Source organism: Sorex araneus, chromosome 10, assembly GCF_027595985.1.
Source record: "Sorex araneus isolate mSorAra2 chromosome 10, mSorAra2.pri, whole genome shotgun sequence".
NCBI classification, from domain to species: Eukaryota; Metazoa; Chordata; class Mammalia; order Eulipotyphla; family Soricidae; genus Sorex; species Sorex araneus.
The window spans coordinates 37,762,611-37,834,265 of record NC_073311.1 but is presented as its reverse complement, the minus strand read 5'-3'; the positions used below and the strand labels follow the sequence as shown (position 1 = coordinate 37,834,265).

At 43.1% G+C, this 71,655-nt stretch overlaps 1 protein-coding gene and 2 non-coding genes across 4 annotated transcripts; 1 reads left to right on the top strand and 2 right to left on the bottom strand.

Annotated features, from left to right (window-relative positions):
- Positions 1-25,724: 25,724 nt before the first annotated feature.
- TRNAD-GUC (transfer RNA aspartic acid (anticodon GUC)) lies at positions 25,725-25,796 on the bottom strand. Its single transcript has one exon. It is a non-coding gene; the product is annotated as a tRNA-Asp (tRNA).
- Positions 25,797-26,239: 443 nt separating this feature from the next.
- On the top strand, positions 26,240-67,609 carry LTA4H (leukotriene A4 hydrolase). 2 transcript variants are annotated; one of them, XM_004602754.2, is made up of 19 exons: positions 26,241-26,482; positions 30,295-30,425; positions 32,247-32,367; positions 36,515-36,583; positions 38,201-38,305; positions 40,439-40,491; positions 44,688-44,760; positions 45,013-45,153; positions 47,169-47,192; positions 48,026-48,096; positions 48,552-48,663; positions 49,230-49,374; positions 51,227-51,330; positions 56,904-56,974; positions 60,284-60,338; positions 61,859-61,954; positions 64,747-64,829; positions 65,485-65,589; positions 67,333-67,609. In XM_004602754.2, exons 1-19 carry the CDS (start codon positions 26,324-26,326, stop codon positions 67,448-67,450), a joined length of 1,836 nt encoding a protein of 611 aa, XP_004602811.1. In that variant the 5' UTR covers positions 26,241-26,323; the 3' UTR covers positions 67,451-67,609. The 2 variants fall into 2 exon arrangements, with proteins under 2 accessions (XP_054974521.1, XP_004602811.1); XM_055118546.1 differs by lacking the exon at positions 64,747-64,829 and having other exon boundaries at positions 26,240-26,482; positions 67,333-67,469.
- Positions 49,824-49,905, bottom strand: TRNAL-UAA (transfer RNA leucine (anticodon UAA)). The gene has a single exon. It is a non-coding gene; the product is annotated as a tRNA-Leu (tRNA).
- Positions 67,610-71,655: the final 4,046 nt, after the last annotated feature.

Below are 71,655 nucleotides of genomic sequence, written 5' to 3'. Positions count from 1 at the left end.
GAGATGTACATGTCTTCTTTTTTGTTTGTTTTGAGCCACACCTGGCAATGCTCAGGGGTTACTCCTGCCTCTGCACCCAGGAATCACTCCTGGTGATGTGATGTTCAGGGAATCAGTTGGGATGCCAGAGATTGAACCCGGGTAGACCATCTACAAGGCAAGAGCTCTACTTGCTATATTATCTCTCCAACTCAGACAACGAACACACCCTAAGGTATCATTATAAGCCCCCAATTGCATGGAATACGCCTACCCTAGAAACTTATGTGTTTATCAGCTAAGATGAAGTTCAATATGTTCTCAGACCACTCTAACCCAGGACCAACATGCCTCCAGAAACTTCTGGTGCGGGGAAGTGAAAGGAAACCCTTTCTGTGAATGCTGACTTCTTTTTTTGTTTGTTTTTGGTGTGGTTTTGGTTTTTGAACCAGACCAGGTGGTCAGGGGTTACTCCGGCTGTGCACACTGTGCACTCAGGAATCACTCCTGGAAAATTTGGGGGAGCATATGGGATGCTGGGTTGGCTGTACTATTGCTCTGGCCTCAAAGGCTGCCGTCTTTATTTGAGAAGAAGCCCTGAAGCTTTTCTGGAGGCTGACGATCAGACTCCAGTCATGTTTGCTTAGGGGATAAACGGTAGGGAACCTGAATGGCCAGTTCTCACCAACCCCTTCACCTTCTTTACTAAGGTGGCAAGCTGATGCCCGGGAACAAAACACGAGCCCCCACCTTCCCACCCCAACAGAAGACCTGGGGAATAGCTATGCCCAGTGTTGACAGAAAGGGGTGCAGGCTAGCACAGGGCTTAGCTGGGTGAAACTGCAGGTACATCCAGGTCGTGAAACACTGGGGAAGGGATTCCCAGGGCGTGCCCAGTGTAAGCTTGTGCACAGATCATGTTCTCGGGGAGGCGGGTGAGAGAAGGGAGACCCAACGTTGCCCTTCCGGGTTCAGGGGGAGCTTAAACTTCTGGGCTCAGGAGGAGCAAGTTTGGGGGAGCTGGACTTCCCAGGGCCCGATAAGTGCTGTGGGGGGTTCCTGAGTTTGTTCCCTCTTAAGAGAAATTTTGCCTCTCCCCTCTGGAGGGTTGACCCTCCTTATTCTATATGAGATCTGGTGGAACTACATTTTTGGTGACAACTGCTCCTTCCTGCAGCGACTTGCTGATGGCAGTTTTACTATCCGACTGGTTCCAGCTTCCTTGAATCCAGGCTGCCAGCCTGGGTCCCCTGCCGAGGTCCCCAGATCTTCAAAAACCCAAGAGTTTCCGTGATTTGAACAAAATTGCAAAGACTGCCCCCTCGATGCTAGATTTGAGGATCAGGTGTTGCGTTCACATGTCCCTCCCCACCCTCTACCCCGTTTGTAGAGGTAGAGTGAACCCACAGGAGTCGCTCCCTGAGCCAGTTTGAGCTGTCGGGGTGACAGGGAGTTGGACTGTCATGAGGCTTACCAAGCCTGTACGCAGCGCATGTCTGGACAAGCCACAGCCCGAAGAAAGTGAGTGGTAAGAGCTGCCCCTGAGCGGTTGTGTTCTATGAACCACGTACCCTGTAAAGCATCATCCTTCAATGGGTTCATTGAATGCTGAGTCCTGGGCCTGTGCAAGTGAAAATGAGTTTGCCCCACACAGGGTGGAGGGGGAGGGTTGCTTACAGAGTGCTGAGTCCGGCAACCAGGCTTTATCCACCACCTCAAGGATGAAAGGATTCCCACTCCCCATCAGCAGGAATCCCAGGGACCGGAGAAGTGACAGTTACAATAGCAGAGACACAGGGAAGAGCATAAAAATCTGTACCCCTTTGTGAACAGTGTCACTGTCACTGTCATCCCGTTGCTCATTGATTTATTCGAGCGGGCACCAGTAACGTCTCTCATTGAGAGACTTATTGTTACTGTTTTTGGCATATCCAGTATGCACGGGTAGCTTGCCAGGCTCTGCCCTGTGGGCTCCATACTCTCGGTAGCTTGCCGGGCTCTCCGAGAGGGGCGGAGTAATCGAACACGGGTTGACCACGTGAAAGGTGAATGCCCAACCGCTGTGCTATAGCTCCAGCCCATGAACAGTGTCACCCTAGGAATATTCTTACCCTCTGTGCACCATCCCCCCTCACTCCTGTGGTTCATGACATTGGGGCGGTTGTCTGCTCTGTCAGTGTGGGCACCTTGCTCACGTATTAAGTGGACACAGGATTCTGGTGATGTCCCAAACCAGCACGTTTGCTTTGGGCATCAGGCAGAAATGTTCACAGGTGAAAAACCCCAAGTCCGAGTTATACGATGGATGTTTCCAGAGATGGACTCGAGAGAATCTCCCTGGCCCCGTCTGGAAAACATTCTGGTTTTCAGGGACACAGTAAAGACTTATCCCTGGTTTAAAGATCTGTTGGAAAAGTTGATAAAGGAATACAGTTAAATCACAGTAAGAGACATTTAGCAAAGTGTCTTTATTAGAAAAGAGATGAATCCCTCTGGGAGGATCTTTCAGCCCTTAAAACCAGGGTGGTTTCTAGACTGGGCCGGGGAGATTCTCTCAAGTCCATCTCTGGAAACATCAACCCTGGCAGTGCTTGAGGGACAAGATGAGGTGCTGGGGATTGAATCTGAGTCAGCCACGTGCAAGGCAAACTCCTTACCTATTGTCCTGTAGCTTTGGCCCCTGTAATTGTTAGCTCTCAAAACAACATTCCATCTGAGATTATGTTTCACTTTTTTTTTTTTTTTTGCTTTTTTGGGTCACACCCAGTGATGCTCAGGGGTTACTCCTGGCTCTGTACTCAGGAATCACTCCTGGCAGTGCTGGGGGACCATATGGGATGCTGGGAATTGAACTCGAGTTGGCCGTGTGCAAGGCAAATGCCCTACCTGCTGTGCTATCGCTCCAGCCCCTATGTTTCACTTTAAATCTATTCTTGAATGTGGTGTTCTCTCCTTTCCTTTTTTATTATCTGGGATCCAGGTTGTAAGAGGAGGGGGGGAGAGAGAGAGCGCATGCACGCATGTGTGTGCATATGTGTGCAAGCATGTGTGTGTGTGTGTGTGTGTGTGTGTGTGTGTGTATTTAATTGAACAATTTCAAGGAAGGGTTAAAGAGTCATGTGCAAATTAGCCTCTCTCCCTTGGTTGCATGTAAACCACAATGCTGAGGACAAGTGGGGTAATGAGGGGGTGACTGGTTGCAATATCTCTTCCCTGGGACACTTCAGGAAGGGTGAGGAGACTAATTGGCTGGTCTGGCAAACAGTTCTAGATGAGTACAAAAGGAGGAGCCAGCTGCTGGCAGGAAGTAAATGGAAATTCACCTTCATGCTGGCCCAGCAGCAGCGGATGCACAGATGGTGCAGCGCAGAATCCTTGGGGAGAGAGCAAAGGCCCTTCTCTAAATCATCTGCCAAGAGGGAAGCAAAGAGGATTTTGCCGTTTGCCTCTGGGGATCTGCCTTTGCTCTCATTTTAAGATCATCGAAGGAGTTGGCCCACGTGACAAACTTGTTAGTCTGAGCTTAGCAGCGGCGAGGAGTTCCAGACAGCAGAAATGGGGGTGAGCGAGGACAGGGTGGAAGCCAAGCAGGTAGGAATCATTACTTTAAGGTACTCGGTGGAATTAAACAGGTCAAGTACTATCAACATGTCGGGGGCACCTTTGATAGGCCACAGACCTCACCCCACTCCCTCAGGATGGCAGTCCCCACATTCCCAGGGGCAGCCCTGCTCATGATCCCCGGAGAACCGAGCCTCCCTTGTTACCTTCGCTCCACCCGCCCCAGGCCTCTCTTCTATCGAAGCAGGAAGCATTCCAGGGCCAGAAATTGCTGCCTGGCACCCTCATTTCTGCAAGGAGTTAGCAGGGTATATTTTCCTAAGCTCAGGTAGAGCAATTCTTAAACACATCAGCACCAAGAGAGAAAAACCTCCTGCATTCAGGTGAACTTGATAGGGTAGGAAGTAGAGAGGAAGGCAGTATAGATTAGTAAAATGAAATGAGGGATTCTTATAGTGACACATAATATCTATGCTTGCATACAGAGAGGAACGCAGGGTAGGATTACAAACGGAGATAAGTCCTCTAAATGACTTTTGAAATATGGAAAATTTGGCCTTTGAAAATAGCTCAAAGGGTTGGAGTACATACTTTGCACGCTGTATTATCCCCAGAGCAATGCCAGGGAGTTAGCCCTGAGCAACAAGCCTAGAGCAGACTTCAGTATTTCTGGACGTAGCCCCCAAACCGTATACACACATATATGGAAAATTAATTTTCTTGCAAAGTAAGAAGTCCTAAGGTAGGATAGGAGCGAAATTAGTTAAGTCAATGTGTTAACCAAGTTAAGAAAGATTTGGGATTTTATTGCTTCTTTTGTTTTATTGTTGTCTTGTTTTGTGTTGGGACCACACCCAGTGGTATTCAGGATTTACTCTTGGCTTTGCACTCAGGGATCACTACTGGCAGGCTTGGGAAACCATATGGGGTGCCAGGAATCAAACCCAGATTGGTCACATGGAAGGCAAGCGCCCTACCTGCTGTATTATCTCTCTGGCCCCAAGATTTAGGATTTTGACAGTGTCACTGCCGCTCAGTTAGCTCTGACCTTCTGGTCACCTCATCTCATGGCTCTAACCTTTGCCATCATGGCTATCAATCCACACAAACCCACAACATCCTCGAGAAACACACAGCCCTTTCCTTCATGTGCATGCATTTTATCAGAGACCAAAACTTTAGCCAGATGCACTCCCACTTACGGTACACATTAAGCCTCACAAGACAAAAGAATATGATGGTTCTGTAAGAAAGAACTCTTCAGTCCCAAGGCCTGTGTTTCATCTCGTTCTCTTGCTCTAATTGACTCATCCATCTCACCTCTCTGTCTGCAGAAAGGGGGAAAGAGAACAATATCTTTTTTTAAAAAATTTGATTGAATCACTGTGAGATAGTTACAAGCTTTCATGTTTGGGTTACAATCTCACAATGATCAAACACCCATCCCTCCACCAGTGCACATTCCCCACCACCAATATCCCAGGTATACCCCCCCTTTCCCACCCTCCCCTGCCTCCATGGCAGGCAATAGTCCCCATACTCTCTCTCTACTTTTGGGCATTATGGCTTGCAACACAGACACTGAGAGGTTATCATGTTTGGTCCATTATCTACTTTTGGCACGCATCTCCCATCCCAACTGGTTCCTCTAGCCATCATTTTCTTAGTGATCCCTTCTCTATTCCATCTGCCTTGTCCCCTTGAGAACAATATTCTTTCTTAAAAACATGGCCTGCAAATAGACTCATCGACTTATTTCCTCCCATCTCATTGGCCAAAATTTATTCACACAATCATACTTGGTCGGAAGAAAGGTTGTCAAATAGGGTCTGTAGTTGGGTCTAGCTGACACTGAAGAACAGCACTACTGAAAGAAAAGACAAATGAATGTGGGGAGGTAATTAACATCCTCTGCCACACTTGACCAACTATTCATATCATAATGTCTAGAAATATTTCACGTGATCAGGCTAAAATAACATACTACATGAAAAAGGGGACTACTGTAACTGACTTAGACCAGGGATTTTAAACTCACACTATTGACATTTTGGAGAGGATAATTTTTTTATCTAATTATGTAAAATAACATACTACAAGAAAAATGGAACCACCATAACTGGCTTAGAGCAGAGATTTTTAACCTCACATCATTGACATTTTGGAGAGGATAATTCTTTGTTGGAGGGTAGGCCGCCCTGGGCTCTCTGTTTTCTATGTCAGCAGACAATTCCTCCTTCTGTTGTGATATGCAAAAGCATCTGCAAGACACTTTCAGCCAAGAATCACCGGCCCAGATCAATCATGATCTTATGCTAGAGCCACAATAGACTGTCTCCTTTCTGCAAGGAGTTAGCAGGGTACATTTTCCTAACATCAGGTATAGCAGTTCTAAAACACATCCCCAAGAGAGTAAAGCATCACACACTCAGATATGATAGGAAGTAGACAGGAAGAGAGTATATATAAGTAAAATGAAATGAGGTATACTGGTTTTTTACGTCATAGTTGGGGAAGACAGATGTGAGATCCAAGGTCTTTTAACAAAAGTGATGAAGGAAATAGCAACCAACAACCAACCAAATAACACCCAATGGTGCCTACTATAGATAATCATATAACACATGTTAAGTAACATATTACTGAATGGAATTCCTGCTAGATTATATGCAAAGAAATACTCTGCTTAATTACTAAACATGTATCTTAAGAGCATACCTGGTGTCAAAGGTTGCAGGTAGTTTAGGCTCTGGAGAGAGTACTAAGGATGAAAGGGACAGAATCCTTGCCTTTATGAACCAGGCATTTGAGCACATGGCTACCTAGTAGATAGGATTTAACTCTGAAGACAAAAGAGTTAATAATGAAGCACAGGCACTGAAGTGAAACACAGGACAGCCACTTAGACACATGGCCCTGGGCAAATTACTTAAAACCCCCTAACTTTCATTTTTCTTATCGATTGAATAAAAATAATAATGCTCTCTCTTCCTCTTTGAGGGGTATTCTGAGAGTGGAATAAAATATGCTTCTTAACCCAGCTCCAAATACATGATTGTCTCTAAATAAGCATTAACTGTGTTACAGCAGAAGAACACTGGGCTGTGAGTCATACTTTCGTTAACAAAATTATGTGGACACGTTAATCCCAGTTTGAGATATATGTTGGGTATTCCGGAGATGCAAAAACTATAATTTAGCACTCTATTCATTTTTTTTATGGGGAGGGCCACACCCAGCAGTGATCAGGGCTTGTTCCTGGGTCTGTATTCAGAGATCACTCCTGGCAGACTATCTGGTGTACCAGCAACGAAGCCTGGTTGGCTGTGTGCAAGGCAAGCTCCACACCCACTGTCTTCTCTCTCTGGCTCCAATACTATTCTTTTTCTCTTTTTTAAAAAAATTTATTCTTTTATTGATTCGCCATATGGAAAGTTACAAAGCTTTCAGGTTTAAGTCTCAATACAATGCTCAAGCAACCATCCCTTCACCAGTGCACACATTCTACCACCAAGAATCACAGTATACCTCCCCCCACCCCCCCACCTCCTCAGCCCCCCACCCCGCCTGTGTAACTGATAAATTTCACTTTACTTTCACTTTACTTTGATTACATTCAATATTTCAACAAAACACTCACTACTATTGTTTGTAGTTTCTCCCCCCTAAAGTCAAACCTGCTGAAAAGGAAGCATTTGGTAATTTGTTTTCCATTGCTGAGAATGAAGAGATATGAGGTCGAGCGGCCGCATTAGTGCCCGCACGGTTTTGGATTTCTGTATTTTAGTAGTTTAGTAACTAAGTCAAGAGAAATTTCTGCCAGAAATTGCATCATTGCAAGCTTGTACCTCTCAGCTACTTTATATTCCACATATGAGTGCAATCTTTCTATGTCTGTCTCTTTCTTTCTGACTCATTTCACTCAGCATGATACTTTCCATGCTGATCCACTTATATGCAAATTTCATGACTTCATGTTTTCTGACAGCTACATCGTATTCCATTGTGTAGATGTACCAGAGTTTCTTTAACCAGTCATCTGTTTTGGGGCACTCTGTTTTTTCCAGATTGTGGCTATTGTAAACAGTGCTGCAATGAACATAGAAATGCAGATGTCATTTCTACTGTACCTTTTTGCCTCTCTGGGATATATTCCCAGGAGTGGTATTGCTGGGTCAAATGGAAGCTCAATTTCTAATTTTTTGAGAATCGTCCATATTGTTTTCCAAAAGGGCATTCCCACCAGAAGTGAAGGAGAGTCCCTTTCTCCCCACATCCACTCCAACATCGGTTGCTTTTGTGTTTTGGGATGTGGGCCAGTCTCTGTGGACCAACACTATTCTTAAGTTGTCTTCCAGGTTTAATATCTTGTGGGGTTGTACTGGGGAGGGTTAGGAGTCTGTGAGAAGATTAATATATCCTGTGTGTTGGTCCTAGGTCGTCTACTTTGTTTTTTTCTGACACATGGATTATTAAATAGGACATATTAGATGTTCAACAATCTATTGAATGATGGAATGAATATTAAGTTAGAATAAAAAAAGTAATTTATAAAAATATTTCATAGAATATAAAGTACTAAATAAATGCCAGTAAAGTCAGGCATATTGAGAATCTCTTGACATTAAACTAGGTTAAAATATTGTTTACATTATTTTTCCATAAAACCTATTCCCCAATGATGAAAAAGTAAACTTCAGACCAACTTGTATCCATAACGATCTTGCAGTGAGTGAGAATTAAATGAATGGAATGTCACCACATACTCATCTATGTTTTTAATTTATTGAGAGTTATCTTGCTAAGTTCATTGACTTCAGCTATAAAAAAAGGTCCAAATTTGCTTAGAAGTTGTTTTGACTTAAGAAGAGGAAATAGAGTAGTTGAGAATGATAGTCCAACACATTCTAAAAATTAATTTGCTACAAAACTAAATCCGTTCTTCTCATTTGCATGCAATTGTTTTAGTCTGACTTTTTTGCTTTAAATGAAATCAATATTTTTTTCATTTCCTTGGCTTTGAGATCTTCCAATGTAGCTTTATTTCATGTCAATTAGGGGCAAATGAAATACTTGAGAGGAAACAAAAAACCCAAATGAATGTCCTGTTGGGGGAAAGGGCTGCGAGAGGCCTTCAACCACATGCTTCACTACTCTCAATGATTTTATTTAAATTTGAAAATATTAAAAGAAAAGAAGAAGAGGAAATGGAAACATATCCCCTGCTCATGGATAGGGAGAATCAACATTGTCAAAATGGCAATACTCCCCAAAGCATTATACAGATTCAATGCGATCCTTATAAAGATACCCATGAAATTCTTCAAAGAAATGTATCAAGCTATCCTGAAATTCATATGGAACAACAAACATCCACGGATAGCTAAAACAATTCTCGGGAAAAAGATGATGGGAGGAATCAACTTCCCCAACTTCCAACTCTACTACAAAGTGGTAACAATTAAAACAGCATGGTACTGGAATAAAGGCAGAGCTGCAGACCAATGGAACAGGGTGGAATATCCCTACACACAACCCCAAATGTATGATCATCTAATCTTTGATAAAGGAGCAAGAAATGTGAAGTGGAGCAAGGAAAGCCTTTTTAACAAATGGTGCTGGCACAACTGGACGACCACATGCAAAAGAATGGGCTTAGCTCTCAACCTGACACCATGCACAAAAGTCAGATCAAAATGGATTAAAGACCTCAACATCAGACCACAATCCATAAGGTACATTGAAGACAAAGTCGGCAAAACCCTCCACGATACTGAAGCTAACGGTATCTTCAAAGATGACACACAACTGATCAACCAAATGGAAACAGAGATAAACAAATGGGACTATATTAAACTAAGAAGCTTCTGCACCACAAAAGATACAGTGACCAGAATACAAAGACAATCTACAGAAATGGGAAAGAATATTCACCCAATACCCATTTGATAAGGGGTTGATATCAAGGGTATATAAAGCACTAGTTGAACTCTACAAGAAGAAAACATCCAACCCTATCAGAAAATGGGGCGAAGAAATGAACAGAAACTTTTCCAAAGAAGAGATACGAATGGCCAAAAGGCACATGAAAAAATGCTCTGCATCACTAATCATCAGGGAGATGCAGATCAAAACAACTATGAGATACCACCTCACACCACAGAGAATGGCACACATTCAAAGAACAAAAGCAACCGCTGTTGGAGAGGATGTGGGGAGAAAGGGACCCTTCTATACTGTTGGTGGGAATGACGACTTGTTCAGCCCTTCTGGAAAACAATATGGACACTTCTCAAAAAATTAGAAATTGAGCTCCCATTCGGCCCAGCAATACCACTTCTGGGAATATATCCAGGAGAAGCAAAAAAATATAGTCGAAATGACATCTGCACTTATATGTTCATCTCAGCACTGTTTACAATAGCCAGAACCTGGAAAAAAACTGAGTGCCTGAGAACTGATGACTGGTTAAAGAAACTTTGGTACATCTATACAATGGAATACTATGCAGCTATTAGAAAAGATGAAGTCATGAATTTTGCATATAAGTGGATCAACATGGAAAGTATCATGCTAAATGAAATGAGTCAGAAAGAGAGAGACAGACATAGAAAGATTGCACTCATCTGTGGAATATAAAATAACAGAGTAGGAGAGTAACACCCAAGAATAATAGAAATAAGTACCAGGAGGTTGGCTCCATGGCTTGGAAGCTGGCCTCACATGCTGGGGAAAAAGGTAGTTCAGATAGAGAAGGGAACATCAAGTAAACTTTGGTTGGAGGACCCTCTGGGAGAAGAGATGCATGCTGAAAGTAGACTATAGATTGAACACAATGGCCACTCAATACCCCTATTGCTAACCACAACACCCAAAAGGAGAGAGAGAGAACAAAAGGGAATGCCCTGCCACAGAGGCGGGGGGGGGGGGGGGGAGGGGGGATGGGATTGGGAGGTGGGAGGGATACTGGGTTCACTGTTGGTGGAGAATGTACACTGGTAGAGGGATAGGTGTTCAAACATTGTATGAGGGAAACACAAGTATGAAAATGTGTAAATCTGTTACTGTTCCCTCATGGTGATTCACTAATTAATAAATAAAGAAAAAGAAAGAAAAGAAGAAGAAAGCAAAGTGTTTATTGAATGTCTGAGAGTAGAGGTTTGAAAAAAAAAGCAGCAAAACTAAACTTTATAGAAGTAAAGTTAGCAGATGACTATGAGATGAGATTTTACTGGAAAAAATAAAATTTACTTATTGGAAAAGAAACTCTCCGGGTCAAAGCACTTGAGCAGGACTTGTGAGCTGAGAGGAAATACTCCCCTACTAAAGCCTGTGGTTCAGTGCTCTCCTTCAAGGTAGGCAGAGCACGGCCGGAAGGGGTGCAGTGATGCTCATCTTGAAACGTTGATCAACTAGACAGGCTTTTGCATGCATGGATACCTGCTTCTTGTACCCCATGATCCCTTTTTATATGTTTTTTTTAATTCGAAAAATCTAGTGAAATAAGAAGCAAAAAAAGAATCACTAAAAGCATATTTTGGGTTTGACATATTCAAATAAAAGCAAGAGCAATGTTGAGGGGAGTCAGAGACATACATTCAAGTAGGTGTGTTGGAGCTCCCTCCTCACTTAGGCGTCCGTAAGTATGATTTGGCCTCAGAGGTTGGCTTCAGGAATCACGGTGAGGCTTCTTTTGTGGTCAAAGGTAAATGGGAAAGAATTCTTCCCCAGCAATGGCACGAATGAGGAGGTAATTTGGGGGATCTGACCAACCCATTCCCTGTCCTGTGGCCATAGCTGATGTGGGATAACTCGGTGATTTGAGCTCTCAGCATCCCCAGTGACACCATATCTTCCCATTGCCCACCTACTTCATGCTGTCACCAATTCTGATACATCCTCCTCCCTTTTCTCTGCTTTTATGCTTGCCCATACTGTGTAAAAGCCTGATCTCTATATTCAGCTTTCATCACTTAAATCTTTTTTTTTCTTTTTGGGTCACACCCGGAGATACACAGGGGTCATTTCTGGCTCTGCACTCAGGAATTACCCCTGGCGGTGCTCAGGGGACCATATGGGATGCTGGGAATCGAACCTGGATCGGTCACATGCAAGGCAAACACCCCACCCACTGTGCTATGGCTCCAGCCCCCTCATCACTTAAATCTTATATGTGTGCCACTTGCTTCATGAATCAAAAGTTGAAAACCACTTCTCTAACATTGTTACAGTGTTGGTGGCTTACACACACACATTGATATAGTACATATGTGGAACTTGCCTTGCATGCGTCCAACCCCACTTCACTTCCAACACCATTCTAAAGGGAACCCAAGGAGTGATCCCTGAGCAGAGTGAACCCTGAAAACAGCTGGGTGAGACCCCAAACTACCAACAATTACAACAACCATTTACTCTACTCTGGGGGCTCTGTGGTGGGGGGGGAACCTACATTTTCTGACCTTTTCTAGCTTTGAGCTACTGCTTACCTACCCTGTCTCGTGTCTCCTCTCCGCCCTGGCTTGACCCACTTTCAAAGCCAGCAGTAGCATCTTCCATGCTTCCTCTCCTCATCCCCCTTCCTTTAATCTCTGTTTCTCTCATCATCTTGCTTCTTTAAATCTCACTTCCGACCTCCCCCTTTCCCTTACAAGATCCCCTGAGAATAGACTGGTTCCGGCCAGCTAACACAAGGTAACCTCAGAAGCCTTCATCTTGAGTGTGCCTTTTGTTCAGTAGTCAGACTACTGGACACCCCTGAACTATGCCCGGTCGATGACAGACCGCATATATGACATTTACAAAGGTGGTCCCAATAGGTTCAGTTGTATAGCACACCACAGGCTTGTATAGACCATCTGGATGTGTGCAATAAGACTGTGATGTTGGCATAAAGACAAAACTGTTTGATAATACATCTCAAAGTGTATTCTGGTTGTTGATTTATTCTCCAGCAATTAGGACATAGACATGTGTGCATGTGTGCATGTGTGTGCGTGCATGTATGCATGTGTGTGTCCATGTATGCATGTGTGTGTGCATGTGTGCATGTGTGTGTGTGGTGAGAGAAAGAGAGAGAGAGAGAGAGAGAGAGAGAGAGAGAGATAATTTGGTCTACCACACCTTCCTTTACCCCACTGTCACATTCCTTTTCTACCCTACCTTAGAGAATTTCATCCAATACAACCTGGCCATCTTTCACTCTGAACACTGACAGGCCAGGCAACAAGAGGAATTCACAGGGATGTCCGTGCGTTCTCATGGTTGTGATGCTCCCACATTGTACTGACATTTTCAAAGTCTCTAATACCTCAAGGAAGGAAATAATAATGAATCTCAGTGAGGAAATTGTGCAATCCAGGGTTTTAAAGCCTCCTGGATCATCCTTCACAGACCAACATAAGATGCTATCTTCGCTGGAGACCAGAACTTTTGGAAGAATGAGACAGAGCTTAAGAGCTGGGGATTTTGATTCAAATCCTGCCTGCATTTAAATCATTTTGCTTTCATCTTTCAGAGGTGGAACCCTGAAATTGCAGGAGGCATTTTTACTTATGACCAATTGACCAGAGAATTAAGCTGTGAGATCCAATGGTGAGAGATGGTCACCATTCTGAGGCAGTCTGGGGCCCAGCCCAAATTCTTAGGACCCTATTACTTAATGAAAGGAAGAAGAAATGGAAAGAGGGGCTGCATCTTATACAATGAATTAATCACTATGAACGTGGAGCAGTTTCAACCTGAAGAGGAGAGTAAGGAAAGAAGCAAAGTAAGAGAGGAGGAAGGTGGCCACCTCCAAGGAAAGGAGAGCTCCCCTCGCAAAAACGGGGGGGGGGATTGGGAGGGGGCGTGGTAAGCAATAGTGCCCCCCCCTCCGTCATCTGAACATTTTCACCCAGTGGGGGTGGAGAGTGAGGGTCGGGAGAAGGTGCGTGACGGTAAAAAGAGAGGATAAGAGGAAAAAGCAGCATAGAGAAAAGAAAGGCCCTTGAGAAAACTGAGGTTCAGTACTTCTCTTTGTAGTGTGCACAGAGGACTCTGAGAGGGAGGAGTTTCAACCCGTTTCTGACCAAGAAAGAGCCTGGCGCGCTGGTTCAGCCTTTATGCATGAGACTCTGCTGCCACCTGGCGGTATCACGCTTCTTCACTCGTCCCATCTGCAACCTTCTGCTCTGGGTGTTAGGTTTATGCAAGGAATTGTGCTAAGCAAAGGAAATAGGTAGGTAGTTGATGAACACCTACTATGTGCTGTGCTGTTCTCTGTCCTTACACAGAAAAAAAAAGTATAAGCTTCAACAGTCTGTTTTGAAGAGGAGGAGAGCAGGTACTGAGAAATTCAGTAGCCTGGCCCAAGAGCTTACTGCTAATAAGCGTGAATCAGTTCTTGAAGCCAGATTCTGGCTTCATAATGTTTTTAGTCACAGTCTCTAGCCTCAAGGACCTTACAGTTCTTGATAAGGAATAAACAATATATTTAAAGGAGTTGTGTCATGGAGCCCTAAGCAGACGGTTAGTCTTTTTGCAAGCTCTCTCCTAACCTATAAGAAGTCCATTCTTTCTAGCAACCGAGTACCCTAGTTGTGCTCACTGGTCCATGAGAATGAATACCCACATTCTGAGTGTTCTTTTTGTGTAAAGTATGCTTGTCTGTTTGTTCAGAGGCAATACCCAGTAGTGCTCAGCATTTACTCCTGGTTCTGCGCTCAAGGATCATTCCTTGGCAGTGTTCCAGGGACCATATGTGGTGCTGGGGATTCAATCTAACTTGGCTGTGTATAAGGCAAACACTCTACCCACTGTACAATTGCTCCAGCCCCTTGGAAGTACATTTGAAATTTAAAAATGGTATAATTTATTTTCCGTTTAATAAAATGTGTGTTTTTTTTTTTTTAAGGAATGATAGGGCCAGTTTAAGTCTCCTTTTTTTCCCCACCTCTCTCATTTAAAAAAAAAATTATTTTGGGTTACACCCGGAGATGCACAGAGTTTACTCCTGACTTTGCATTCAGGAATTACTCCTGGTCATGCTTGAGGGACCATATGGGATTCTGGGAATCGAACCCAGGCCGGCCGCGTGCAAGGCAAACACTCTACCTGCTATATTATCCAGGGCTGGAGCAATAGCACAGCAGGTAGGGTATTTGCCTTGCACAAGCTGACTCAGGTTTGATTCCTTCCTCCCTCTCAGCTACCCTCTCAAGCTACCGAGGGTACCCTGCCTGCAAGGCAGAGCCTGGCAAGATACCAGTGGCGCATTCGATATGTCAAAAACAGTAACAACAATTCCACAATGGAGATGTTACTGGTTCTCACTCGAGCAAATCAATGAACAACGGGACAATGACGACAGATAGGCCAAATTCCCAAACCACAGAGTCAATAACATTAAAATCAAGAGACCCAAACTTTAACAACTGAACTTAGAAAGGTTCCTGTCAAGAGGGCAGGCTGGAGATGGAGGATTTGTGGTAGGATATGACAGAAAAGCTGGGGACATTGGTGGAGAGAAGTTGATACTGTTTGGAGGATCTGTAATGCAATATTATATGTCTAATATTCAACTATGAATAATTTTGTAAATTACGGTGTTTTAATTAAACTTTTAAAAATAAAGGAGTTGTGTCAAGTATTTATAGTATGAGATGACAGCATTCTAACTTTAGTTCCATAGATTTTGATTTTTGATTCATTATCAAGAATCTTCCCCTTCATGGGGCTAGAGTGATAGCACAGAGGGTAGGGCATTTCCTTGCACTTGGCCGACCTGGGTTCGATTCCCAGCATCCCATATGGTCCCCTGAGCACCGCCAGGAATAATTCCTGAGTGCAAAACCAGGAGTAACCCCTGTGCATCACCAGGTGTGACATAAAGTGTAAAAAAAATAAAAAGGAATCTTCCCCTTCATGTTGCAGAGAGGACTCTTTTTAAACTCCTTTAAACAGCATGAGGGGGCCAATTATTTAAAATTTAGAATTCCAGGAGCACACAGCCACAAAAGCAAGCATGCAACATCTCATACTATTCAGAACAAGCAATACAAAGTAAACTATTTAGCATCTGCCTATGGGGCAGTCTTGAGTGGTGGTGGGAAAACTTAAAAAAATGGTGGTGGGAAATTGTAATGGTGGTGGGATTGGCGGTAAAATAATGAATGTAATCAATGATTGTGAATAACTCTAAGAAAATAAAATTGAAAAAAAAATTACAAAAAGACTCTTCTCCTTCAGACCAAGGGGCTATGTTCAATTTTTAATTGCATGAACGTACCCTCTATGAGGGCACTAGCTCAGACCGGATGGCTTGGAAAAAAAATAGAGAGTTCAAAGTTGGATGAAACAGGAGGATATCATGCTGAACACAGAGGGTCAAAAAGAGAAGAACAATTGATGTCCCTCATAAATCCAGCATAAAGGAACATAGAACAGGAGTTAATAATGTCCAGTGATAAAAGACCCTGAAAGGCTGACTACTGAACTGAGTTTGCTACAAGTATGTGTGGGGTGGGGGTGGGGGTGGGGTGAGCGAAAGGAACCCAGAGACACTGGTGGAGGGACACTGCCACTCTGGGACCCTGGGGAGGAAGCAATATTGTTCCTGAAACATTACTATTGCCAGTCTGTAAATCATTGTACCTAAATTTAAAATAACTAAAAAGGGGGCAAGAGATATAGTACAGAGGTGTAGGTGCTTGCACACGCACTTGTATACAACCAACCGAGGCCCAGTTCAATCTTCAGCACCCCATATTGGTCCCCCAGCACCTCTGAGAGTGATCCCTGAGTACAGATCCAGGAATAAGGCACAAGCACTGCCGGGTAAGACCCAACCCTCCCCATAATAGCTCTATAGCACTATCATCCCACTGTTCATCGATTTGCTTGAGCAGGCACCAGTAACGTCTCCATTGTGAGACTTGTTGTTACTGTTTTTGGCATATTGAATACACCACGAGAAGCTTGTCAGGCTCTGCCGTGTGGGCGGAATACTCTCAGTATCTTGCCAGGGTCTCCGAGAGGGACAGAGGAATCGAACCCAGGTCAGCTGTGTGCAAGGTAAATGCCCTACCTGTTGTGCTATATAGCTCCAGTCCACGGACAGTGCTTCCCCATAATAGCATAATAAAGATATTAAAATTTTGTAGGAGTTATTCCAATAAGTTATTTCAATCTCCTGCCCTTGCACCGGGCTGTCTTCACTGGGGCCCCCCTTGAAGATGGGGGCTGGTTAATTTTCCCTCCCTGCCCCAAACAGAGCCCCCACAGCGGAAATCCTCCAGAACCCAGCCACAGCCATGTTTAAGGCCACTCTCCACATGTTCGGACGAGCCTCAAGCATGAAGGAATCAACAGAGAAACCCAGGTGTGCGGGGACCCGTCGCTGAGATCTCCAAGCTGCTCGGATCAGGACTGGGCCTCCTCTACTCAGATCCCTCATTTTCCAGTAGCTTGGCAGTCACACCCACAAACTGCCCCCCGAGTCCCCCACCCAGGCACTATGTAATCTCATCAATGGCCAAGATCCAGAGACTATAAAACAAAGCTCCTGGAAGAGAACAATAGAGAATCTCGCACGGCAGAGCCTGGCAAGCTACCCGTGGCATATTTGATATGCCAAAAACAGTAACAATAATGGGCTTCATTCCCCTGACCCTGAATGTGACAAGGACGAATGGAGACTTTACTGGTTCCCGCTCGAGCAAATCGTTGAGCAACTGGATGACAGTGATACAGTGATTTCAACAAGTGGGTTGGTGGTAGTCAGAGGGGGAAACTAAGTGTGTGTTATCCAAAATAGTCACCGCTGTTTACTATTTTAATGGATTGAACAAAATAAATCAATAAAAAGTTCATCTATTCAATGATACTAGCAGATCTCAAGTGTTTGACAATAGTCACCTGGTCATCCGAACAATTTCACCCAGTGGTGACTGATGCAACCAAAGTCAGTTGCATTAATATAGAACATTGTCAACACATAGAAGATTTCATAGATTTTATAGAGGACTCACTTATCCTGAGAAAGGGTTCTTCCCAATAGCTGATCTGAACATGGGTCACTCAGAAACAGCTGGGAGGTCATAGGTCAGGGAGGGAGTCGGGAAGCGGCAAGAAAGAAGAAGCCTTTCAGTGCCCCGGCTGGCCAGCTCCAGGCCCAGACCGAAGTGGAGATGGCAAGTCTCCATGAGCATTGGCTGCTTTCTCAGGGGAGGTGAAGTGGAGAATGTCTGGACCACCTACAGGTCCCTGGGTCAGCTCTCTTCCAGCTCAAGACCTTGTAGCTGAGTTTGCCATTAAATTGTGCAAAAGGTGCCTGTCCCTGCAAATGGAGGCACATGGTTTCCTAAACTCCCAGCTTTGCCCCGTCCCCAACAGGTGCTTTTTAAATAAAAACTCCTTCTCTGCATCATTATCATAAGTATTTGCTCATACATGAACCTCCGTGATGCTTCACTTTCTTTTTTGTTTTGCTTGGTTTGGTTTTGGGGTCACCCCTGGTGATACTCAGGGGTTACTTCTGGCTCTGCACTCAGGAATTCATCCTCACAGCTCTGGGGATCATCTGGGATGCCAAGGATCACGGCAAATGCCCTGCCCGCTGTATTATTTCTCCAGTCCCTGAAATTGGGCATTTTGTTTTTCCTGATCTGTGCATGACATTTTCTGAACTGTGCGCTCCTAGGACCTCTGTCCACATGTTCTCATGATCTTTCACTCTTTGGAAACTTTGCAACCTCTGCCCTAAGTAAAAATGGTTTTCGAAATGGTCTGGGTGAAAGGAAATTTCATCTTGTCTCAGTGTTTCATGCAGTGGGGATAAGAAGAGAAGTTAGAGAAAGGTCTGGCTGGGGAGATGGGGTAGGCTGGAAGGACAGATTCACACAAGATCTGCTCAGAGTGAATAGGGCCCACACAAGTAGCTGGCTTTCAGAGCCCGAGTTTCTTCTCTTGACAATGGGGATAGTTAAGATGCCTGTCCCATGACAGCTGCAAACTCCCACCAGGGCCCTCAAGGTCCCTGCTTCCTGGCATAGCTGGAAATGTGTAGCCTATCTCCTCTTTCATCAGGGCTGGTCTGTGTGACAACCGGATATTGCAGAAGTGGTGGTGTGTCACTTTGTAGTCTCAACGATGCTGGAAAGGAAACTTCTCTGTGGCAGTTCCTCCCACCACTTCTAGGGACAGGCAGAGCACCTGCCAGCCCACAGAGGATGGGTGAGTGGTAGTTCACAGAAAAATTCCACAGAAAATACAACGGATCTCTTCTTTGCAAATGCATCTGGGGGTCTGAGAAATGGGACTTATTTTTTTAAATTTGCCCTTAGTATTCAAATGCTCTTAACAATCATTGGAAGTACTTAGCCTTTTGATTATTTTTACAAGGTCTAGATTCAGGAAGGACCAGGAAGATTCATGAAGGATCAGGAAGGTTCAGGAAGGATCCTCAGAATAAATGGACATGTGCTCACAGTTAACAGACAGGCAGACAATTTAAAAACTCTTATTTAATATAGGTATATTGTTTAACAGATATGACTTGTGAGCAGTGATCAGAAACAACGACATTTTATTATTCTACTCTTTCATTCACCCATATTATAAAAGTCCAAGTTCATAACTTTTCTGGGTCCTGGGTGATTCAAAATTCTAGGGTCACAAATTGTATCTTCGGTGTAAAGGTAAGAATGTAAGCAGAAATGAATCCATGAAAACGTGAGCAGAAATGATAGGACCAAATGATAGAACCCACCCCAAGTGGCAGGCTTTCAGAGCCCGAGTTTCTTCTGTGGACAATGGGGATAGTAAATCCCCATCCAACTCCAAAATAAGGTGGTTTGATTTAATAAACAAAACCAATGTTTGTCAAACACACACACACACACACACACACACACACACACACACACCCCGCAGAATTTATAAACAAATAAACATTAGGGGAGAGTGTGCTCTCTCCTGACTCCCCACAATTCATTCTTTCTTTCTTCCTTTCTTTTTCTTTCTTTCTTTCTTTCTTTCTTTCTTTCTTTCTTTCTTTCTTTCTTTCTTTCTTTCTTTCTTTCTTTCTTTCTTTCTTTCTTTCTTTCTTTCTTTCTTTCTTTCTTTCTCTCTCTCTCTCTTTCTCTCTTTCTTTCTTTCTTTCTTTCTCTCTTTCTCTCCCTTCCTTCCTTCCTTCCTTCCTTCCTTCCTTCCTTCCTTCCTTCCTTCCTTCCTTCCTTTCTTTCTTTCTTTCTTTCTTTCTTTCTTTCTTTCTTTCTTTCTTTCTTTCTTTCTTTCTTTCTTTCTTTCTTACCACTTGGTTTTGGCTAAGTCTTGTTGCTCCCATGAAACTCATTTGATGCCTGCATTGAACTTGGTCTTCATTTAAGGGCCAACCACCTGAGTGCTCCTTCATCATTCAGACTCCCACAGTGATCTGGTGGTTTCATTTGAAGGTTTCCATTTCCCCCACAAAGTTTATAATCTCCTCAGTGACAAGTGAGAATTAGCAGTTCCTTGGCACCTGTGATAGGCACAGTCAGAGTGATGCCTGCCCATTCTGAGTGCCCACATTAGACCCAAGTGAAAGAGATCTGGAGTGACTATTTTCCACATGAAGGCCCAGAGATGGAAAGGTTGAGAAAGGATTAAAACACTCAAAAGTATTTATTTTTTTCTCTGTTTGATTCCAAAGAGTAGAAATAAAAAAAATTTTTTTAATCCATCACAAAGCACCATTGCATTTCTGATATGAAGTTATTCTGGTCGACTCTCTTTAGAAATTCCTTTTGCATTTCTTGAGGATAACATGCTTTGTAACTTGTTGGGTGCTGTGAAGAGTTCAGAGAAATGTGGGGACAGCCTGTAGAAGCTTTCCATCTCAATTCCTGTGGGAACAGAAAGGTGGAAAGAAAGAAATGAAAGTAAAGCAGAAATTTACAGGCCATTCTCCCAGTGTGTGGTGACAACTCATGAGGTGACAGAGAACCCAGAATTAGCCTGTGTTAGGGGAGATATAGTGCACAACGAAGAATCTGTGGCTGAATACTCTCACCAACCAATTTCTACCTGACCTTGCTTTATAAGTGTCACTTAATAATTGATTGATTAATATCAGATCACAGGCAAGGGTGCTCTGACTCACCTGCTGTATGAGTGTGTTGGAAGAGACCCTCCCCAGTGTTCTGGACTGAGGAACTGAGAGCGTTCCAGGGCTGTCCTGGAAGACATTTTATTTTATTTTATTTTTTATTTATTTATTTTTTTATTAATAGTTTATTTTTAATTACAGTTGGGTACAGTTACAGATTTATACATTTTTGTGCTCATGTTTCTCCCTTACAAAGTTTGATAACCCATCCCTTCACCAGTGCCCATTCTCCACCACCAGTAAACCCAACATCCCTCCCCCCTTCCCCAGTCCCGTCTCCCCCCACCCCACACTGCCACTATGGTTCTCTCTCTCTGATTAGGTGTTGTGGTTTGCAATAAAGGTGTTGAGTGGCCATTGTGTTGTCTCTAGTCTATATTTGGCCCGCATCATCTTTCCCCCACATGACCAACAACCACATTTTACTTGGTGTTCCCTTCTCTGAGTTGCCCAGAATGAGAGAACAGCCTCCAAGCCATGGTGACAACCTCCTGGTACTTATTTCTACTATTCTTGGGTGTTAGTCTTATAGTCTATTATTCTATATTCCACAGATGAGTGCAATCTTTCTATGTCTGTCTCCCTCTTTCTGACTCATTTCACTTAGCATGATACTTTCCATGCTGATCCACTTATATGCAAACGTCATGACCTCATTCTTTCTAACAGCTGCATAGTATTCCATTGTATAGATGTACCAGAGTTTCTTCAACCAGTCATCTGTTCTAGGGCACTCGGGTTTTTCTGGAAGACATTTTAAACAGTGAAACTACACACACACACACACACACACACACACACGCACACACACACACACCAAACAAACAAAAAACACACAAAAAATCCTCAAACAAAAAACAACCCACAAAAATGTCAGCAGGGGCTCTACATAAGTCTTAAAAGGGATCCTTATTTACTATATAAGAAGCAAAAGCATAACAGGACTCCAGTCAAGCTCATGCGGATATGTGCACCTCGGGCACTCAGTTCAGTGAATGTAAGAAAACACGCAACCCGGAGATTCTTCTTCCAGCTATTTATTAAGAAACCTTCTCATGCAAACAGAAAAAAGGACGAACGAAGCATGGACTAAGGACGAACTAAGGAAAAGGAACCAGGGGGGGCCCTAGCTAGGCAGCTTCCCTCCTTATATACCTCTCGCTGCTTGTTTTCGCCCACGTGTCTGCATCTGATAGGTTAGTTACAGCTTATGGGCGTGGCAAGACATCCTGTTTCCTTATTAGGAATGGTTTTCGAAGCACACAGGTGTTGTTTACCAAGAAAGGTGCAATTTACAAGCACAGTGCAACTGTTGTTGCAAAGCACGGTCCGTGGAGGCTCTCCACAAGTGAACATCCACAAATAACCAAGAAAGCGCTGCAAGCACTGATTTGGCAGTGAGAAATCAATTTTAGCAACTAGCCAAGTTCACAAATGCAAAATCTATGAATAATGAGGTGTGTGTGTGTGTGTGTGTGTGTGTGTGTGTGTGTGTTTGTTCATGTCCATAATATTTGAAGAGCAAAAAATGGAAGGAGAATGTCTTGGAGGGAAAAACTTACAGGGAGTGGGGCATGAACAGGGCATGCTAGGAGTGGGGAGGACCTTCCCGCAGGGTGACCTGAATGGTCATGGGGAGATGTGTCTGCAAGAAAGGAAGTGGAGTCTGGCTGGAGGCAAAGAGGTGGTGGTCAGGTGGAACTGGAAGGAGTTAGGCAGTTAGCTCCGGGGAGGAAGATTTATGGTGACCGGAAAGAAATCTGAAAAAGGCATTTAGGAGGGTGCTGGTAATGTTCTGTTTCTAATCTGGGAGCTGATTGTATCAGCATGTTTATGTTAAAAAGTTCAGTGAAACACACATGATATATGCATTTTATATGAATGGATCACATGCTTCAGTGAAAATATTTTTGAAGTGTCATTGGCAATAGGGAGATAAGAGAATTTCTCTATTGCTAGCAAACATGTGGCCTGGTGACATCAAAGGACAAGGGAGGGCTCAATGGGTTACTATCTCTCTGCCTGAAATGAGTAAAATACCAAGAACCTTGTCTTTGCCTTCCTTCATACACTACCCATTCATCCCATAACATGCTCAGACAGGGAATTATACTGACCAGGACTCTAAGACATGCCATTAACATAAAAGTTGATATTGAAGTAAACTGATAATTATGCTCAGTGTGGTTGGTGCGGTCTTGAGGAGATTGTTAAGATATGAGAGGGGCATGGATTTGAGGGTACAGGACTCTGGACACCAAAGTTCACAATAAGATGATGGCACATTGACAGATAGGGGTAGGCAGGATGGTAAAACAAATTAATCATTCAATTGAGACCAGTTGTCTTAGTAAAGGCAGAAGTCCCTGTGAATGAAAAAAATTCCAAATGGCACTCACTCATGCAAAGTGAAAATTTAGGCCCGGTGGAATTAGGGTTAACATTTCTGCTTAGAATTCATGGTTTGGGATGTTTTTGTTTTACTTTGTTTTATTTTGTCTTTCAGAGACTTTCAGATACCCAAATGTGTGCACTTTTTCTTGTTGTTAGAGTAAAATTTAATCCTTGGAAGCACTCTCCAGGCTGCATTCAACAACTATCCTGTGCTTCTTAAATCTCCCATCTCTTCTCTAGAAACCCTTTCACCTCTTGATTTAAATATGTTAGTTCTTCAATCCAGGAGGGAAGAAAGGAAGAAAAAGAAAGAAAAGAAGAAAGAAAGAAAGAAAGAAAGAAAGAAAGAAAGAAAGAAAGAAAGAAAGAAAGAAAGAAAGATAGGGAAGGAGGGAGGGAGGGAAGGAGGGAGAGAGGGAAAGAAAGGAGGGAAGGAGGGAAGACTTAAGGGGAAGGAAGGAAGGAAGGAAGGAAGGAAGGAAGGAAGGAAGGAAGGAAGGAAGGAAGGAAGGAAGGGAGAAAAAGAGAAAGAAGGAAATAAAGAGAGATAAAGAGAAGAAGGGAGGGAGGGAGGGACAGAGAAAGGAAGGAAGGTGGAGAAGAAAGAAACAAAGAAGGAAAGAAAAAAGGAATGAAGGAAGGAAGGAAGGACAGGAAAGAAAAGAAAAAAAAGAAAGGAGAAAAGCACTTCCTTAATGCCACAGTCCTTTGTTCTTCGTTTGCTTTTCACATTGGCCAATCCTCTTGAGAGAATGTCTTCGTTCCCTTCTCTTTTGTTGCTCAACTCACTGGTATTGGCCTCCACCTTTCATGAAACCACAATGAACAAGACCCCCATTTTCCTTACCCCCACTCATTGCAAAATCCAAAGAAAACCTGGTACTTCTTATGTTAGTGGCCCTCTAAGTTGCACTGGACATGGCTGCTTGGCTCTTTCTAGCCTCAAGAGTTCCTCTAACTGCTCCCCACCCCACTTTCAAAATTCTCTCCTTTGTTGAGGCATAACTGACCACAAATTGTAAAATATTTAAAGCTTACATCATGGTTATTTAATGTATGCACACATACACATATGAATACATGCATTGTATGTATGCATTTTGAATGTATACATTGCAAAAGGGTTCCCATATATCTGTCAGATAAAAGTAGTTTAAATTTTGACATTTTCCTAGCTTCCAACATGTTTCACGGCTCTTTATACTCTCTATGTTTTTATGTTGTTTTGTTGGCGGGGGTAGGGGGGCTACCAGGGGTGAGGGGGGTGGGGCACTCCTGCCAGTTCTCAGAGCTTTCTCCTGAGTCAGAGCTCAGGGATCACTCCTGCAGTGCTCAGGACCATATGAAATGCCAGGGATTGGACCAGGGTCAGATTCCAAGGCAAGCACTTTAAACCTGAACTATCTCTCTAGCCACACACCCTTTACTTGCGCTAAGCTTATTTACTATATTATTTGATACTCTCCAATCTACCTGAAATTTCCCCAGAGCTATGACTAGAAGATTCCAAGTGACTAAGGACATCTTCACTTTGACTCCACTGCGTCCAAAGTTGAACTGAGATCAATCCCACCTTCTTCACATAGTCTTTGTCTCTGGCATGACTTCCCAAGCTCTGCCAAAAATCTGAGAATCCCTTTGGGCTCCTCCTTTTTAACCTGGGAATCCACTTATCTCCTAAAGTATTACTTTTTCTTCCCTTTATTTTAATAGTTTCCTGCCTTTGAGTTTGATAAGTCTCTGCAGACCACCAGCATTCTCTTAATTACATGAATTGTTGGACACTAAGTGGTGGACACCGGACCCTAACAGAATCTTGATCTTTTTTTTTTATCCTTAAAATATATTTTATTTCGCCCCAATAGACCAGAACTATTTGTCATTTCAACATGTAGTCAGTATAAAAATTATTGAAGTATTTTTTACATTTTTATATGAATCTTTAAACACCTAGATATTTTACAAAGTATATATGTGATAAATGTTTCATAGTTAAAATGAAATATAGCAAAGTAATAAATGTCCACTCAATAGAAAAATATCCTACTCCGCTTCTGGTTTTTATTTATTTATTTATTTATTTATTTATTTATTTATTTATTTATTTACCGTGAGGGTGCAGTTACAGAGTTTCGTGCCTGTGTTACAGTTATACAATACTCGAGTACCCATCCCTCCACCAGTGCCCATTCTCCTCCACCGATGGCCCCAGGGTCCCAGGGGCTGTCTCCCCCGCCCCCCCCCCCCAGATTCTTGATCTTGGTGCTCCTCCCGCTTAAACTCCTTCAGTGGGTGCCCCTGTCATATTCTCCTGGAGGGACCCAGACCTCAGCTACCTGTTCCAGTTCTGATTCCAGTGTTCCAGGCAGTGCATCTGCAGATTAAAAAAAAAAAATCCTCTCGTTATTACCAGAAATACAAATATATACACACACACTCACACACACATATTAAAAAGGACTAAGGGAACATTTGTTTAACAATTTACTTGTGCTGGGTTGGCATTAAAGATATCAAACTCAAAGACAGGAGAGTAACAAAACAACTTTTAAAAGTGAATCATATATCACACTTGACGTTTCTTTTTGAGTGCTTGTGTGAGATACTTTTCATTTTCAGATGGGTGAACGAACTCGAAGAAAAAAAAAAACATGTTGTGTGCCTCCCCGTCGGGGAATCGAACCCCGGTCTCCCGCGTGACAGGCGGGGATACTCACCACTATACTAACGAGGAACTGCACGAGAGGCAGTCTCCAAGTAAGTCTCTTATCCTGCGCAGCCCGCTCCGCCCATCCTATCATGAACCACCAATAGGTCTTCCGTTTTTTTGTCTCGCTTTTGCAGCTTCCGCCCCAGTTGCAGTGGACTGAAACAGCGCATTCGGTTTGACCAGCCCGCGCCGCATCTCACTTCCGAGTGCCCACCCTCCTCTAACCGCCGGGTCCCTTTCCCCTCCCTCCTCCTCCTCCTTCTCCTCCTCCTCCAGCTCCAGCTCCAGGAGCCCCCTCCAGCCTGCACAGCTCGGTACACACTCTCCCAGGGAGCATCACGCACACTTCGTCGCACTGCACCCTGGGAATTGTAGTTCCACCCCCCCTCACACGCCACTCTCCTCCGACTTGCACGAACTCCCCTTCCCGATGGGCATTGCGAACTCCTCCTCTTCTTTACCCCTTCCCTCCTTTGCTCGGTCTCAGTCGAGTTGTCTGGCAGCGCCAGCGTTGGGGTGTCCATCGGTGTGCGGCGGGAATTCTCAGAGCCATGCCCGAGGTCGTGGATTCGTGCTCCTTGGCCTCTCCGGCTTCCGTTTGCCAGACCAAGCACCTGCACCTACGCTGCAGCGTCGACTTCACTCGCCGGGCGTTGACCGGGACCGCATCCCTCACGCTCCAGTCCCAGGAGGATAATCTGCGCAGCCTGGTACGGTGGCACGAGCCCCCCGCTCCGTGCCCGCCTCTCTCCCGGGCCGTCCGCCTCTCGACCCCTTGGCCCACGGCGGCCCCAACCCGGCCCCCGTCTGCTGCGCGCACACCTTGGGGCGCCTCCGCCGCCAGCACCCTTTATTCTGCACCCCCTCTTTAGCTCGCGCTCACTTACACCCCCTCTGCACCTCACGACGTTTCTGCCTTCCTCCCGGACCCCCCTGCCTAGTGTTTAAAGGGCTTCCCGCCTCCCGAGTCCCCATGCACTCCCGGGCGCCCTTTCCAAGCCCAGCGCTCGGGTTTCAGGTTGACTTGAATCCTCCCACCCCCAACGCAATCCTCCTTTCGGATAATCCTCGTTCCCTGCTCTGATTCCCCCCTGTGGCCTCCTCGTTTCCTCCGCCCGCAGCCCAGAACTCCGTCCTGGGGCCCCGCTGTTTCTTCCAGTCCTCAGCGCATCTTCCTCGGGCCGTGCGCGCCTCTGAGCCCTGTCCCATGGCCAGCTGCTCCCGGTGCCACCCTTCCCTGATCGGCATCTTTATTTCAGACCGCAGGTTTGCAGCCCACGACGCGCAGGTCGTCGTCATGCGCGGCCCGGGTCCCCAGTCCCTTTGAGGAGTCCCAGCCGTGCACCCCTCTGCGCGCCCTGCCTTGTCCAGACACCTCCAATCTCTGCTGTCCGACTCTGTCCCGGCCTCCCTCTTTCCTGTTTCCTGATTCTGGACCCAACTTCTGTCCATTCAGGGCTGCTCTAGGCCATTCAAGTTTTCTAAAGATGTTTTAAAGACAATGTTGCAAGAAGTAATTACCTAGCCTTTTAGAGTATCTCGTTCTACCAGCCCTCTAGCCATGTGAATGATGAAAAGCTTTGGATTCACGGATTGTTAATTGATTTTTAAAAAATCTGCCCAACATAACCTGTTTTATGTGTTCTAACTCAAGTTGTTTGATAGTATTGGAATTGTACGTGCATAGTTTCATAAACGAATGAATGTTTTAGACACTTAAAGGGGATCTTAAGGACCGGTAACAAAGTAGTTTCATGAATAGTTCATCTCAAACACGGCCCTAAGCCACTTTGATGTAGGCGGGATGGAAGGAAATCAGTAAGGTCCATTACTTGGATATAAGAAGATTATATTAGAATTGATCGTTTTCATGACTCCTCGTGCTGTGAAATAGTTCTGTATTTTGAGTGGACTGATAGGAACTAATATAACACTTTCTTAGTCCTTTAGCATTTTGCTGGGCTAATTCTGAATTGAAAATTAGTTAACACTTCAAAGTAAGTTTGTACAAAAGTGCTGTATAGAAGAAACTAAGAAGGAGATAACTATTTCCTTATAGATTGCACTTTGATCTGCCTAAGTAATGGTGCTATCTTTTATCGAAACATTACCTAGGCAGAATTGCTGAACCAAAGTCCTGTTTCCATGCAGTCCTCCATTCAGTTATTTATCTTGTATTTGGGGGTTACACCCAGCAGTGCTGAGGGCAATTCCCGGCTCTGGGCTCGGGATCCTTCCTAGTGGTGCAGGGGGCTGGGACCATATGGAGTGCCGTCTCTTGCAAGGCCAGCGGTCTGTCCACTGTTTTGTCTTTCAGACCCCTATCCTCCTTTCATTAAAAGAAAGTGACTTTTGGTTGCTTATCACGGTTTATAATAAGCAATCTTGAACTGCTCTGAGGTAAAAGCTTTACCTCTAGCCCACAAGTATGCAAGACTCAAAATGTTAAAATCTACTGTGTTGAAAGTCTGGGGGCAGGGGGAGGGGGAGGAAGGGGAGAGAGGGATTCCTCACCGAAGTTCCCGTTGAAAACTCTGCCCCATTGTCTTGCATTCCCCAAATCTCTAGAGAAGATTTCTAAGTTCTGGTTTCTGGTTGGGATGTCTGTTTCGTAAATTAAGCCTGGAAGTATAATGTTCGATTTTATGCAAGGGAGGCTAATTGTAGTACAGGGACATCTGTTTTTAATTGCTCGCTTATTTATCATGATATTCGGAGGCCAGCAGTTTGGGTTTTTTAATATTTAAAGGTAGCTTGTTGCTTTCCTCCACTAGAGCGTTGGCTCTTGAAGGCAGGAATATGTTTTGGCACTTTGTATCTCAAGTTCTTAGTATAGTATCTGGTGTGTAGCAAACACTTAGAAGTTTGAATTAGTGGATGAATTTAACCAGGAAGCAGTGACTAACAGAAACCCCCACAAACTTCTTCTGAGCTGTACTGTGTCCAGTGGGAGCTGACTGGACTGGGGTTTGGCATCAGCCCTACCTACCTGTTGAGAGAACTTCCTGTCCTTCTGGGTAGGGATGAAGTACATTCCTTTCCTCTCCTTGGAATTCTTGAGACTGGGGACTGTTGAATGACCTCTAATAGAACAAAATCCTAGCTTTCCCAAAATCCATTTTTTTTTTTCTTTTTGGGTGACACCCAGTGATGCTTAGGGCTTACTCCTGGCTCTGCACTCAGGAATTACTCCTGGAGGTGCTTGGGAGACCATATGGGATACTAGGGATCGAATCCGGATTGACCATATGCAAGACAAATGTTCTACCCGCTGTATTATTGCACTGGCCCCTCTAAAATCTTCTTTAAAAGTGTTGAGTTATGGGCACTGAGATTTAGCACTCGTTTAGTACTCACACTTTTCAAACTTTTGTTTCTTTGATTAAAATGCTCAATTTTTAGACATTCCTTCAGTTCGTGGCCCAAAAAAGGTTTTCATGTCTTGATCAAGATCACATACTGTTTAGTGGCAAAAACATTTTGGTTTTTGGGTTACCCCTAGTAGTGCTCAGGGGCTTTCTCCTGACTCTGCGCTCAGCAGTACCTCCCAGGGGGTGCTCTGGGGTCCACCGTCTTTGGTGCTGGGATGGATTAAGTACCTCCTACCTGCACTCAGGTCACTGAGCTTTCTCTCCAATCCAGGAACTGAACAGACTTCTCACCCCAAGTGGGAGCCAAATCAAGATATTATTATTAATTAAAACAAGAAAGAGTAGAATAGATGCCAGAGTGGGCAGAAGGATAAAATACAGATAAAAAATAAGATGGGAAGCTTGTTTAGAAATACTTTTGTGGCATAGGAAGATTGAAGATTCTAGAGGAGTTCAATTGAGAGTGAATACAAGGTACAGTTTTTAGGGTTCAATGGATGGCTGTGGATGACCGACACTCTAGTACTTGGAGCCACTCCCTTTCTGTCCAGAGCAGATGCCCTTATTTGGCAATGGCAAGAGCTACCCTTCTAATCATAGTCTATGAGTTACATGGTCCAACTTGGTATACCAGAGTGTGTTTTCTAGCATCAAACCAGCAGTGCTAAAAAGTCTTCCTACCAAAGTGCCAGGTTTGTTTTCAGTTTGTTTTCAGAGGCATGACAATAGCACAGGGATTGGGTTTTATGAGTCTATCAAAAAAATATATGGTGAGTTGAACTAAGGAGTTAATGAGGAAATAAACAATTGGTGAATGTTTTTTATGGTAGAGAACTTTGGGTAATAGGAGCAAAGGCATTTTAATTTTGATTTGATTGTTACTTAAAGTCCCATAGTTTTGTGGCTCTCCCAGAGTTACCTCACAACATACATACAAATCTTAGAAAACACACATTTTCAGGTGGTTTAGAATTCCAAGAGAGGGGACCTAAGCCAATGCAAATTTGGTTTCATTGCTACTGTTTCCTTCTGCGTTTTACTCCCCAGAGGCAACTAGTTGATGGTCATAGTAGTAAACTTTGATTTAACTCGTTTTCTCTGGTATATGGAACTGTTTTCCCATCATCCAAAAAATATTTGTTTCATTTTAGATTTTGGATACAAAGGACCTGACAATAGAGAAAGCGGTCATCAATGGACAAGAAGTCAAATATACTCTTGGCGAGAGCCAAGGTTACAAAGGATCACCGATGGAAATCTCTCTTCCTATTGCTCTGTGCAAGTATGAATGTTACCATCTTTCTCCATTAGTAATGACTTATTGGGGAACTGTTTTCAAGTTCATTTTGGTATTTTATCTCTTCCTTTTACTTCGGAGTATGTAGTAATTGGTATGTTATTCCTACTGAGCTCTGTTCAGACTGCATTTGCAGTGAAAATTTTGTGTTCTTACCTTACCTAAATTCATTGTATGAAGATTTGAGACTTTAGATCACTGTTATTTCTCTTAGTTTTACTAATATTTTGAGTTATGAGGGCAGTATGCCATTTCAGAACTGTCTAGAAAGCTTTTACCAGCTGCACATTTTTTACCTTCTCCCTTGGGGCTAGTCACTTTCAATTTTTAACTTTTCATTAATTTTTTTTTGGGGGGCGTGGTCTTGGGCACTACACTAGCTGTGCTGAGGTTACTCTTCGATAAGATGCTCAAGATAACCTTATGTGATGTGAGGGATCGAATCTGGAACCCAGGGCCAGCCATATGCAAGGCAAGTGTTATATTCACTGTACAATCTCTCAGACCGTAAGTACTTTTACTAATAGAGTAATATTGGGGGCTGGAGGGATAGCACAGTGGGTAGGGCGTTTGCCTTGCACGTGGCCGACCCGGGTTTGATTCCCAGCATCCCATATGGTCCCCTGAGCACTGCCAGGAGTGATTCCTGAGTGTAGAGCCAGGAATAATCCCTGAGCATCGCCGGGTGTGACCCAAAAAGCAAAAAAAAAAAAAAAAAAAAAAAAAAAAAATTGATGGCAGGGGCTAGAGATATAGTATAACCTGTAGAGTTCTCGCCTTACGTGTGAGCATCCTGGGTTTGTTCATTGGTTTCCCATCCTATACTCTTAGCCTCACCAGGAGTGATTCCTGAGTGCCAGGTGTGGCCCAAAGCCCCCAAATAAATGAATAAGTATGGTAAGTATAAGAAAAGAAGAAGAATAGCAATAATAAACAGACTCTTTTCTATGTAACAACAAAAAAAGTCCTTGAGATATATTCTGTCATCCAGTCCTTCTAATAATCCCACATATGGTATGACATGCAGTTTATAGATGAGGGGAAGGATCTTCTGATAAATTAGTAATGAGTTCAAAATAGTGGCAACTAAAATTGTCCTATCTGGAGAGCCCGAAGCAAGGCTGACCTAATTTTCTCTTAGAGGGGCATGGGTTTCCAAAGCTCTGGCTGGTTCCTCTTTCTTAGCCCTGCCCAACTCCTCAGACTCTCAGTGGGGTGGGGGAGGGGAAGGTGGTCCGGGAGGGGATGGACTGTTTTATTATTTCCCGACTGATCTTTTAATAAAAAGCATTAAAAAATACAGACAACTCAGAGATCAAGCACATTTTTTTTTTAAAATCATAGATTCAGTGGCCATAAAATGACTCAAATTTTACTTAAAACTTTGCTTAAAACGTTCCAGACATTTCTGAAAACTCAATTTCTTGACTTACCTTGTCCAGTAAGTTTGCTGACAAGCAGAACTCTGGATTAAACCCTGGCACCCCCTACCAGGGCTAACATTTCTAGTTTCCTAAGATCATGAAAAGATGGAACCATGTCACAGAGACCCAGTGTGCCGTGCCTCTGTCTGTCTGATTGTCCCTTCGCCTTCGTTAGCATGGAAGAGTGAACATGATTTCTGAACTGGCATCACAAGAGCAGAGTGAAGCAAACTACCCGAATCTGTGTGACCCGACGGGAGCTCCCTCTTCCCTGTAGCAAGCCCTAGTGGAACAGTCTTTATATTATTCAGTGCCCAGAGTGTGAATTTAGATTCTGGTCAAATTGAATTAGATCCTACTGACATTGGTTTTTTTCCCACAGAAACCAAGAAGTCACTATCGAAATTTCCTTTGAGACCTCACCACAGTCTTCTGCGCTACAGTGGCTCACCCCGGAACAGACTTCGGGGAAGCAGCACCCATATCTCTTTAGTCAGTGCCAGGTAAAGAAAAAAAAAAAAGGAAAGAGGGATTTACTGTGTAGAAAATTCTTACAACAGCCAGGTTCATGAAGCAAAGTGAGCCGGAGACTTGTAGATGTGTGGGTCTTACCAATCGACATTAATATAGTTAATATAGTACTTACAAAAAGAAACCTTGTAGGGCGGGAGTGATAGAACAGTGGGTCGGCGCTTGCCACACACAGGGCTGACCCAGGCGCAATCCTTGGCACTGAATGCGGTTCCTGGAGCCCCACCAGCGCTGATCCCTGAGTGCAGAGCCAGGAGTAAGCCTGAGTACTTTTGGGTGTGGCCAAAACAAAACATAACAAAAATGGAAAAAAGAAACTTTGTCTGGGCTTGATCCTGGCACTCCGTGGTCCCCTGAACACTGCCAGGAATGATTCCCCGGCACCAGGCTGGGAGTAACCAAGTTTTGGGTGTGGCTCAAAAAAACACTGAAATAAAATAAATATGTTAAAAAGCAAACCACTTTTGGCCAGAGAGACAAGAGCGGGCAAGGAGCTTGCCTTTTATACAGTTGACTTGGATTCAGTACTTCGCGCCACTTACAATTCCTGAAGCCCGCCAGGAGTGATCCCTGAGCACAGAGCCAGGAGTCAGTCCTGAGCACTGCTGTGTGTGCTCCCCCACCCCCCTAACAAAATAACTGAAAAAACAAATAGCTTTCTTCCTTTCCATCCCCACCCCCTTTGGCCCCACCTGACAGTGCTCATTGCTCCTGGTCGTGCGAGGGGCCCTGTTGATCAGGATGGCCAGTTGGCCAATCTCTGTCCTCAAGAAACTTTCTTTAATGTGAACTCATTAATTGGACTTTCTAGGGCATATTTATAGTTACATCCCCAGTCCCATAGAATTTGGCATAACGTAGGCACTTAGTAAATGGCCATAGAGTGAGAGGAAAACAAAATTGCTTTATGGACTGGCTACAGAAACTGTCTGCAGTAGGCAGGAAGTGAAATTTAAGATTTCTCAATATTCTTCAGATGCCATTGCCTACAGAAATTCACCATGGAGTTGGTTTTGTGATTTTTTTTTAGACTTTTACTGCACATTTGCAAATAGATGCTATGTAAATACCTTAAATATATATATATATTTTTAATTAATTTATTAAATATATTTTTAAAGTGATTTAGTTTACTTCTTTTCCTTTATTTTATGGTTTTGGGGTTGCATCTGATGATACTCAGTGGTTACTCCTGGCTCTGCACTCAGGAATTACTCCTTGTGGTTGCTTAGGGGACATAGAGGATGCTGGGTATCAAACCTAGGGGGCTGGCTGTGTGCAAAGCAAGAGCTCAACTATTGCTCCCCTACTTCTTTACTTTTTAATTGATTTGAGTTACTTCTGTTTTCAGTTTATAAGCTAAGAATAAAGAAGCATATAATGAGAGACAATTTATCATAAGGAATGATAGATATAATTTCTAGAAGGGAAAATCTAATTATGTTAGTAATCAAATTGTTTACAATTTTAGGAACTCACCTTATTTAATGTTTACTATTAATATTAATTACAGGAACTCACCTTACTTAATATTTATTTCTTAGCATTGTATTGGGTATTTTGTATTTAGTACCGTGTTAGGAACTTTGCATTTTTAATTGTCTTTATTTGTCTTTACTTGTCTTTAATTGTCTTGACAATTAAAGACAATTGTCTTTAATTGTCTAAATATTCCTTTGTAATAGATATTATGTTAAGCTCAAATGTGAATGCGAGACTATAAAAAAAGAATCAATGCTGGTATACCAAATGGGTTATAAATAAGTTTATTATTTTCTATTGTCTTTCCATTGAAATATCTTTTTTTTTTTTTCTTTTTGGGTCACGCCTGGTGATGCTCAGGGGTAACTCCTGGCTTTGCACTCAGGATTTACTCCTGGTGGTGCTTGGGGGACCATATGGGATGCTGGGAATTGAACCTGGGTCGGCCACATGCAAGACAAACGCCCTATCCACTGTGCTATCACTCCAGCCCCTGAAATATCTTTTTAATCTAAGAATCCTCAGCTTAACACTATGACAGAAACTGGTTTAAGCAAGAAATTACAATTGTAGGCTCTTTTAGAGATATCTAATATCTGATTCGTATTTTTAATAGAATGTTCATTATCTAAAGTTGGCAAAAAAATGTAAAATTTGTGAGTCATAGAAATATGAATTGTGGGACTGGAGTGATAGCACAGCGGGTAGGGCATTTGCCTTGCACGTGGCCGACCCAGGTTCGATTCCCAGCATCCCATATGGTCCCCTGAGCACCGCCAGGGGTAATTCCTGAGTGCATGAGCCAGGAGTAGTAGTCCCTGTGCATTGCTGGGTGTGACCCCCCAAAAAAAAATACGAATTTTGAATATATTGCTCTGTTGCTTATTGGTATGTTTGAAATATAGAAGAAAGATTTCAGCTAAATTCAGAAATATCTGCAGTGGGTAAGAAATACAGGAACTGTGAATGTGTGCCAACAGCAAAGCTCATGCCTTTCATTCAGGAAACCTAGTTTTAATCACGAGGCTTGCAAAAAAGGAAGAAAGGAAGGGAGGGACAGAGGGAGGAGAAAAAAGAAACATATAGCTATGACTATGTTTTGTTTGATGAATTTGCTTGTGGTTTTTCCTCTATGAATATTTGCCTGGTTTGATCTTATCTAGTAAAATATCTGCCCCCCCGCATTACTGTTTCACTTAACTCAAGACCATTAAGCAACTCCCGAGGCAGGGTCTTGGATTCCTGTCTTGGGAGAAAGAACCATCAAAAGATGAGGAATGGGACAGAGGCGGGTGCCTTGGGGGAGGAAGGGAACGAGCATGGTTCATAATGGTGTTTTGTACTGTTCCACTAAAACAGTCACTGTTTGGGCGGACACCAGTAACATCTCTCATTGTGAGACTTATTGTTACTGTTTTTGGCATATCCAGTACGCACGGGTAGCTTGCCAGGCACTGGCGTGCGGGCTCCATACTCTCGGTAGCTTGCCGGGCTCTCTGAGAGGGGCGGAGGAATGGAACACGGGTCGGCCGCATGAAAAGCAAACGCCCTACCGCTGTGCTATCACTCCAGCCCACTAAAACAGTCATCAGAAGTTATTTCTGGTAAAAATTCCTGCTCTCACAAGGCTCCTATCTAAATTCTTTTGGGTAGTTAAAGGAGAGGATGAGGTTTGTCTCTGAATCTGTTGGGTTATAATTAATTACCGTTAGCTCAAAAATAATCCTTAGGAAAAAATGGCCCATTTCAGGGAGTCGTGTTCCAAATCCCTTCATGAAGAATGAGTGCACACTTAATTATAATAAAACAAAAACAAGACACCAGGATTTCTCCCTAATTTTCACTTTTCAAGTTTGTTGCACATTGATATTTCAGGAATTCTAGGGACATTTTCCTCTGAGTTCCTCAGAACACTGGCATTCTTTAGACATTAGTAGCTAATCAGAGCAAAGAAAAACGGATTTCTTCTGAAAGTCAGTGAGAAATCAAACCGTGTTCTTCACTGTGGGTCTTTTCAGAGCTTTTAGGCAGCTAATGTGCTACTCTCACATCCAAACTGCAATCTAGTCTGCCCTGGTTCTTGCATTTATTTCACCAAAGAGCTGTTTCTCCTCAGGGTCCCAAAAAGCTCCTGACCGCAAATGCTCAGCACACAGAGTAGGAAACACTAACTTTGCTTCAACTGAAGCTTGAGGGTTGGTGACATGTTACGATGGAAAGTTAGGGGCCCGAGAAATAGCACTGCAGGTAGGGTGCTTGCCTTGCACGTGCCCCAACTCAGGTTTGATCCTCAGAATTCCATACGGTCCCCCAATTCTGCCAGGAAAGTCACTTTTTTTTTTTAAGCCATGATTCTATTTTTGCTCATATCAGGGATCCCAAGAAATGTGAGACATTTTCATTTTCAAAAGAATGATTTGGGGATGTGGCTGGTGATAGAGCACAAGCCTTTCGTATATAAATTCAATCCCTGGCACTGCAAAACACACAAACAAACAAGCAAACAGACAAAAAACCAGAAACATAAAGAATGTGTTGAAGAACAATGGAACAGTTTTAATTTCATAATGCCTGGGTGTTTAGGAAGGAGGAATAACTTTCTTTTCTTTCTTTTCTTCCCTGTCCGCCCCTTTGCAGGCTATCCACTGCAGAGCAATTCTTCCTTGCCAGGACACTCCTTCTGTGAAATTAACCTACAGTGCGGAGGTAAATATCACAAGATTTTAACTGGATCAAACAATCTAATTTTACTTACTGGCTGATCGATTTGGGGCCCACACTTGCTGGTGCTCATTCCTGGCTCTGTATCTCTAAAGAACTAGTTCCATGGCGCTGGGTAAGTCCTATGACCTCACAACCCCAGTTTTCTCAGAGCCTAAAGAAAGAAGTGAAACCACATGATTTCCTGCAGGTTTTACCACCCCCACTCCCACCCCTAGTGCCAGGATCTGAGGCCACTATCACATTTGGCCCTGAACTCCTGATGGAGGGACAACTGGGAGTCCTGGCCCAGGCACGAGCAGGGGAGCGTGGTACTTACTGGAGAATGCTTGCTAAAACACAGACCTTCTGGGATTCTGGCATTTATTTGAAAAAATGCTAGTTTCAGAGTCACAGGTGGAGGGTGATACTGGAATGACCAGAGGCTTTGCCCCAGGGGAATCCTTTCCCTGCAGATTTCTAGAGAGAATTATTTCCTAGTTCTGGGCCATAACATTTTGTTTCTCACAATTATGATCCTTTGAAAGACCTATTTGGGGCGGGGAGATAGTTCAAAGAGCTGGAGCACAGGTTTTGCATGTGAGAGGCCTCTATTTAGCCCCTGGCATTGCACCGAGCCTGGAGAAGCCCTCAAGCACCGTGGGTATGTGCAAATGCCACCACTCCTCACCCCCACACCCTGCAACAAGTTCTATTTGTAACACCAGGTTTGTTTTTTTTTTATATTCAATTGTTTAAAGCTCTAATAACTTCATTTGAATTGATTTTGAGGTTATGGAGGACCAAGGGTTGCCCTGGTTACAGGCATGGAGATCGGTGCTTTGTGTCCATCATTTTATCCCTTGCTGGAATCCTATGAGTATTATTATCTCCTTCGATGGGGAAACTGAGATTCAAGGTTATTCGGGAGTTTATGTAATCCCTAAAAGGAAGAGCTGGAATTTTAATCTACTTTTCTATCAAATTCTCTTAATTTGAATGGATAGATTTCTCACATTCTTTTTGTTGTTTTGTTTTGGCTGGTACTCAGGGCTTATTTCTGGTGTTAGTGCTCAGGGATTACTCCTGGCTGTGCATAAGAAATCACATATGAAGTGCCAGGGATTGAACCCCAGTCAGCTGCATGCAAGACAAGGGCCCTACTTATTTTACTATCACTCTGGACTTCTCATTCATTTTTAAGCCATAGCACTAATTTTGTATATGATAAGGAATCACCTGGAGTTTTGGAATCTTGGTATATTTATTGTGTAAATGGTCACTGTCACTGTCATCCTGTTGCTCATCGAGTTGCTCTAGCGGGCATCAGTAACGTCTCCATCGTGAGACTTGTTACTGTTTTTGGCATATAGAATATGCCACGGGTGGCTTGCCAGGCTCTGCCATGCGGGCTGGATACTCTTGGTAGCTTGCCAGGCTCTCTGAGAGGGGGAAGGAATCGAACCCAGGTCGGCCACATGTAAGGCAAATGCCCTACCCGTTGTGCTATTGCTCCAGGTCGGTGTAGATGGTCATGACGAGAAAAAAGAATAGTTTCGATATGTAATTTAAGATACACAGAGCCTTTTATTTATAATGGGAAATGCTTTTCTTCTCCACTAGGTGTCTGTTCCAAAAGAACTAGTGGCACTTATGAGTGCCATTCGTGAAGGAGAAGCGCCGGACCCAGAAGACCCAAGTAGGAAAGTATACAGATTCAGACAAAACGTAAGATTTTAAGACCCAAACTTTTGTTTCATTTGGTGGTGAACGACCAATAGTTTTTTATCCATCCAGAGGACAGAGCTGCATCTGGGATAGCGGCTTCTATGTCTGGTTTCTGTCATTTACTTCTAGTGTGATTTCAAAACAGTCTGATCTACTTGTATTGTTGGCACTGAAGAAAGAGGCAGCTGGAACGCCCACATTAGGGGGCACGCCTCATCCCACTTCCCCTCGCCGGAGCCTACGTTTTCCCTGTTTTCAAGTCATATTTTTGCCAGTTCCAGCACCTTATTCACAAAGGCAAGAGCTTTCTCAGACTGAAAAAGTATCCTATGGGAGCCCGGGGGTGGCATAAAGGCTTAAGGTGCTTCCTTCGAATGTGCCTGATCCTGGTTTGGGGTTTAACCCCCTGCGCCACATGGTCCCCTGGGTATCACTGGAGGTAGTTCTCGAAGCACCTGAGCAATGCTGGGGGGAGCTGGGCGGTCCCTGGCACCAGGGCAGCCTCGGCTCCTAGCACAGAAGCAGCTGATTTTTGGTCAAAAATTGTCAAGAGTGATCCTTTGACAACCTGAGATCACTTGGGAGCCCGGCCTCCCCCCCCCCCCCCCAAAAGAACTTCATTTTTTTTTTTTTTATGGAGCTTTATTTATTTATTTTCTTTTTTTTGGGTCCCACTCAGTGATGCTCAGGGCTGACTCCCGACTCTGCACTCAGGAATCACTCCTGGCTGGGCTATGGCTCCAGCCCAAGAACTTCATTTTTTAAAAAAAATTAATTTAACTTAATTTTTATAAAGTAGTTCACATTTAATAATACATTAAATAATCGAACACCAATCCCACCACCATTACACTTTCCCACCACCATATTTTGGATGTTTTCATCCCGAACCCCAAGCCCTGCCCCATAGCAGACCGAAATAATTTATTTTTTAAAAGATTTTATTACTGAATCACTGTAGGATTGATCTCTACACAGCTGTTAGTAATTTGGTTTCAGTCATACAATGTTCCAACACCCATCCCTCCACCAGTGCACATTTCCCAGCACCCGTGTCCCCAGTTTCCCTCTCATGACCTCCCATTGCTTGCCTCTATGGAAGGCACTCTCTCTCTCTCTCTCTCTCTCTCTCTCTCTCTCTCTCTCGCTTGCTCTCTTGCTCTTGCTCTCTCTCTCTTTCCTTTTGGGCATTGGGGTTTGCAGTACAGATAGTGTAAGGTTATCATGTATATCCTTTTACCTACTTTTAACATTCAGTTCTTGTCCAGCGTAATCATTTCCAGCTATTCTTTCCAGCTATCATCCTGGTCCCTTCTCCATCTTACCTACCCTCTGCCCCCCACACACTTGTGGTTGATTCCAACCATTGACCAGTCCTCCTAGACCCTGTTTTCTCTGGCTGTGGATATGCCTGCTATTAGAGAAAGAATACTTAACTCACTCCAACCTGTTTCTGTGACACTAAGCTCCCATGTTTTTGGAATCGTCTTATTGCTGAAATATTTTGTATAACTCCAGTATGCCAGAAGTGGTGGTTTAGTAAGTTAAATAGAAAAGAATAAGCAATCACTACCAATAAACCAAACAACAAAAAAGGCACAGGGTTTTCATATAGGTTAAATTTTGATGAATGTTTGAAATTTGCCCTGTGGAGTACCACGTTCCGTGTGCTGTAAGTACCAAGTGCAGTAACATTTTTCACATTGCAAAAGCTTTTCTTCTGCGTGCAAGGAAAAGGAAGGAAATGTTTCTAATGTTTTACACCACAGATTTGAGAAACTTTTACACACTAAATATGAGAACTGAGAAATACACAAAATGAGTTCTGTTTGTCGTAGAAGATTCGAAAGGAAATTGCCTTACTTTTTAAGCTTTTTCGTTTTATTGTTTGCTGGGTTTGGGACCACACCCAGTGGTGCCCAGGGCTATGCCTGGCTCTTTGCTGAGGGGTCACTCCTGGTAGTGCTTGGGGACCATGTGGTGCCGGAATTTGAACTGGGCTTGGTCACATACAAGACAATCACCTTCACCTCTGTACTTTTTCTTTGTGCCTTATTTTAAAATGTGAATTGTTTTACTCATGTTTTTGAGTGCTGATGCAAGTATGTTGTGTGTTTTGTTTGTCACTTTTAGGTCCCAATACCCTGCTACCTGATTGCCTTAGTTGTTGGAGCTTTAGAAAGCAGGTGAGTTCTTGAACAAATTTTGAGGTTTATTCAAAGACTTAGACATCTGGAATCTCTATCCTGATTAATTTGTGGGCCATTTGTAAGTTTCTCAAGGTATCAAACTGACCATTGTAGGAAAATTTAAATCTAATCATAAAATGTAAGTTATAATTTTGTTTTATCTATTTGTGCAGTTTCAGGAACCAAACTCAGCACACATATAATATCAAGCTGTACCCCTGGTCTCCATAAGTTAGTTTTCAATTTAAGAGTACTTTCACTAGTCATTATTGAGATTTTCTGTGTATTCCGGAATGAACTTGTGCTGACTTTGAGTTAGGCATCTAGAATCTAATGTAATTTGGCAAATTATTTCTTATAACTTCCAGTTTCTCATTCTTGAGGTTATGGTTATAATATCTGCCTTTTGCTTATCATAGGGTGGTTTTGTGAAAAAAATTAAGATATCTGATGATCTGATAGATAGTATAGGGGTTAAGGAGTTTTATTTTTTTGAGTGTGGTCAAGCGTGGTTTGATCCCTGGCACTACATATGATCTGCTGCAAACTGCCCAGGAGAGAGCTCTGAACATAGCTGACTGTGACTCTTCCCCACCCAGAAAAAAAGAGATTGAATATATGAAAGCACTTGGAAGTCTATAAATATTATTTAAGTATATTTTATTAAAATTTTGCTGACTGAATACCCTTTCTTCTTAATTTTTTGTCCATTACTTTCTTTTTAACATAAACCACAATTTCATTTATTTAAAGATTTTATTATTGGGGCCGGAGCGATAGCACAGCGGGTAGGGCGTTTGCCTTGCACGCGGCCGACCCGGGTTCAATTCCCGGCATCCCATATAGTCCCCCAAGCACCAAGTAATTCCTGAGTGCAGAGCCAGAAGTAACCCCTGAGCATCGCTGGGTGAGACCCAAAAAGCAAAAAAAAAAAAAAAAAAAGATTTTATTATTGAATCACTATGGGATAGATCTTTACAAAGCTGTTCATAATTTGGTTTCAGTCATACAGTGTTCCAGCACCTATCCCTCCACCAGTGTACATTTCCCAGCGTCAGTGTCCCTAGTTTTCCTCCCATTACCTCCTCCCCGCCCCCCAGCCTGTCTGTGGCAGGCATTTTCTCCTCTCTCTCTCTCTCTCTCTCTTTCTCTCTCTCTCTCTCTCTCTCTCTCTCTCTCTGTCTCTCCTCTTGGGCATTGTGGTTTGCAGTACAGATACTAAAAGGTTATCATATATATCCCTTTACCTACTTTTAACACTCAGTACTTTTTGAAATGTCCAGCGTGATCATTTCTAGCTATTATTGTCATCCTGGTCCCTTCTCTCCATCTTACCTACCTTCTGCCCCCCACACACTTGTGATGGATTCCAACCATTGACCAGTCCTCCTAGACCCTGTTGTTCCTGGCTGAGAATGAAGAATGTCTGTAGTCATCACATTTTTTTAAAATGCTAGATGGGCCAAAAGATAGATAATACTGAACTGGCATCCCATATGGTCCCCCGAGCTCCGCCAGGAGCACTTCCTGAGTGCAGAGGCAGGAGTAACCCCTGAGCACTGACAGGTATGCTTCCACCCCTCCCCCCAAAAAATTTTTTTAAAAAATTAAATAAAATGTTAGAAATCTGGATGTGTAGAGAAGTTACACAAATAACCGTGGTGGTAACCCAGCTATGTCTTGGGCAACTCTCATCTTGAATTTCATTTTCTTTACTTCACAAATAGGAATATGTACATTCAAAGATTTTTCTGAGAATGAACAGACCTAACATTGTAAAGGCTCCTTGCTTACAGGAGGCATTCACTAATGATCATTAGCATAGTTGTCACAGCAGCCAACAATTTGAAGCTCTTGTCATAATGTTGTTTTCTGGGGGCTGGAGCGATAGCACAGCAGGTAGGGCGTTTGCCTTACACGCGACCGACCCGGGTTTGATTCCCAGCATCCCATATGGTCCCCTGAGCACCGCCAGGGATAATTCCTGAGTGCAGAGCCAGGAGTAACCCCTGTGCAGAGCCAGGTGTGACCCCAAAAAGCAAAAAAAAAAAAAAAAAAGTTGTTTTCTCTGCATGATCACACTAAACATTAACAAGTCCATGTAGGACTATTTTTTTTACCCAGTTTCCAGACAGTGAAATACAGTTTTAGTAACTGGTTCAGGATCAAAAAGCTGATAAAAGCCCAGGCTTGGGCCTTTAGTTCTTGCAGTGTAGCTCTAAGCTGTCTAGGACAGCAGCCGTTAACCAGTCAGATGAGACTTGAATTCTGCTGGAAGTATGAAATACAAATTGAATTTTTAAAAACCATAAGTAAAAAAAATATAATTCATTAATAACTTTTAGTTAATTACTTAAAATAATTAACTTTTGTTACTTAAATTTAATTTTATTACTTAAATTTAATTACTTAAGATAATAGCTTTTGGTTAATTACTTAAAATAATCATATTCTAAATGTGTTAGGTAAAAGAAAACACATTATGAAAATTGATATTAGAGGCCAGGGAGATAGTATTGGGTCAAGGAGGTAAAGTGCTCCCAAGAAGCTAACCCACATTATTAAGGGGCACTGCAGATGGTCCCCTGAGTACTGCCAGGGGTCACTCCTGAGCACAGAGCCAGAAATAGCTAGTGAGTACCGTTGGGTGTGGCCCCAAAACAACAATTACAAGAAGAACAAAAAAATGACTTCATCTGATTTATTTGTGTATGGTCACTAGGTAACTTAAATGGGATGCAACTTTCTTTTCTGGCTCACTGAACTTACATTAGATAGCTCTGGTTGTTACCATTAGTACCTGTAGGGTCTGAGTCAGTAGTATTGCCACCACCACTGGCTAGAAATGCAATTCTGATCCCCAGCTACTAAATCAAAAGTTGTGTTTTAACAAGTTTCCTCAGTCATCTGTGTACACATGGAGATTTGAAAAGCACTGCTTTAGAACCGGCTGCCTCTCTGGGCCAGGGGGCAAGGGGTGGTTTGATGTGGCATGTAATTCATTATTAAGATGATAGTACAATGGGTAGGGTACTTGGCTTGCACCCAGCTAACCCAGGTTTGATCACTGGTGTCCCGTATGGTCCTCCAAGCTTGCCTGAAGTGACTCCTTGAGTGCAGAGCCAGGAGTAAGCCCTGAGCACCACCACGTATGGCCCCCAAACCAAAATAAATAAATAAATAAATAAATTTTTTGAGTTCCAGTTCTGTATGTGACATGATTCTATTCTTTTTCTCTAATTGTGATTTTAAAAACCTTAAAAATGTATCATCTTAACCACTGTTAAAGGTACAGTTAGCACAGTAGTGTACTAATTTCCAGGACAAATTTAACTATTTGTCTTTTTAAATATAGAGTAGTGCTAGGAATATGTACATTGTTCTAAAGCAATCTTGAGAAGCTTTTCATTTTGTAAAATAGAAGCCCTTCCCCCTTAAGCTGCAGCGCCCCATCTCAGCCTCTCTCTGCACCCTCAAAACACTGTTCTTGATTACTGTAGAGGGAAGCTAGAGCATTTGTCTTTCTACAGTATTTGTCTCTTTGTCACTCCACAGGATATTTCCAGTTTGTTTCTGTTGTTTGAGAATATTTGATTTTTACATGCTTGACACATTTACCTCTGCAGTAGAATCAGTCATCTCCTGAGCTGCTTCTGAAAGTTTCTGATTGGGAGATGGAGGGGGAAGAAACCTTATTCCCAAGGTCTTAGTAGGACCAGTGAGTGAGCTTTTAGTGACCTTGAGAGTTTTTGTTTGTTTGTTTGTTTTTGGTTTTCATTTGCTTTTGGGCCACACCTGGTGATGCTCAGGGGTTACCAGCAGGCTCTACAGTGTTTGGGGGACCATATGGTATATGAGGATCGAACCTGGGTTGGCTGCATACAAGATACTAAGTGCCTTACCTGCTGTACTATTTTTGCAGCCCCAGGGCCAGTGGCCTTTGGGAGCAGGTGATGTCTAAGTTTTGTTTGCTCCAGATTGTGTCTCTTTAGAGCACTGTTTCAGTGGCTGCACAAACAAAAGAAGGTTCGTCTGTGAGAGGAAACACCTAACTTCACCTCTTCCTTTAAGCACCAGCTCAGCTGAATTACACTCCTGCCATTTGCACATGTACCCCTACTATAAATCTTTTCTAGAATTAGGTGAGTCATCAGTCCTGACTTTCTCTTTTACTGATCTTTTTAATTTTGCAGACAAATTGGCCCAAGAACCTTGGTATGGTCTGAGAAAGAGCAAGTAGAAAAGTCTGCTCGTGAATTTTCTGAGGTTGGTCCAGAGTTTACCCTTTTTTACTGTTGGATTTAAGATTTTGAATGTAGAACGTAATAGTTTTAAGTGAGATGGTGAAGACTTAAGTGCATCCAGTTTCATGTAAACTTTCAGTTGTTATAGTTCTTTGAATTTTTATGTAAAACAAGCCTCATTAACTTGTAGTCATCGTATAAAGCAATATAACTTCTGAGACATCTATTATGATAATGATTAAGACATGCACATAAATATGCATTAATTTTCCAGACTGAATCTATGCTTAAAATTGCAGAAGAACTGGGAGGCCCGTATGTTTGGGGGCAGTATGACCTGTTGGTCTTGCCCCCATCCTTCCCTTACGGCGGCATGGAAAATCCTTGCCTCACATTCGTAACTCCTACTCTCCTGGTAAGTGTAAATATGTCTTCATTGGAAACTGAGCTCTCCCAAGTGGAATCTAGATGTGAAGAACTTTAGTAGAATAAAAATCTTTTCTATTATTTCTCTAGAAATAATAGAAGCAATATTATTGGAGCAGTAGCACAGCGGGTAGGGAGTTTGACTTGCACGAAGCTGACCCGAGATTGATTCCTCCGTCCCTCTCGGAGAGCCCGGCAAGCTACTGAGAGTATCCTGCCCACACGACAGAGCCTGGCAAGCTCCCAGTGGTGTATTCGATATGCCAAAACCAGTAACAAGTCTCACAATGGAGACATTACTGGTGCCCGCTCGAGCAAATTGATGAACAACTGGATGACAGTGCTACAGTGCTATTATTTCTCTAATCCCTTTTTCTATTTCTATTGCTTATTGTGGTTATCATTTTCATTTTTTTTGCTTTTTGGGTCACACTGGCAATGCTCAGGGATTACTCCTGGCTCTGCACTCAGGAATCACCCCTGGCGGTGCTCAGGGGACTATATGGGATGCTGGGAATCGAACCCAGGTCGGCCACGTGCAAGGCAAACGCCCTACCCGCTGTGCTATTGCTCCAGCCCCTCCATTTTTTTTTTCAAAAGAAAATAATTTGGCCATTTGGTGGAGGGCAATTCTATGTTTAAGGCATTTGGGGATGTTGGTGTGGGATGGAGATGTGTAATGATTCAGTCTGTAAACTTTGAATTGTAAATCCTGACAAAGAAGCTATGAGTAAGCTCAACGTGTAGGGACTGGCCAAAACAAAATAAAACTGTTCACCATGTGTGTAAAAAAGACTTAGGACATGACATTGCTCTGTGCCTTTGTAGGTTACTTTAAAATCTTTTTATTGTTGTTTATTTTTGGTTTTGGTTTTTGGACCAAACCTGTATGTGACCTGTACTCAGGGGTCACTCCTAATACACTTTGGGAAACATATGGGGTAATGGGAATCCAACCAATGTTGGTTGAAAGCAAGGCAAGTGCCTTACTCGCTCTATTATCCCTTCTGTCTTTCTTCTCTGTCCTCTCTCTCTCTCTGTCTCTCTCTCCTTCCCTCTCCATTTCCTTTTCTTCCTCCCTCCCACCCTCCCCTCTCTTCCTTTTCCCTCCTTCCTCCCTTCCTTTTCTTCCTTCCCTCTCTTCTTCTCCCCCCATCGACTCTTACCTCCCTCCCTTCCTTCCTTGCAGTTTTGGGGTCACACACACCTGACAATGTGCAGGCCTACTCCTGGCTCTCCACTCAGACCTCTCCTGGTCGGGTCCAGGGAAGCATATGAAATGCCAAGGATCAAACCCTAGTTGGCCCTGTACCAGGCAAGAACCCTGTCTGCTGTACTGTCTCTCAGGCTCCATTTCCTTTTCTTTTTTTAGCTACTTTGAATTTTTTCACAAACCAAAAGAGTAATGGATTAACAACTAGTTAAGTAAAATGAATAACACCATGCGAGTCGTAGGGCACTATAAATCCTTAAAAATATATTGTGCTTAATAAGTTAAGAAAGGCAGTACATAAGAGCAAATAAAAGCAGCTACAAAAAGTTGTAAAATATATTTCTTGAACATTAGAAATAAATATATTGGTCCTCCTTGTATTAGAAATTTTTCTTAGAACTAGGGAAAGAAAGACTTTCATTTTTGTGTTTTGTCTTATTTTCCTAGTACATATCTCTTTATCTCTTTTGAACTTCTTTTTTTTTTTTTTTGGATCACACCTGGCGATGCACGGGGTTACTCCTGGCTCTGCACTCAGGGATTACTCCTGGCAGTGCTCAGGTGACCATATGGGATGCTGGGGTTTGAACCCGGGTCGGCCGCGTGCAAGGCAAACGCCATACCCGCTGTGCTATTGCTTCAGCCCCATCTCTTTTGAACTTCTAATGCTGTGTGGAGATATACAGTGGATCATTAATGCCCGACTACTGTGTCTTGAAATAGGGATCTTTTGGATATAGTGCATGATTTGATTACTTAAATACTAAGGCAGTTATTTCTTTTCTTTTCAGGCAGGTGACAAATCGCTCTCCAATGTAAGTTAAAATATATTATCATGGTGTTTTCCTTAAGTATTAAGTCAATTGATTTTAGAACATTTGTGATTTGAATTATGTGTTTTGAATTGTGGTCATAAAAAATAACCTTGGCAGTTTTTTTTATAATTTTTTTTGGGGGGCCTGGGGGAATGTTATTATACTGGGCAGTGCTCAGGGCTTACTCCTGGCTGCTCAGGGATCACTCCTGGCAGGACTGTGGAGCCATATGGGCTAACCTGGGTCAGCCATGTGCAAGGCAAACACCTTACCCGCTGTGCTATCTCTCCACCTATCATTCAAACTCTTTGGAAAGTGTTATAGGACCTTATTATATCAGCAGTTACATTGAACATATTTAGAAAATTTCATGGTTTAATTTCTGTGTTTATAAAATATTTATGAGTCATATATCCAGTTAAATAATTTCTAAATATGCTCTTATTTTGATTTTTTTAAAGCTATGGTGTATATTTTTTTGTCTTTGACTAAATTCAGATTATTTTACTGATCTAAGTTATTCCCTAAATATCTCAGCCAATGTTTCTTTTTTTTTTTTTGCTTTTTGGGTCACACCTGGCGATGCACAGGGGTTACTCCTGGCTCTGCACTCAGGAATTACTCCTAGCGGTGCTCAGGGGACCATATGGGATGCTGGGATTTGAACCCGGGTCGGCCGCGTGCAAGGCAAACACCCTACCCGCTGTGCTATCTCTCCAGCCCCTCAGCCAATGTTTCTTAAAAAAAAAGTGTAGAAGTTAGAAAGAACTGACATTATAGATTATTTTAAAATATTCAGTTTTACTACTAATTACATTCACTCTTTCTTTTAGGTTATTGCACATGAAATATCTCATAGCTGGACAGGAAATCTTGTAACCAACAAGACTTGGGATCACTTCTGGTGAGACTGATTATCATTTTTTTTTATTGTATTTGTTAATTGATTTATTTCTTTTCTGTGTCTCTCTGCTTGAATTTGTTTTGTGTCCATATCTTGTTTTTCTTTATCATCTTTTTTGATAGGTAGGATTTAAAAATTTTTTGTAGTACTTATCACAATGTTAGGTAGAGTTATTTATTTTTATGTGTGTTGTTTAGTTTCATAGTCAAATATTAATACATGGACACGAAAAACTAGAACCATGTTTACATTTATGTCTCTGCTGCCATGTACGAGGCTGTTTTCTCATCACTGGAATTGATTTTTAGGAAATGACATAGCCACTGTAATGTGTCATGTCCATGGTACACAATTGCTTTACTCTGTGGATAAGCTAAAAAGAAAAAAAGAAGAAAAATTTATCTTTGATTAAAAATGCCTTCCCTCTCATTTGTATTACTATTTTCATTTATCAGGTTAAATGAAGGACATACCGTGTACTTGGAACGCCACATTTGTGGACGATTGTTTGGTGAAAACTTCAGGCATTTTCATGCTCTGGGAGGATGGGGAGAACTACAGAATTCGGTAAATGAGTCCTACCTTTAAAAGCACTCGTCCAAAGTTGTGTAGGTATTCAAAAACTTAGTTTGTATGGTGTGTCGTGTCCACTAAGTAGCAACAAGAAACTAATTTTTCTTGCGGGTGTGGAAAAGCGAGCTATTTTTGCTAGCCAATTGCTAGCATAACGGTCTATTAATGTTTTTCATAATCCGCTGGAAGATCCTGTTTATGGCCGCTTGGACCTCGTCGGGTGTCTGAAATTATCTGGCCGGTTACTCTGAACCGCATTTGGTGCCTTCATATCATTTTCAGTGCTTTTTCCTGAAAAGCACATTTGCTGACCAGTCCTGGAATATTTTCCTAGCAGAGTCATTCACTGGACAAGAAAAATCACAGAATATTATACCAGTGAGCCATTCTGTGACTTGACTTCCAGAAATGTGTGGTAACATATCCTACTATTTCCTAGTTCTAAGTTGAAGTTCTGGCTCCCCTAGAGTGATGCTTTTGAGTCAATAATGCTTCCTTCTTGTTACCATGGTGGTACCAGTCTGCCTAAATGGACTTTCATCTACTTTTGTGTCTTGTAGATAAAGACCTTTGGGGATACACACCCTTTCACCAAACTTGTGGTTGATCTGACAGGTGTAGACCCTGATGTCGCATATTCTTCAGTGCCCTATGAGAAGGGCTTTGCTTTACTCTTTTACCTGGAGCAGCTTCTTGGAGGCCCAGGCAAGTATTGGTGTTTCCTGATGCTGTTCTTAAGGGTCATGAGAAGAAAAAGATTATGAGATGGTTGTTTTTGCTCCATTTTATTCTTTTTGTGTGTTGTCTATGTGACTCGAGATCTTTTTCTTTTTCCTTTTTCTTTTCTTTCCTTTTCTTTCTTTTATGACTTCTTGAGTCACACCTGGTAATACTCAGTGGTTACTCCTACTCTGCACTCAGAAATTACTCCTGGTGGTGCTTGGGGGAGCATATGGGATGCCAAGGATTGAACCCAGGTTGGCCATATGCAGGGCAAATGCCCTACCTGCTGTATTATTGCTCAGGTCCCTCGAAATCTGTTTTTTAAGTGTAAAAGAACAAAATAAGTAAACACATATGGCTCTTAAAACTATGGAAAGCATCATACTAAATATTTGTTCTGTATATTTTAAAATTCAGCAATGCTTCATATATGTAGCCGGCAGGATTCGAACCTGTGCGGGGAGACCCCAGTGGATTTTAAGTCCATCGCCTTAACCACTTGGCCACGACTACCTATCATATACGGGGGGCTGGAGCGATAGCACAGCGGTAGAGCATTCACCTTTCACACAGCCGACCTGTGTTCGATTCCTCCATCCCTCTTGGAGAGCCCGGCAAGCTACCCATGGCGTATTGGATATGCCAAAAACAGTAACAATAAGTCTCACAATGAGAGACATTACTGGTGCCCGCTCGAACAAATTGATGAGCAAAGGGATGACAGTGACTTCATATACATTCTTCTATGTCAGTATTACAACTCTCGTGCTTTTTAGTTTTATTTTTTAAATTGGGGCTGTGGGCACACCTAGCTATCCCTGGGTCTGTGCTTAGGAGTGGCCATAACTGACCAGCTGGGTGTAAGGCAAGCACTTTATCTTCTGTACTATTTCTCCATCCCTCTCTTAGACATTTTAAAACTATTCTAGAGTTTCATTATATAGATGTGCTCAGTTGATGTAATATTCCCCATTGATAGGTATCTTGGTGTTCGCCGTTGTTGATTCTTTATCGTGGGGTCACACCTGACAGTGCTCAGTGGCTACTCCTAGCTCTGTGCTTGGGAGTTAGTCCAAGTACTGCTTCAGGGACCTTTGGGGCCAGGGATGGAACCCAGGCCTTCTGCATGCTAAGCATGTGTTCAGTCCATTGAGCTCTCACAAGCTCTGTTGACTGACTTCAAAGGCCTTATCTTGATTCCTTCTACGTCTCTGATCTTATTTTTTTCCTTTATAGTCATATGAAAGCCATTGCTTTTATTTTTTTTAAGAAACTTTTATTGACTTATAGTGTGATACATAGTTGCAAGGTTGTTCATGGTAGGGTTTCAGTTATATAGTGTTCCAACACCCATCCCTTCACCAGTCAGTGCCCAGTTCCCCTCCGGTGCGCCCCCCCCCACCCCCCTGCCTGCCTCTGTGGGCCATTGCTTTTAGAACTTGTGTCATGTGTTCCTTTTCTGTGTCCTTGTTGTCATATCCTTAACTAAAAGAATAAAGCAGTCAACAATGCGATCACCAAGGTACCTATCAATGGAGAATGTCGAATCGACTCATCACATCTATACAATGAAATTCTATGACAGCTTTAAAAGGCCCAAGATAATAATTAAAATTCTCTTCTTTCTATCAAATGAGATTTACTTTTTGAAGTCCAGCTTCAGCTCTCCCTGCTTTTTGAGTCTTTACTCGTAAATGCCTCATTGGTTTCTTTATTCTCTGAATGTTCTGTGTTCTTCATGGTTAATAAAACAATGCCGTGTATCAGTTGGCAAAAAGTTAAATAATTGCCTTTCTATATTGACTTATTTTTCTTTTTTTCTTTATACTTTTAGAAGTTTTCCTTGGATTCCTGAAGGCTTATGTTAAGAAATTCTCCTACAAGAGCATAACTACTGATGACTGGAAGGATTTCCTGTATTCTCATTTCAAAGATAAGGTTCGTTTTTAAAAGCTTTCTTAGTTTTTATGCCAAATATATCTTTTAAAAAAAGTTTTTTTAATAGAGATTGCAATAGTGTAATATACTCATAATAATATACTCATGCTTATGGTATACAAAATTACTGCTCCTTCACCCAGCGTGCTCAACCACTTTCTGTTCTCTCTCCCCATCCCCTCTCCCTCACCCCCTCTACCCTCACTGGTAACCCCAGTTCTGTATTCAAGGCCCAAGAGGGGGTCATTAGACACTGCCTGTTTCCTTATCACATTTGAATGAGATCATCTGGTGTTTGTCCTTCTGCTTCTGACTCATTTCACTTAACATGAGCCCTTATATCTCCATCCAAGTTGTAACGTAAGACAGCATTTTATCTTTTCTTATAGCTCGGAAGGATTCTTTTGGACTTATATACCACAGTTTCTTTGTCCACTCAGCTGAATGGGTGTGCATATAACTTTTTGAATGAATGTTCTTGTATTCTTGGATAGATGCTTAGGATTGGAATTGCTAGGTCAAGGGCTGGAGGGATAGTACAGTGGATAGGGCTTTGGCCTTGCATGCGGCTGACCCTGGTTCAATCCCTGGCATCTTATCTGGTTCCCCGAGCACCGTCAAGGGTAATACCTGAGTACAGAGCCAGGAGTAACCCCTGAACATCACTGGGTGAGACCCCAAAAGCCAAAAATTTTTTTAAAAAAATCTTTTACCCTGAAAATTTTAGGTCATATAGGAATTTTATTATCAATATTTTGTCTGTTTTGAGGTGACAGCTTTAGAGCTTACTCCTAGCTCGGTGCTGAGGGATCACATACTAGAGGGGCTAAGGGGGAATATGTGTGATGCCAGGGATCAGATCCAGGCTCACCACATACAACACAAGTGCCTTACCCACTGTACTATCTCTCCAGCCACTGTATTTTTAGGTTTTTTCAGAGGTTTCCATATTCATTTGTCCTAGAGGCTAAACCAGTTTACATTCCCCAAAGTAAATGATGGTTTTCTACATTCTTGCCAATACTAACTACTTCTAGTCTTTTTAATTTATTGCTTTGTGGAGAGGGGGAGGCACCTAAGTGCTGCTCAGGGGCCTCAGGGCTGTTCTTGCCATTACTTGACCTTTAGGCCAATAGTTCAGTGCTAGAGTCTGAGGATGGAGAGATGCTTGAACCCTGTGCTTGGGACTACCAGGGCCACACCTAACAGTGCTCAGTGCCTCCAGGAGATGCTAAGGAGGAAGGTTTAGAACCACACCCACTGGTGCTCGGACCTACTCCTGACTCCACACTCAGGGATCACGTGGGGGGTGGGGGGCCATATTTGGGGCCAGACATCCCTTTTTCTTACCGTTTACCACAGGTCGAGTGTTATTTGGTTTTCCATAGTTAATAGGACCATACCATGTGTATGAGAAAGAGAAAATATGTCCTACTAACTATGGAAATAGTTAATAGGACTATACCATGTGTATGTGTAAGAGAAAAAAAAAGTACAGCTATCCCTGCTTGTTTTAGTTTACTATTAGCTCACAGATTGTTTTTCAGTCTTTCACTCTGAGCCTATTTATTTCAGAAATTCAAAGTGTCTCTTATAGACTGGAGAAGGTATGATTTTGTTTCCTAATCCATCCAGCCACTCTGTGTCTTTTTTTTTTTTTTTTTTGCTTTTTGGATCACACCCAGCAATGCTCAGGGGTTACTCCTGGCTTTGCACTCAGGAATTACTCCTGGTGGTGCTTGGGGGACCATATGGGATGCCGGGGATTGAACCCAGGTTGGCCGCATGCAAGGCATACGCCCTACCCGCTATCGCTCTGGCCCCACTCTTTGTCTTTTGATAGGGGATGTCAGTCCAATGATATTTAAAGAGATTTGTTAAAAAAAGAAACCCCTTGCCATTTTTCTATGAAGATTTGGGGTATTTTTATAACTGACATCATTCCTTGTACTTCTTTTCTTTATGTGCTGATCTGCATCTTGTTGATTCCTGTAGCTCTTTTATATATATTTTCGGGTTATGGTATATTTATAGCTGATGTTCTAAACTTATTTCCCTTCAGAGTTTACTATGTGTGATTCTAGTGTTCCATCTCTGACTCTCCCTAACTCCTCTCTGTCTTTCCCCCTCTTTAATATTTATATGTTATTCTACTGACTGGCGTTTTTCTGCTTTTCACAGGCCATCACTGGATATTTTTATAAAGTTGTTTACCATAGTTGATTACATTTAATATTCAAACACCTATCCCACCACCATTACACCTTCCGATCACCCAAAGCAGAACCAAAATAATTTCTTTTGTGTTGCTTGTTATGAATAATCTGCTCAAAATGAGACAAAAAAGGTTTCTTAGAGGAAAGTGTGTTGAAGATTGTTGTATTTTACCCAGGAGCCATTAAGCCCTTCTATAAGAGATTAGTAGCATTATGTTAAAGGTTGAGGCTTTCGTGTACTTATATCTATCACTATCACTGTCATCCCGTTGCTCATCAAGTTGCTCGAGCGGGCACCAGTAACGTCTCCATTGTGAGACTTGTTGTTACAGTTTTTGGCATATCGAATATGCCACGGATAGCTTGCCAGGCTCTGCTGTGCGGGCAAGATATTCTCAGTAGCTTGCCGGGCTCTCCGAGAGGGGCGGAGGAATCAAACCCAGTTCAGCTGCGTGCAAGGCAAATGCCCTACCACTGTGCTGTCGCTCCAGCCCCTTATATCTGTATAAATATATTTCCCCCTAAGATTGGTTACTTTTTCCTTTAAACCCCATCAAATGTGGTATGCTACTCTTGGTATATTGGTGGTGTAAAGTGTGAGATGTCCAGGAATATATTCCCTCATGGGTGTGGCTCGGCTTGAGTGCATGGAGAGTGGACTTGAGCATGGCGGCAGTTGAGTTCTGGAGGTTTTTGGCTTCCGGGGCTCTGTTGGGGCAGGGAGGGGTCTCACCTGCCCCACTCTGGGTTGCCCCAGATGAAACAGCTGGACAGGGGTCTAGAGGCATGGCTATGGAATATCATCCTGTGCTCTCTTCTGAGATTTATATTGAGTCTCTGCATCATGATCATTAATGGGCTTGTATTGTACCAGCAGCAGCTTGTGGGTATGGACTGCCAAGCTACCAGAAATAGGGGAAGGTGGGGGGAGGTCACCCATTCCCAGTTCTGTTGAGCCTGTTTTGTCCTGCTCTCAAGTTCTGTAATTGAGTTATTTATTTTGACTACTGCCTGGCAAGCTCCTCGTGGTGTATACCATATGCCAAAAACAGTAACAACAAATTTCACAATGGAGATGTTACTGGTGCTTGCTCAAGCAAATTGATGAACAATGAGACAACAGCGCTACAGCGCTACCCTCTAGTTCCTGCAGCTCTTTTTGAATTAGCTTTTCCTTTTGTTCATTTCTTTTCAGTGCCAGGAATCCAGCACATGCCAGGCAGGTGCTCTACCACTGAGCCACACTCCTGGCCCAATTTTTTTCATTTTTCCCCTCAGCCTTTTCTTTTTTCACTAATGCTGATACAACTTGGTGTTTGGGAGTCTAGCTTTGAATTCAGATGGATTTGAGCGGTGATCTGGGGCTCCTACTGGTCTGATCTGCGGAAGCCTTTGGCTCTAGGATTGTGAGCGCAGCTGTGTCTGGAGTTGCTAGTGCCCCGCAGCTGTGGTAGCTCTGAGACGTAGCCAGTCTGGGTGACAGTCAGGAATCACTGCTGATGGGTCGTGGCCCCCAACAGTGTGTCTCAGTCAAGCCAGCCTGGGCGGCAGCTGGTGGGGAGCTGTGATCTCAAGTGCCCAGTCGCATGGGTTCAGCAAGCTGATCCTTACAACTGCCGAGAGATTTCATCTTGTCACTTCCAGGCTGTAGCAATGGAGCAGAAGTTCAGCTGGTCCGGGTGGTCTGATTATTGCCTAATAATACTTAGGCTGTACTGCTAAGTCGGACCTTTTCACTGCCAGGTGACATAATTCATGCCTGGGTATTGCATTCAGAGAGATGCAGGGCAGCGTGGGGCTGGGGGTGGAGGTCCAGAAGACAGCTGCGGAAGGCCTGTCACTGGTTTTGAAGGACCTGGGCGTACTTGCCAGAAAGGTCAGGCTTGTAGGTGTCCAGACACGGGGATCCTTAAACCTTGGCAGACTGCACTTGCCACGAGAGAGGCCCTCATATGCAAGAGCTTATAGTTGGGGTGAATCCGATGATGGGGCAGGGCCCCTCGATCATCAGAATTTGCTGACTGGTGCCCGCTTTTCTGTGTTCCTTGGATATAGCTACAGATCTCTTTAGTTGGTTTTCAAGGACTGTATGGGATGCAGAGGATCGATCCAGAGTTGGCCGTGTGCAAGGCAAATGCCCCAGCTGCTGTACTGTCACTCTAGCCCCCTGGTTTTCAGGCCTTTGGAGGGTCGGAGTGGCAGGGTCTGACTCTGCCTGGGGACTTATGGGCTGGTTTCCGTCTGTCTCCTGCAGACCCTTGGTGAATGGCAGCCGCTGGGCTGCCTAGTCGGGCTGGACTCCAAGGGGCCCCGATTCTGTTGGAAGTTGACCCTCAGGTTTGGCGGTATTCCCACAAGCCACTGAGCACAGTGGGACTTGGAGACCCTTGGGTTGGTCTGTCCGGTGGGGAAGGGGTGGTGGTGGTGGGTGGGGAGGCTGAGGAGGTGGCCACAGCCCCACTCACCCTCAATATCAAGTTCATTCACCCTCCCAGGACTCCGCACTGGATGGGGTGTGGGTTTGGCTGTGCCCCATGAACACAGGGAGGTGGGACGTGGGAGGTAGGGCCGTGGGTGGGGCTGTGCTCCGGAGGATCCTACAGATGCAGCACTTTGGACAGCAGAACTGGGGGCTGGGGCTTCACCTCCAGCATACAGGACTCCCCACTGTCCATCCCTGTCCCCACCTCCTCAGGCTTGGCCTCCCGAGGGTCTTCCTCTGCCTCTAGCTCATCTGTCAGGTCTCTGCCAGCCCCCTGCCTCCCCCAAATCAGAGAGAGCAGCCAGCTTCGGTCTCAGCGTAGGTTCTTCTCAGAGTTCTCCACCTTTGTTCAAACACTGTGGCGCCTCCCCAGCTGTAGATCATTATGAATTACCAAAGAGTAGGATTGGTATAAAATTCAAAGCTACATTTTTTCCCCATTGTGTTTTCAAAGTGATCTAATATGTGCAATTTCAGAGATTTGTGATATTTTTTCAGAAATTTTGTATGTACTTTATTCCCTCTTGAAAATTATTTGATAGAACATTTTTTTTTTTTGCTTTTTGGGGTCACACCTGGCTATGCACAGGGGTTACTCCTGGCTCTGCACTCAGGAATTACTCCTGGCAGTGTTCGGGGGACCCTATGGGATGCTGGGAATCGAACCCGGGTTGGCCGCGTGCAAGGCAAATTCCCTACCCGCTGTGCTATTGCTCTAGCCCCAATAGTACATTATTGGTGACTATAAATTTGTTTTTTAGAAGAGACCTGATAGGTATAGACTAATTCATAGATCTGAGGACCTGAATGTCTGTTGATTGTTCTCAATAGGAAAGACTGTTGTTTAGCAAACTGTGTTCTTCCTATCATGGCAGGTTGATGTTCTCAATCAAGTTGACTGGAATACTTGGCTCTACTCTCCTGGACTGCCCCCTGTGAAGCCCAAGTCAGTATTTTTTTTTTTAAGTTTTTATTTTATTGAATCACCGTGAAAAAAATACAAAGCTTTCAGGTTTAAGTCTCAGTCATATAATGATTGAACCCCCATCCCTTCAGTGCACACGTTCCACCACCAAGAACCCCAGTATACCCCCCTCTCACCCAGCCCCCACCTAAGTAGCTAATGATCTTCACTTTATTCTCTCTATACTTTGACTACATTCAATATTTCAATAGAGAACTCACTATTATTGTTTGGAATTTCCCCCCAACAATCAGGCTTGCTGAAAAGGCATCATTTTAATAATTTCTTTTCATTGCTGAGAATGAAGACTCTATGAGCTGTCGTGGCCTCACGGTTTTGGATTTCTGATATTTTAGCTCAGGTCACAGTCTAGATGCATTTCTGTAAGAAGCCGCTCTGGGTGCCAAAATGGGTTAGAAGACCTCTCGGATCATAGTCTTTAGGAGCAGAGGGTCCCCCAAGTCAGAATTTGCCTACTTCCTTCTCATTCTTCTAAATTCCAGAGCTCTTCAAAATAGCTGAAAAGGTTGATGTCTTCCTTCAGCTGTTAAGAATGAATTGTAAGAGTATAGTCTTGAGAGACTGGAGTGATAGCACAGCGGGTAGGACGTTTGCCTTCCATGCGGCCGACCCGGGTTTAATCCCTAGCATTCCCATATGATCCCCCAAGCACTGCCAGGAGTAATTCCTGAGTGCATGAGCCAGAAGTAACCCCTGGGCATCGCCAGATGTGACCCAAAAATAAAAAAAAAAAAATAGAGTCTTGAGTGCTAAATTTTTCACCCTACAGTCAAAAGAATAATTTACATGCCATGAGAATATAAATTATTTCAATTCACTGCACATTATTGTTGAGTGCCTCCTTTTTCTACACAAGGATGGTGAAAGATATAGAGAGCAGTAGGATAGTTGCTTTTTTCCTTCAAAGCCTTAACAAGAGGGGGGAAAGATAATGTTTTGCTGACCATTACAACAGTGTAAGTTATCATCCCTGTTTCCAGAGAGATTAATCAGACTTCACCAGGTAAAGTGTCTTGCCTAAGGTTGCACAGAAAATAAGTAGAGTTGACACTCACAGTCAGGAACCCGCTCTTCTCTCTGCCCGGAGCATCTTCTTTCTTTGGTCACCGCGGCTCCCCCACCAATCCCAGCTGAAAACTGTTTCCTCATGGAAGCATTCCTAAGATTTTTGTTATTTCTTGGCCACATCAGATGGTCCATTTCAGGTTTCTTGGTGTGGTGTGTCGTCTCTTCAAATCAGATTTACATTTATTTGTGTGACAATTTGTGTGTGTGTGTGTGGGGCGGATATTGGGCCACACCTAGAGATGCAGAGATACTCAGGGGTTACTCCTGAGTCTGTGCTCAGAAATTACTCCCGGTGGTAATTTGAGGACCAGATGGGGTGCTGGGGATTGAACCTGGGTCAGTTCAGTGCAAGGCAAATGCCCTACCCTCTGTACTATCGCTCCAGCCCCTTATTTGTGTGATTCTTGAAACCTATCTGTCTTCCTTTTTTGAAGCACTAGGAGAGTCAAGCTCCTGATGGCTTTGCCCATAACTCTTTGTAGGCCCTGGGCAGAGAGATCCCGCTTCCCCTTCCTGGGCTTAACCTTTCCTCATTCATTTCATGATAATGAGAAGAACATTTCCAGGCACCAAGAAACAGACTAGCTGAAGGGTTTTGTTTTCAACTGCCTTGTTAGGGAACAGTTATCCCCAATATGCCGGGACACGTTGCACACCGGGTCGGTGCAGGAGCCTGGCCATGGGGTGAAGGAGGAGGAGTGCTCAGAGAAACCCCTCCAGTTGATCACAGCTCACTTTATTGCCAGATGCACACATTTTTATAGAGGGTCTCGACTTACAGGATGCCCAATCACAGAGCTTAACGCTACTGACCTATTGCCTTTTTGACCTTGCTCTGCCCCCGGTCCAATCGCCTTCAAGGTTATATGTTGCAGTTAGGATGACTTACTGAAGGCATGTGATATGGGTTTCTGCGTTTCAGGTGTACGTGACTAAGGGGTCGAGTGATGCAGGCGCCCTGTTTTGCTATCTCTGCCTGGCTACTCCCTCTTGTGAGGTTTTACTTCAGGGCCATTTTGCAAGGTTGGGTTTTTCCTACTCCAGTGCCTGTTGCCCGTTCCACACTGTTCATCATTCTTTATGAAATTATTAGTTATGTTTTAGCCTAAAGTGATTTGCTGCCTACGAGATGAGGAACTCTGGTCCCACTTGGTGTGAAGGGCAAACATTTACCCATCGCACACTGGCAAAGGTTCCCAAGCATTTGGGACCCTACTGCCTCCTTTTCAAAAAAATTATTACTCAGTGCCCCCTGCTTATCTTCCTTCGCCAAGGGGACACACAGTAAGTGCCTGTCCCACTTTGCATCTGAGACTCTACTGCCCCTGGATTGCTCTAGCACTGCCTGGGCTGGGGGTCATTGTCACCCATTTTGGGAAAGACTGGTCTCTAAAATAGCCTGACTGCTTCCCGAAGAGAAACTGGCAGCTACGTTGACTTCATTGTTACAGGGGCACAAACTCTCTCGAAGCAGGTAACTTCTAGTCCATATTTACTTCATTAAGATGCGAGGGGCAGGCACCCCTCTGTTCTCTAAGGCACAGCAAATACCATTTACGATACTGAAGTGATGGTATGGTATACAAAGTATGGGAGGTGTCTGGCAAGAATTCTGTGCCTATTGACACACTCTTTTATTATTGCAAAAGGATTTTGAATGATTTTTAACATTTTAGTGTTCAGTTTATTCCCACTTTCTACTGTGAAGAGAGGAGGAATGAAGTCATCGCATGCCATCCTTGTTTCCCCAGTGGCTAGAACAGTCTCCAGATCATAGCCTGAGCCTCAGAGGCATTGTGTGTTTAGAGGGCTGGAAGGAGAGAGTGTTGTTTATCATGTCCCTCATGCTTAGAACTGGTCCAAATGGACAGTAAACACTAAGTCTGGTCACCTGAATCTCAGTCTTTTCAGCATATACTACTTGAGCATATCACAGTCTTGGCTAAGATGTTTGGCATTCTTTGTAAAGCGTCACTGGGATAAAAGGATTACTTTGGTATTCACTGGGATTTCTGAGCCCTTAGATGATGTCAATAATATTAAGTCAGGTAGAAGATTTCTAGTTTCCATCAGTCTGGAGTTTTCAAATCTGTATTTTAAGAGAACTTTGATGTTTAATGTTTTGTAATTTCAGATTGCATTTATGCAAAAAATGTATGTTTTTACAGAAATCTGATCTTTCATTGTTTTTCCTCTTTGTAGGTATGATATGACTCTGACAAATGCTTGTATTGCCTTAAGTCAAAGATGGATTACGGTGAGTAAAATCATGCTATTTTCAACCATTTTCTTTATTTTATTTTATTTATTTTTTTGCTTTTTGGGTCACACGTGGCGATGCACAGGGGTTACTCCTGGCTCTTCACTCAGGAATTACTACTGGCAGTGCTCAGGGGACCATATGGGGTGCTGGAATTCGAACCCGGGTCAGCCGCGTGCAAGGCAAACGCCCTACCTGCTGTGCTATTGCTCCAGCCCCTATTTTCAGCCATTTTCAAATTGCATCAATATGCCTGTATTTGTGGAGGGAATAAGGTCAAGATGGAAGGTGTCTGACTGATGAGCTCATGTATTTGGAAAGGCTGTTTATAGGTCAAGTTTGCTTGAAGGGATTATTCCAGTATTCATATGACACCAGGGTTTGTGTGGTTTCTTCTGTTATCTTCCCAAGATGTCCCCTGGCTGATGAATCTCAGGGAGGGGACCTATGCATTTTTGGAGGATTGCTCATTAAGTAGCTACATCCTGAGAAGAAAGCTTCTCACTACGTTTGCTGTCATACATTCAGCAATGTGTGACATGTTTTAAGGGTTTGAAGTAGAACAATGTAGGGGAACTATTAATGAGTCTGAAAGAGATACTTGAAGTTTAACTTCTTTCTTTGTTCTTCCCTTTTTTTGTTGGGGGTGGATGGGTGGAGTGACACCCAATGGTGGTCAGGGCTTACTGTTGGCTCTCTGCTTTGGGCTCATTTCTGCAATGGTGCTTAGGGCTTACTTTTGACTCTGTGCTCTGGGGTCACTCCTGGCGGTGTACCTGTGTGGTGCCAGGGATTAAGTGGGGTTGGCCATGTGCAAGGCAAGAACCATAACCCCTGTACTATCTATCTCTCTGACCCAGGGTTTAGTTTTATAACAAGGTAGTAACTGGAACACTAATAGAATATGGCAGGTAGAGAAGGAGTAGAAACCCCCAATAATGGGAGAGGCTACCTAGAGCCAGAAGAAGGAAGAACAGCCAAAATTTGAGTAAGATGATTATGGCAAGTAGAACAAGAAACCAATGGGAAAGGCACTGTAGCACTGTAGCACTGTTGTCTCGTTGTTCATTGATTTGCTCGAGCAGGCACCAGTAAGATCTCCATCGTGAGACTAGGGACAGGCACTTTAATTAAAGAAACAAAACACGACAAAAATCTTTTGAATTTTTTTCTGTTACAACAAAATTTGGACATGACTAACTTTTTAGACCTAAGAGCAAGGTATTTTTACTTTGGGTATATATAGCTTGAATGGTATAAAAGATGTCAAAAATTTACTCTTCTTATTCATGTACTGATTTTTCTTAAATAATATGGGTTTTAGGAATCATATTAACTCTTTAGAGTAACAGCTCAGACTAAAAATTGTTAAATAGCTATGGCATAAGAATTTTTTTCTTAGTCTTAGGCATCTGGTAGCTTTTGCATTATTTTCTTAATTTTTACTTCTATGTCAGATAAAACAATAAATATTACGTAGTGCATGAATAGAAATAACTGGGTAATATTTATTTTAGGCCAAGGAAGAGGATCTCAGTTCATTCAGTGCAGCAGACCTGAAAGATCTCTCTTCTCATCAGTTGAATGAATTTTTAGCACAGATGCTCCAAAAAGTAAGTACTAACTTGCAACATTAGAAATTAAAATGCTCATAAAGGCACTGTCTTTATGTTGAACATAATTTGGAGGCTCATTATCATGGGAACTAATGGCAAAAAATGTTTTCAGCAAAATTGTAATATTGAAAGAAATTTACTTAGATAAAGGTGTGGGGATTAAAAGAGAGATGCAAGTTCAAGGTAGGACACAGGCTTTTTTCAGAATGGATAAAGCCAGAAAAAAGAAATTTACAACTTATTTATTTATTTAAAGGCATTCATGGAGTGCCTATTATGTTTATTATTGTACTGAATATAAAAATAGTAGGAAAGAAATATACTGTGTCCTCAAAAAGCAAAAAGCTTACAAAGTGGACCTAGAGGTGTTGCTTAGTGGTAGAGCACACGCATTGCCTGTATAAAACTATAGCTTTAATTCCCAGCAACACACACACACACACACACACACACACACACACACACACCACTTATAATCTAGCAGGAAAAAACATTTATAGTCTAAATTTTGCACACTTGAAAAATTCAGCAATTTAGCAACGAAAAGAGGTGATATTTTAGGAACGATTTGAGGAACAGCAGAGGAGGACCCTCGCGTGGCATGATCCATGGAGGGCTTATCAAGGAGGGAGGATGTGATTTGTGCTGAGCAATGTCAACAGGGAAGTAGAAGTTCAATTTGAGGGAGCAGTAGGTAGTGGAGCGTGCCGTGCCCAGCACCACAGGAACAGATCAAGATGCTGGGTAAAGAAGTGGGTAAGGAAGTTAGTGATGACAGGCTCCGGGGCCAGAGTACGACAGGTCGGGTGCTTGCCTTATATGCAGCTGGCCTGGGTGTGGTTCCTGGCATTCCGTATGGTTCCTGGAGCCCCACCAGGAGTAATCCCTGAGCATCACTGAGTATGTCTTCAAAACCAAGAGAAAAAGAAGTTGGTAAAGACAGTACTAGAAAGGCTGGTAGGATCAGAGGTGATGGGTCTTGAATGCTAGGTTTCTTCAGATTTATATGAGCCAGTAGGAAAGGATTTAGCACATGGAGTTGGGAAGGTACCCAAGCAATGCCTAAAAGTTCCAGGGCCCCCAACAGTAATTCTCTAGTTGTACTAATTATCTACTTGAGGATGTGATGCTGGTTGGTCCTTGAAGTAGTCCTTGACGTTCTCAGAACACCTGTGATTCCCTGGTGGTGCTAGGGGCCCCCAGTGCTAGGAGACCCTTCAGGGCTGCACCTAGCAATGCTCAGGGGGTCTCTGTTGGGGCCTGGAATTGAATCCAGGATTGGGCACGTGCTAGGCAAGCGCCCTGACTGTGCCCTGACTCTCTCCAGGCCTGGATTTAGCATTTTTTACTAGGCAAGTCCCTTAATAGGAGTGGTGGGTTATGGGCATCAGCCTGGCGGTGCTGTGAGACTGGACCGATTGGGGAACACGGGTGGAGAAGGAAGTTGGGACACTTGCAGGAGAGGACATGGACAAGGGAGCTGGTGTGAAAAGGAAAGGACAGGAAAGAAGGTATCTCGCTGGAGGAGAGCAGGCGGTTTTATGACTGAATTGAAGGAGCACAGGGAAGGGTCCAAGAAGCTCTGAAGGTTCCCCTCTGAGATCATTAAAGGAGTAAGTGAAGCTGAACGCGGCTGCTGCCTTTGAGAGGGAGGCAGTGCCCGGGGCTTTCCCATTACATCAAAGGGAGCTCCTGGGCTCCAGGGCCATGAGAGATACAGGAAAGACTGAGCAGTTCCCAGTGGAATCAGGGAGATGAGCAAGAGGGTTTGAAGACAGCCGGGGTCAAGAGACAACCACTTTCCAGTGTTTGAAGTCTTCACAGTTTCACAAATCCACAGGTGCCACGTGACCTTGGACCACAAAGGGAGCTACCGTGGTGGGACGACTCACGAGTTTGCGTGTCAGAAACAGGGTGGTGGGGGAGAGAGGGAGCCGAGGAGGTGATGTTACCAGTGAACCTAGCAAAGCGGACTTGGAGTTGAGCTGAGGTGAAAGAATCTGGGAGGCATCTAACGCTCAATGAGAGCAAGGTGGTTCTTGAGTGTGGAGTTTTGAAGGATGAGGTAGGTAGAGGGGAGACTCACCATCTCCCTAGTGGCACCCGAACCTCAACTCCAGGCACATCTCAGACCCCTGCTTGTCTGAACTGGATTCCTCTTCTCTCTTTCCTTCATCCAAACTTGTTCTCCCTTTTAGCTTGGATAGAGATGGGCACACGAGGCTTATGAACCCCCGAAATTGTGCATAGAAGTTAGTGCTTAGGTGGTAAAAATGTATTGTTCTCTTCTAAGGAAAGGGTCCATATTACATCACTCTGAAACAAAAAGGTCTGTAATATGTGAGATTAAAAAATGGCTATTTTGAAGGGCTGTAGAGCATTGAGAAGGATTTCAGAGGAGAAATACAAAGCTACAATTGAGGGCAACAGGGAAATACATTCAGGAACTGATTTACTCTGGAGTATGGAATAATTGAAGGCAGGTAAAGTGTAAGGAAGAACTTAAAAACTCTTGATACATAGTAAAAAAAGTACGAATACCATAATTGTCATGTAGTTTTCTAGGTACCTCACACATTAAATTATCCCTTTACTCCAGAACATCTTGCCCAGAATAAGTTTGCACAGAGTTCATTTTAATGTGCATTTGTTTCTTTAATTTTTATGTAACTTATTTCTACATTCAAACTATTTAGGTTTTTTAATCTAGCTAAGAATCTCTCTCCAGCTCCTTTCTTCCAAGGAATCCTGTTGAAATGATACATTTGACTTCTTTATTTTGCTCTTAGGCACCTCTTCCATTGGGGCACATAAAGCGAATGCAAGAGGTGTACAACTTCAATGCCATTTACAATTCTGAAATACGATTCAGGTACATCATTTTAACTTGTCTCTGTGGAAGAAAGTGGAAAATTAGCTTAAATGGTGGAGACAGGGAAAGGGAAAGCAGAGATATTCATGAGTCTTGAAGAAATCCTTGTCAAATATATTACAGTATTAGAAATAGTCGATAGAATCTCAGGAATAGCTAAATTCTCTGTAAGATAAAAGTATTAATCTTTTATTGGAATCTATTCTAAGCTTCTCTTGCCTACGAAAATGAAATGAACGATTCAGTGGTAAATAGGCATTTTCCTACAACTAGCCAAATTGACTCTGAAATGAGAATACTTAAAAATCTTTTATTCTTTTATGAATTAACCTTTTTAAGTTCAAAGTGTAGCGTGAGGTTTAAGCCAAAGTTTAATTATTTCAGCAATTGCATTTATAAACTACATGACACCTCCATAATCCAAACCTTTTAAAACAGTCTTTTTCAAGAACAAACTTTTCTTCCTTCTTTTCCTGTTATTAGATTTTATATAAAGATTTGAGACTTTTCAGAACAAAGACATCACTCAAAGTGGCATGTGGTATAATATTAATGGAATTATTCATCACTGCAGAAGTTAACAGCGATAGCCTGTCATATCCTCTGCCTTTCTCCTCATTTCCTACCCCATGACTCTTAAAAATCCTCCTTGCAGATGGTTACGGCTTTGCATTCAATCGAAGTGGGAGGAGGCAATTCCATTGGCTCTAAAAATGGCGACTGAACAAGGAAGAATGAAATTTACACGACCTTTATTCAAGTAAGACTTACATTAGACTATATAAAAGACTACTCTAAATAACAACTGTCAATTAACTGAAAAGAGCGGGACAACCGATCTTTAAGATATAGGGGCCAAGGAGGACTGGTCAATGGTTGGTCAATGGTGTGGAAGATTCAGGGTAGCTAAGATAGAGGAGGGTCCATTACAACAATACTAGTTGCAAATGATCACTCTGTATAAGAACTGAGTGTTGAAAGCAGGTAAAGGGATATAGATGATAATTTTCAGCATCTGTAATGCAAACCATAATGCTGGTGGGGGGGAGGAGAGAGAGAGAGAGAGAGAGAGAGAGAGAGAGAGAGAGAAGATAGGTGCTCCTATAGAGGCGGACTGGGATGGGGGCTGGCTTGAATAGGTGGCAGGGAAACTGGGAAGAGTGGTGCTGAGAAATTACACTGGTTAAGGGATGGGTGTTGGAACAGTGTATTACTGAAACAGAATCATGAACAGTTTTGTGATGCTCTGTCTCGTGGTGATGAAAGAAAGAAAGAAAGAAAGAAAGAAAAGAAAGGAAGGAAGGAAGGAAGGAAGGAAGGAAGGAAGGAAGGAAGGAAGGAAGGAAGGAAGGAAGGAAGGAAGGAAGAAAGGAAGAAAGGAAGAAAGAAAGAGAAAGAAAGAAAGAGAAAGAAAGAAAGAAAGAAAGAAAGAAAGAAAGAAAGAAAGAAAGAAAGAAAGAAAGAAAGAAAGAAAGAAAGAAAGAAAGAAAGAAAAAGAGAGAGAGGAAGGAAGGAAGGAAGGAAGGAAGGAAGGAAGGAAGGAAGGAAGGAAGGAAGGAAGAGAAGGAAAGAGAGAGAAAGAAAGAAAGAAAGAAAGAAAGAAAGAAAGAAAGAAAGAAAGAAAGAGAGAGAGAGAGAGAAAGGAAAAGGAAGGGAGGGAGGGCAGGAGGGCAGGAAGGAGAGTGGGCAGAGACAGAACAGTGGGTAGGCACTTGCCTTTTATGCAAACTGGCTCCAGTTTGATCCTTAGCATCGAGTATGGTCTCCTGAGCACAGACCAGGAGTAAGTCCTGACCACTGCTGGGTGTGAACCAGAAACCACTTGTTTTCAAAAAGTTTTCCTTGTTACTAAAATACTTCTAAAAATGCAGTCTAAAAATAGTATTTTTAAAGTTGTTAGAGTAGTCTTTTGGAATGTGAATGAATAAATCCTATTTAAAAGTTGAGGTGATTTCATTAGTTTGTTTAGAAACATTATGTATGGATTATCTATAAGGGACCAAATAAGGTTAAACATGGGTGAAAGGGAAATAATCAAAGGCAAGCTTAGTTATTTTTAAGATAGATTTCTAAAGGCAAGTAGATATTGGTGAGAAGGCATAGACAGGGAAAAAGAATCTGAAGTTAAATGCAAGAAAAAGTGAGCAAGTAACTCCGAATGTTATACTGAGGTAGAAAGAGTGAACTGTTTAGCATTTAGTAAAGAGTGCCAGCAGCCCACAGATGGAGGGGTAGGGAGTAGGGGTATGTATCTTGGATCCAATATCTTGGTGGAATTATTTTGACTGGATTTGGTAGGAATTCTGAAAAAAAAAAAAAAGAATTTACATGAATGTTCACACTTAATTATCTGCTTTCTAAAAATTTACTTCACAAAAATAATGAAATTTGCCAAAATTCAAATTTTTTTCTCTCTTCTCTCCCTCCCCCCTTCCCCTCTCTCTGTGTCTCTCTGTCTCTGTCTGTCTGTCTCTTTCTCTCTCTCTTTCTCTCCCCCTACTAGGGACCTCGCAGCCTTTGACAAATCCCATGATCAGGCCGTGTCTGCCTACCAACAGCACAAAGCAAGTATGCACCCGGTGACCGCCATGCTGGTGGGCAAGGATCTGAAAGTGGATTAAGAACCTGCCTATTGCTGACTTCAGACACTGCTCTTTTTAAACATTGAATCAAAGAAACATAAAACCCCAGCTCCCGTTGTAATGGAAAATGTCTTTAGTTCTAACTTTTTATTGTTTGTCAGTGATTTTCATAAATAAAGCTGAGCTACCTTCCCTCTAGCCAGTGACGTCCTTCGGAAAGTGAATGTTTCAAAGTGTTCACCTTTTGATTTACAAGTGAACACTTTTGTTTTCTATTTATCTTCTCTCCTGATGCTCACAAAATAATGTCAAGATGTTATTTTCTGATAGATGCAACTTCAATGTCAATCTGCCTCCTACCCATAATTTTCAACTGGAGTCAAGTTTTGCTCTTTCAGTAACTTTAAACATGAACAGACAGTTGGACTTGCTCATCGTCCACCTGATGGATGTCAGATGAATTGACCACACATGTATAACTGGCTTCCATTTAGGACATCTGACCTGGTCCCTCTCTCCTCTCTGTCTGAGGGGTCTGAGGGACACTTCCGTACTGCTACTGCCCAGGGTTCCCTCAGGGAGTCAGCTGGTCTGCCCCACCTGCCTTGTTTTCAATAGTGTTCAGCCAACATTTTCCCCCATGTAGAACCTACAGCATGAAGAAAGACCTACCAAAAACAGTACGACTGTTTCAAAGGAGAGTAAAAACTCCCCTGGGTAGTAGCAGCAAGGAAGTGTCCCTCAGACCCTTAACAGAAAGGAGAGAGGGACCAGCTCAGAGGTCCTGCATGGAAACTGTTTATATGTGTGTGGTCAGTTCATCTTACATCCATCAGATAGATGATGAGTGAACGCAAAGCATGCAGTACGGGAACCACAGTTGGGTTGGTTATAATTTTGCCAGTTACAGTGCACATTTATCTGGAAGTCAGGAAAAGGACAGTTACTTTCAGGACACAGGTGAGATGGCTAAGGGAGACAGCTCAGAGAGATGGAGTGCATGCCTAGAATATTTGAGGCCTCAGTTTCTATCTGGGGCCGCATGGCTCCTAAGCACTGTCCTGTATGGCCCTGGGTGGCCAGCACTGCCGGGTTGAGCAGCCCCATGATTACCAGAAATAGTCAGGCTGTAGCACCTGGTATTTGTATTTCCGGTACGGGCCCTTCAGCAGTGTTGGGAGAAGTTTCAGTGACAAGGGAACTGTCACTGTCACTGTCATCCCGTTGCTCATCGATTTGTTCGAGCGGGCACCAGTAACATCTCTCATTGAGAGACTTATTGTTACTGTTTTGGGCATATCCAATACACATGGGTAGCTTGCCAGGCTCTGCCGAGAGGGCTCGATACTCTCGGTAGCTTGCCAGGCTCTTCAAGAGGGGCGGAGGAATCGAACTCGGGTCAGCCGCATGAAAGGCGAACGCCCAACCGCTGTGCTAGCACCCAGATTTCAGTACAGCAGTCCCAGAGGCTCTATCAATATTAGTCTCCTTTCAAGAAATACGAATAGCCAAAAGGCACATAAAAAAGTGCTCTGCATCACTAATCATCAGAGAGATGCAGATCAAAACAACCATGAGATACCACCTCACACCACAGACACTAGCACACATCCAAAAGAACAAAAGCAACCGCTGTTGGAGAGGATGTGGGGAGAAAGGGACCCTTCTTCACTGCTGGTGGGAATGCCGACTGGTTCAGCCCTTCTGGAAAACAATTTGGACGATTCTCAAAAAATTAGATATTGAATTCCCATTTGACCCAGCAATACCACTGCTGGGAATATATCCCAGAGAGGCAAAAAAGTACAATCGAAACAACATCTGCACATGTATGTTCATCGCAGCACTGTTTACAATAGCCAGAATCTGGAAAAATCCCGAATGCCCCAAAACGGATGACTGGTTGAGGAAACTTTGGTACATCTATACAATGGAATACTATGCAGCTGTTAGAAAAAAGGAAGTCAAGAATTTTGTAGTTAAGTGGATGGGCATGAAAAGTTTCATGCTGAGTGAAATGAGTCAGAAAGAAAGAGACAGACATAGAAAGACTGCACTCATCTATGGTATATAGAATATCAGAGTGGGAGACTAATACCCAAGAACTGTAGAAATAAGTACCAGGAGGTTGACCCCATGGCTTCGAGGCTGGCCTCACGTTCTGGGGAAAGGGCAACTCAGAGAAGCGATCACCAACTACATTGTAGTCGAAAGCCATGTGGGGGAAGGGAGTTGCGGGCTGAATGAGGGCTAGAGACTGAGCACAGCGGCCACTCAACACCTTTATTGCAAACCACAACAGCTAATTAGAGAGAGAGAACAGAAGGGAATGCCCTGCCACAGTGGCAGGGTGGGGTGGGGGGGAGATGGGAGTGGGGAGGGTGGGAGGGACGCTGGGTTTACGGGTGGTGGAGAATGGGCACTGGTGAAGGGATGGGTTCCCGAACTTTGTATGAGGGAAGTATAAGCACAAAAGTGTGCAAATCTGTAACTGTACCCTCACGGTGATTCTCTAATTAAAAATAAATAAATTATAAAAAAAATAAATAAAATAATCTCTGCTTGAAAAAAAAAGATTGAAATTGTGTTTTTTTCTATATTCTAGCTAGGTGGAAATACTTTTTAAGTTATTTTAATTTTAGGCAAAATTAGTCCTAAAACATATTGAAAAACAAATTTAAAAAATATATTGAAGAAATTAGAAATTTTAAAGCTCAAATAAAACTTGAAGATTAACAAAAAAAAAATATTAGTCTCCTTTTTGCCTCTCTAATTATAGTGCATGGTCAGGCCACCCCTCCCTGCTTTATTCTTGAAAATCGGCCTCATGGGGGGCCAGGTGGATAACTACAGAGGGTGCCTCAATTCCAGCTTCCCAGGAGGAGATGCCTGGGTCTGCTTTTAACCAGATGAACGCCATCCAAGAGGAATGACGTCTTAGACCAGTGCTTCTAAATGTGAAAATGGCAGAAATGAGATTAGGGACCGAACAATTGGATGGGGGTAGAAGGAGAGGGGCACAGGAAGGGACTGAAGTGGGACCTCAGACAGAGAAGGATCGAGAAAAGACTGTCTACTTAGTAGTCCAAATGTGGTTGAGGTAGGTTATTAGAAAATATTAAAATGCGAGTGCAGTGACAAGTCTTCAGTGTAAACACCCCAAAGGTGGGGCAGGTAACGAAGGGCTGAGTTCCTCCTTTTCCTCTGCTCCAGAGACTTCCTGTTCTCAGTTTCCCCAGTGGTTTCTGTCCCCTTGGACTCCGTCTACACTCCTGTATGGTTGTTATTCTCAAATGGCATTCTTGTCACTCATACCAGGATCACCAGAGGAGAGTTAGTTTGTAATCATAGTGATTAAGATGTTAGCCAACCCAGGGACCCAAACAATGCATTTTAAGTCTTCTCTGGCCCTGGAAACTTACCCCCATCTACTCTAAGCTTCTTAAACTGTGGGTCACCCCTGAATGTGGAGTTCTTGTATTTGACAAGTATTTGGCAACAGAAAAAGGTCTTAATTGGAGCGGCCTTCAAAATCTACCATGTTATGATTTTTTTTTTAAATTTTTGGGCCACACCTGGCGATGCACAGGGGCCATTCCTAGCTCTGCACTCAGGAATTACTCCTGGCACTGCTCAGGGGACCATATGGGATGCTGGGAATTGAACCCAAGTCGGCCGCATGCAAGGCAAATGCCCTACCCATTGTGCTATCTCTCCAGCCCCAGATCTACCATGTTATGAATCAAAGGTGTTTCTGGCAGTTCTGGGCTGTGTTACATTTCTTGGGAAAAAAAGGTATCACTAGGGTGAAAATTGAAGAAGCCCCTTCTAAGCTCAGCTTATTTTTCAGTGTCCCTGATTTGGGATAATCAAAGGATGCTTGAATGGTGTATTGAAGAGAGCCTTAAGGAAGGTAGGGGGCGCTAGAATCAAACATCCGTAGAGATTCTCCTGAGGTCTGCTTAGGCTCTGCTTGGGTTCACTCAGGCTAATCCACCTACATAGACTTGTACCAGGTAAGAAAACAGATAAGTTATTTCTATCTGATGCAAAATAAAGAGCATATCAGAGGGGGCATTTGGCCAGTCAAAGGGTTTCCTGGAAAAGAAAAGACTAAATATGAGCCTTAAGTGGAACAGGAACTAGCTAGCAAAAAAAAAAAAAAAATAGACACTTCTCCAAAGATAACCTACAAACACATGAAAAAAATGGTCAGTATCACTTATTAGATGAAAATAAAAACC

Excerpts from the sequence above, each read along its gene's own strand:
- LTA4H (XM_004602754.2), top strand. The coding sequence starts at position 26,324 with ATGCCCGAGGTCGTGGATTCGTGCTCCTTGGCCTCTCCGGCTTCCGTT. Across the intron at positions 49,375-51,226 it reads GCAGCTTCTTGGAGGCCCAG|AAGTTTTCCTTGGATTCCTG; the intron begins GCAAGTATTGGT and ends TTATACTTTTAG. Across the intron at positions 65,590-67,332 it reads TTTACACGACCTTTATTCAA|GGACCTCGCAGCCTTTGACA; the intron begins GTAAGACTTACA and ends TCCCCCTACTAG.